At 38.5% G+C, this 72,089-nt stretch overlaps 1 protein-coding gene across 2 annotated transcripts; it reads left to right on the plus strand.

Annotated features, from left to right (window-relative positions):
• The first annotated feature begins 24,487 nt into the window (after positions 1 to 24,487).
• Positions 24,488 to 32,762, plus strand: LOC127421812 (uncharacterized). 2 transcript variants are annotated; one of them, XR_007894099.1, is made up of 3 exons: positions 24,488 to 25,007; positions 25,242 to 32,447; positions 32,682 to 32,762. XR_007894099.1 is itself a non-coding variant. In XM_051664946.1 (2 exons), exon 2 carries the CDS (start codon positions 27,140 to 27,142, stop codon positions 31,625 to 31,627), a length of 4,488 nt encoding a protein of 1,495 aa, XP_051520906.1. In that variant the 5' UTR covers positions 24,488 to 25,007; positions 25,242 to 27,139; the 3' UTR covers positions 31,628 to 32,762. The 2 variants fall into 2 exon arrangements, 1 of the variants encoding a protein (XP_051520906.1); XM_051664946.1 differs by having other exon boundaries at positions 25,242 to 32,762.
• Positions 32,763 to 72,089: the final 39,327 nt, after the last annotated feature.

A 72,089-nucleotide genomic window follows, 5' to 3' on the forward strand; every position in this document is an offset into this window, starting at 1 on the left:
TTGTGTGTGAGAGTAGCATGAGCCTCCACATTCTGTGAGTCTCCGCGGTGTCATGCACAACGAGTCACGTGATAAGATGTGCGGATTGACGGTCTCAGAAGTGGAGGCAACTGAGACTTGTCCTCTGCCACCCGGATTGAGGTGAGTAACCGCGCCACCACGATGACCTATTAAGTAGTGGGAACTGGCCATTCCAAATTGGGAGAATAGGGGATAAAATAATAGTAAGTAGCCTAGAAAATTACTATTTTTGGCTAGGCATGCAAATAATTTTTACCCTGCTTATCAAGAAGGCTATTTTCAGTGATGTGCTTGGTGATTTCCATTTACAACAGGCCATAGGGTTGCTCTATTTGTCCTGCACTATTCATTCAATTGTTTTCAATAATTATGCCTGTATTCACTAACGTTGATTAATTAAATGCATGTCATGTTCTATATATTTAATGTAGCCTACAATGATGATAATGCAAGCACGTCACAGATAAATGCCTCTTTTTCAGCGGAATTTAGCGTTGGATTTGGCTGTTGGAAGTATTTTAAATAGGTCACATAAGCACACAATGTTTTTTGACAGTTTTGAGAGTTTCTTTTTTTCTTTTTCAACTTCAAAATTTTCATTTAAACGTCTGTGAAATTAGTCATTCCACACATCCCTAGTGTTTACTAAAGTTTACTAGAATTTACTTGGGTTAACTGGACTTTTCTGGAGTTTGTTGGTCTTTTCTGAAGTTTACTAATGTTTACCAGTGTTTATTAGAGTTTACTGGACTTTACCAGTGTTTACTAGTTCAAACTGGAGTTAACAGGAGTTTGCCAGTGTTTACTAGTGCAAACTGGAGTTAACAAGAGTTTGCCAGTGTTTATTAGTGCAAACTGGAGTTTATCAGTGTTTACTAGTGCAAACTGGAGTTAACAGGAGTTTGCCAGTGTTTATTAGTCCAAACTGGAGTTAACAGGAGTTTACTACAGTTTACAAGAGTTCATTAGTGTTAACTGGGTTTTTCTGTCATTTGCTAGAGTTTACTGAAGGTTACCAGTGTTTACTAGTGTTTACTACAATTTACTAGAGTTTACTTGGGTTAACTGGACTTTTCTGGAGTTTGTTATTGTTTTCTGAAGTTTACTAATGTTAACCAGTGTTTATTAGAGTTTACTGGAGTATAAGTCTTAACTGGTTATTAGTGTTAACTGGATGTTTCTGTAGTTTACTAGTGTTTACTGAAGGCTACCAGTGTTTACCAGTGTTTACTACAGTTTACTAGAGTAGTTTACTAGTGTTGACTGGACTTTTCTGTAGTTAACTAGTGTTTACTAGCGTTTATTAAAGCTTACAAGAGTATTAGTGTTAAGTGGTTATTAGTGTTAAATGGACTTTTCTGATAAACTCTAATAAACACTAGTAAACATTAGTAAACTTCAATAAAATACTAGTAATCTCCAGAAAAGTCTAGTTAACATGAGTAAACTACTGTAGTAAACACTGGTAAAACCTAGTAAACACTGATAACCTCCAGTAAATACTAGTTATCTCCAGAAAAGTCTAGTTAACACTAGTAAACTCTAAAAAAAACTGTAGTAAACACTGGTTAACATTAGTAAACACTTTTAAACTACAGAAAAATCTAGTCAACATTAATAAACTCTTGTTAACGGCAGTAAACACTGGTAAACTCTAACAAACTAAAAAATTAATAAATAAATAAATAAAATAAAAACAATAGTAAATTTTAGTAAACCCTTGCAAATTCCAGTTTACTTCAGCTAACAAGAGTAAATGCTAGTAAACTCTAATGAACACTAGTAAACTCCAGTTTGCTCTAGTAAACGTCATGGTTACTGGTGTAACCTCCGTTCCCTGATGGAGGGAACGAGACGTTGGTGTCGATGTAGTGACACTAGGGGTCACTCTTGGGAGCCAATAAGGCCAATAAAAATTGGCGAGTGGTATTTGCATGCCGCTCCCCCAAACATACGGGCATAAAAGGAGCTGGTACGCAACCACTCATTCAGATTTTCTCTTCGGAGCCGAAAGGTCATGCTCACTGAGCTGAATACTACTTTTCATTCACCTCTGCTGGATCTGACGGCGCATTTCAGCGGCTTCTCCCTCCTCTGCACTGGTGCACTGCAGAGAATGCCCCTGGGTGCTTCAGCAGAAAAACTAGAGAGTATATTTTCTGAAAGAGCGTTTTTCCCCTCTAAAAGAGTATATATTTCTCTAAAAGAGCGCACACACACGGAACGTCTTTTTAAAGACGCGTCTTTTTAAAGATGCTTTTCCGATTGTGTGTTATTCCTGGTTGTGCTCGTTATCTCTCGCCTTCTAACGGTCACGATCACTGTCTTTCGTGTCTGGGCACTGCTCACGTGGAGACAGCGTTCGTGGATGGTCATGCTCTCATTGCGAGAATATGTCCATGGCAACATTGCGGTCGCGGCTCGCCTTCGTAAGAAAGGCTCCCGCCTCGGTCCTTTTACCCACGGATTTGAGGCCAGCGTGGCTAGCACTGGGGGCGATTTGGGGACCCCAATGGGACCGCCTCCGCCGGGTATCCCCCCGCGGACCTCCCATTCCCCAGCACGCTCGTCTGCCCCGATCGGGCTTCTGGGTGAGTCCGCCGGCTCGTCTCACGGCGAGTTCGACCTCTTATTCGGAGCCCGCGAAAGTGATGAGCTCTCGAGCGCAGCATCGGAGAGCGGGCTCGTCCAGTCGGAAGCCATAGCTGGGCTCCTCCCTTTGGGGTCGATCGCCCAGTCACAGGCTGACACGGAGATGACGACATGCTTTCCCGGGCAGCCGCGAGCGTCTCCGAGCGACGGAGGTCACAGCGCGGTCTCTCGGGCGGACAATGGCCACACTAGTGGTCCAGGAGTGCCACCTTTGGCTCAACCTGGTCGAGATGGGTGAGGCCGACAAGACACGATTCCTTGCTGCCCCCATTTCCCAGGCGGGCCTATTCGGTGACACCGTCGAGGACTTTGCCCAGCAGTTCTCGATGGTAGAGCAATAGATGGAGTTCGGTCCGGACTATTCTCACGTGATCCTGAGACCCCGACCGGGCTATGTGCCCAAGGTTCCCACCACTCCTTTTAGGGACCAGGTGGTGAACCTGCAAGCGCTGCCCCAGGAGGAGGCAGACCCAGCCCTGTCATTGCTGTGTCCAGTGCGCGCTTTATGCATCTATTTGGATCGCACACAGAACTTTAGAGTCTCTGAGCAGCTCTTTGTCTGCTTTGGTGCACAGCGGAAAGGAAGCGCTGTCTCCAAGCAGAGGATCGCCCACTGGCTCATTGACACCATAACTATGGCATATCTCGCCCAAAACATGCCGCCCCCGGTAGGGCTACGAGCCCATTCTACCCATGGTATAGCGGCTTCTTGGGCCCTTGCCAGAGGTGCCTCTCTAACAGACATTTGCAGAGCAGCGGGCTGGGCAACACCCAACACCTTTGCAAGGTTCTACAACCTCCGGGTGGAACCGGTTTCGTCCCAGGTAGTGGCACGCAACACAAGCGGATAAGCCCGGGATAGCCGGCCGGGTGTATCGCTTGCACATAGCACCTTCCACCTCCTTTTGAGCTGAAGACGTGCGCTGTTAATTCCCAGTAGTGTTCACAAAAGTTGTTCCCTGGTTGACTTCCTCCCAGCCCTGTGGCAGTCGAGTTTTCGGAGAGACTCGCTGCCAGCCCAGTACACGCGCTAACTAAGAGCCCGGTTCTGAGGTAGGTGCTCCGCATGTGGCGGTTCCCTGTAAGGCTAACCCCATGCGATCTATATCTTCCGCTAATTCATTTCCCTGCTGGCAAACTGCGTCTTCCTTGGGCAGAGCCCCTCTGCCCCAGTCTCCATGTTGTAGTAACTCCTCCCCCATTGGGCAGGATCTACCTTGAAGGCTCTCCACATGGTTGGAAAGACCATGTGATGTATTCTTCCACTTAAATATCCCCCCCTCTCTTGGGGCGAGGTGTGGTCTCCGTGGTGTCCTCCCCTTGGGAGGGACACCCCCTGACTAGACCTGGCAGCCCAGTCGGATAATCCCCCTTCTTTTTTAGGGAGTGGAAAAAGAGAAGGGGAAAGAGGCCACGACTGGGTTAAGCCTGTCTCTATCTCTGGGTAGTCGACTTGTCCCCAAAAAAGGGCCGTTTGACACTCATAACTGTGCTGGGGGAGGTTACGTGTCGACCTGGTGTGCTGGCTATGAGGCACACAGCAAGTCTGCCCACCACACACCGCCAGTTCACGTAACACAGTTTAGCCTTGTGGCGTTTTGTATAGGGACCCCTAGTGTCACTACATCGACACCAATGTCGAGTGAGTGACAGATAGGGAATGTCATGGTTACTGGTGTATCCTCCGTTCCCTGATGGAAGGAACGAGACGTTGGTCCCTCCTGCCACAACGCTGAACTACCCGCTGAAATGGCCGGACCTTATATCGGCTCCTCAGCGTAAAACCTGAATGAGTGGTTGCATACCAGCTCCTTTTATACCCGTATGTTTGGGGGAGTGGCATGCAAATACCACTCGCCAATTTTTATTGGCCTTTTATCAAAGACCAGAGGTGTCTCGGGCTCCCAAGAGTGACCCCTAGTGTCACTACATCGACACCAACGTCTCGTTCCCTCCATCAGGGAACGGAGGTTACACCAGTAACCATGACGTTTACTAGTGCTAGCTGGAGTTTACTAGTGTTCATTAGAGTTTACTAGCATTTACTCTTGTTAGCTGAAGTAAACTGGAATTTGCAAGGGTTTACTAAAATTTACTATTGTTTTTATTTTATTTATTTATTTATTAATTTTTTAGTTTGTTAGAGTTTACCAGTGTTTACTGCAGTTAACAAGAGTTTATTAATGTTGACTAGATTTTTCTGTAGTTTAAAAGTGTTTACTAATGTTAACCAGTGTTTACTACAGTAGTTTACTCATGTTAACTAGACTTTTCTGGAGATTACTAGTATTTTATTGAAGTTTACTAATGTTTACTAGTGTTTATTAGAGTTTTCTAGAGGGTAAGTTTTAACTGGTTATTAGCGTTAAATTGACTTTTCTGGAGTTTACTAGTGTTTACTGAAAGTGTGTTCAGTTTGCCAGTGTTTAATAGAGTTTGGTAGTGTTAACTGGACTTCTGTGGAGTTTATTAGTGTTCACCAATGTTTACTAGAGTTAACTGAAGATTTTTAGTATTAAATGAGCTTATTCTATATTACAGCTGTTGTTGTTAGTAATGCATCACTCTGGTTGTGTTGGAGTGTGTTTAGTACAGGACTTTAAGGTAAAATCGAATGATGTTCGTGAATGCGTGTGTGTGTGTGTATCAGGTGATCTGTAGAGCCCCAGTCACTCGATTCCTCGTGGTACCATCACGGAAGTCATCTTCACCTTTATCAGCTACAACCTGCTGAGTGTACTCATATCCTGCACCTGTGACCGGTAACACACACACACACACACACACACACACACACACACACAAACACAAACACAAACACACAAACACACACAAAGACGCACACAGACCCATTCAAACAACATTTAGCTTTTGTTTGGTTATAAATAATACGGAGACGAATAGTCTCGCTGTTGCAGATTTTCCTTCACAATATAACGTTTCTTTGAGCGTTTATAGAGACGTAAATAGGAAAACATCCTCATGGAAAGCTGTGAGTGGACGAGTCGGTGTACCTGGTCAAAATAGACTACAGAAACATGTATAGCTTATTTTTGAAACTGTGCAATGTATATAAATGTGTCATGGACTGCATTCTTTAATTTTCTCTTCTGCAACATGTGTCTGAAACAGCAACTTTGTATAAACAGAAAATACAAGTGGCATTTTATTTAAGTGCAATCTCTTACATGAAATCTAATACTAGACTCTTGAAATGGTCTATACTGGTTTTGCTTCGGGACCCAGATTTTACACTGGAAAACAAGTGGTGACGCACCATAGCAAAAAAACAACAACCAATATTTAATGAATCCTGGGTTTGATTTACTTTTATCTTGCATAGATTTGCACATGGTTTTCAAGTATAAAGGCATGTATCAGGTGACATTATATTTGTTGTTGATGTCAACAACAAAAGATACAGGGAGTTTTCTGTCCCCACTTTAAAAGTTGATGAACATACAGTGCATTCAGAAAGTATTCAGACCCCTTCTTTTTTCACATTTTGTTATGTTGCAGCCTTATACTAAAATGCTTTAAATTATTTATTTTTTTCACATCAATCTACAACAATATTTAGAGTTATCGCTCTTATAGACACAGTATTTGAGCTGATGTAGTGGGTGGCGTTATTGCACTTCTACTGGCTCGTTTCACACCGCTTCTCGTGTGAATGTAAAACGCCTGTACAAACCAGAAGCGACAAGATCGCAAGCAAAGCCCTCCGTGTCCCATGTAAAACCGTCTTTAGGGTCATCCTGCTTCTCAAGTCATTTTAAGGATTTTTAGGATGTTTTTACCAGACAAAAATACTCAGTAAGAAAATGAGTTGTTTTTGCAGTTTTCATTATTTTTTTCTAGGCTACACTTTGTCATCTTACTTTTGTTTGCCAGATTTGCAAGCAAAATAAACCTCTTTTCTAATAACTGCAATTGAACTCAACAGCTAGATGTTGCAACATGCAGTGCTGTCAAAATAAGTCTGACACACAGAGAGCATAAACATGATGCATCAGTGGTTTACTGAAGATTTGCTGAATGACAACACATCTGTATTCACTTACGATAGTTTTGTCAAAAATAGCTGAACAGGTTAAACTGTTGACATCCATGTTTCTTGGTTACAGCCCGAGACACCAAATCCTGGCTTTGATTATCACTATGTCAATCATTGCACGTTCTGGTGTGAAAATGATTATTTAGAACGATAATTCAGGGGATTCACACCCACAAATACAGTAAATGCGGTTTCACTCCCAAAACTTTGCAGTGTGTTAGTGACCATTTTAAACACTGTAAAGCTTGAAAAAGTGTCTTAAATATGCTCAGTGTTTCTGAGCACATCATTTACAAGCAAAATCAAAGTTTCTAAGGTGTTTTGGGAACCCTGAAGCAACTGAAACTATCTTGTCTGTAGTTTTGGAATGATCGAATTTGAAAAGCAGAATTTATCCTGAGTGACAGGAAGAGAAACAGGGTTTGCGAGGGTTTCAGGGTCTTTGTTGATTAGAGGAATTAAATTATGTCACTTTGAATGTGAGAGATTTAAAAATCCATATTTTATGTTATTATTAAAGCCATCAATCTGTGTCTCGTCACTGTCGTCTCAAAATACCAAACACTGATCGCCATAGAGACACACTGCCCGTCGCCATGACAACTGAGGCTGGTGGTTGTATATTAAAGATGAATTTACTTAATCAAGAGAGAAAAAACTGTCATGTTTTCTATCAGGAGAGATTGATGCAGTGCTCTAGTTGACCAACAGGTGGCAGTGTGATATTGTTACTCCTGCACACACTGTGTCTGTACACACATGAACATTTAAAGATGATTCTTTTATGGAATAAAGAGAAGTTTTATAGAGAGAAGAAATTATAAGAAATGTTCTGATTTTCAAGAACATTTCATGTTATGAGAAATACAACTGAAAATGAGTCAAGTCATTTTTATTTGTATAGCGCCTTTCACAACACACATCGTTTCAAAGCAGCTTTACAGAAAATGAAACTATAATATCTACAGTGTCTTAGAGTCATCATTGTGTAGTTTGATAAATTACGATTGTGAAATGATAATACAATGAAAACATACTGAAACTTTCAGAACTCAAAACTTTGTCCATTTGTTGAAACCAAGTTACAGAATGGAGTGAATCTGAACTTTTGCATCTTTCTGGCGTCAGAAACCCAAAACATCATCACATGACTGTAACAGGGTTAAAATGGGAAAGGAGGAGGCAGGAACCGGCTGAACGGAGTGAGTCCTCCGACCCCTGGCAGATGGAACGCCCCTCCACGTTTTGGCGGCCGGTAAGGAACTCCTCCACCCCTGGCAGTAGCTCCACCGCTCCAGGCGGCCGGCAGCGAGCCCCTCCTCCCCTCGTGGACGGAGGCCATTCCTCCGCGTCCAGGCGTTCAGCAGCAACTCCTCCATCCCCCGGCGGATGGCCACAGCTGCTCTTTTGGGTAGATGGCAGTGGCGAGGACTCCACGACAGCGCATCCCTCCTCCTTCCCGGGCTACGGCACCAATGTAACAGGGTTAAAATGGGAAAGGAGGAGGCGGGAACCGGCTGAACTGTCAAAATAATATTTAATTAAACAAAAAGACACAAAACACAAACACACACATGGCAGCTGCATGTGGCTCTCTCTCTCCCGAACTGCCGTGTTCCGCCGCATTTATCCCTCTCCTCGGCTGATTAGCCCAATTGGGGACTGGGCGTGCATAGTCACGGCCCGGCCCCACCCTCCTCCTCATCACAATGACCTTCCAAATGAACCCCTTAAACTCTGGAGCATTTTTGGGCTGTCGTCCGCAATTTTTCACACTCAAATTCACACATACTGTGGATTAATTGCAAAAAATTGGTCTCATTTTTCAGAGAACCCCCCAAATACATCAAAATGACTCCAATTATGCATAAATAATATTGTATGTGTTTATAATCTTATGGTAAACAGATTTTTTATTTTGTTTTGTCCTAACTTTGTAAACATGCAATTCTGGTTCTGTTCACTCTACCTCACTTTGAAAAGTCTCATTTTATTCCACTAGATGACAGAAAGCACTAGGAAAAAAAATAAAATAATTATCAGTCACATTCTATCACAATATACAGATCTGAAATGTAGGTGGCGCTCTAACGCATTTTATCCCTCACAGATGTGCTCGTCCATAGACATTCAGTCTAATTTTCAGTTCAAGTAACACCCTCTGTGTTTCATTGAATATCTCGGCCTCTGAGTGGACTAGAGGCTCGATCTAGGTGTCATTAGAAAGCTGAGAAATCCTCCCCTTTGCGATGATGTATAATATTCTATAATCAATTGTTGAAAACAGATTTTTCTGATAATTTGTTTTGCATGCTTTTCCTGCTGAATGGCATATTTTGTTCTGGACATCTAAGATATAACATTAGATTATTCACACAAGCAAGCTCACAGAGAAATAAAAATAAATGTTTAGAAAACTTCCTAAGGTAAAAGCAGATACAAAGTTTTGGGCTACTTGGGGCTTACAGTAGCAGTTATCAGAGCGTAAAAGAAACATTTGTATTTGATGACCTTCAGAAATCATATTTCACCTTATGATTTTTTTGAAAATCTTTTGAACTGTGGTATTAGGACAACAAAATTAACTGTACAGTCACATACTTGAGAATGAGAGCTTTCATTTGATATATGACTTGTCTATTTATGTGCTATGTGAAGGATTTTTATTTCATAAACATTTCTACCCATTACCTCTAAGGGGCGCTGATTTGCGACGATAATTTTGAGGCCTTATTTTATTATTTTAAGTAACAGAAAGGCAGTCGTGATGGTTATCCCTGGAAAGTTCGTATTCTAAGCTTTCAAATGAGACCTCGTATGCCTGACTTATTTACACGGGGACTTTAACGTTTTAAATGTAAACTTTTTTCGCGATATAACACCCCCGTTTGGACCTGCCGGCATGTCCATAGAGTTAAAGGGGTTTTAATGCCAAGTGAACCATTGTTTTAAAGTTGTTGATTATAAGTATATAAACAATATATTGTAATTTTGTTGCAAGATTTATACAAATATATAGTAAGTAGTTTGAGAGCATAAAGAGAGCGACTCATCTGCATCATTCACAGTGCATCATGGGAGTGGGCGGAGCTCTTTTGACATGATTTTCTGATTGGTGGATTGCTCTTCAGGATTATGGGTAGTGTAGTTCTTCACCAGAAATGAAGCTATTTAACATGATTTAAAAAAAAGTTGAAATAAAGTGGCATATACCATCGATGAACAACCTCGGAGCTCACTATAGGTCTGTCTTAAAAGGTTTAAAAGTTATCGTTAAAAATATATTCCATCTATGGAGAAAATTAATGGGATTTTTACTTCCTTAACCAGACTGTTGCACTCTATTGAGAATCAGACCGATGATTTCTGTGTTCATTTCAAACTGGTTCCATTTGCTTCAACTGATTCATTAATCAGCACCGCTCATGAAAAGTACTACAGGAAACACTGCTTTTAACTTTATACTTTTACAGACAATGAAATTCAGAGAATGAAAATGTAAAATTTTGAAAACACACCAGTGTGTGTGTGTGTGTGTGTGTGTGTGTGTGTGGGAAGAGACGCTGATACTACGAAACATGTTTATGTGTGTTTGTTATCTATCATGTGTTTAACTGTAATAGTTTAAATCTGCTGTGCGTCTTTTGTTGGGTTATCTCAAACACACAGCGCTCTGCTCTGAGAGTAACACACCCCCTCAGCTCTCTCTCTCTCATTTGAGGTTTCTGCAGACGTTGAGTTGTCTTTTTTGAAAGTTTATAATGTTAGTTAAACAAATGAGAAGCACTCCAAAAAAAAAAAAAAAAAAAAAAAAAACATTTAATGAACTGAATAAAATTGAGGAAAACCTTTCCATGCAATTAAATTATATTATTTCAAACAAAATGAATTAGTTTGAATGGATTTGATCTAATCTTGTAGAATGAACTTACATTTATTTGGTCATATTCACCATTTAAATTTTTTTCGAAAGTCATTATTTTAATTATGTTGAGGCAACGTAACAGTGTTGCAGTCGAGACTAGCTCGTCAGAGTCAAGACCGAGACCAAAAGAGACCGAGTCTGAGACAAGACTCATATAGGCCTATGCAATCTTAACCCTCCTGTTGCGTTCAGAATCTGCAGACACCTTTTGCATTTGCGGGTCAATTTTGACCCAGTAAAATTAAAGCTTATAAATCATTCATAACCCGAAGGTTTTCATCTAAAACTATACTGTAAGACATTAACAGGTTCTTAACTGTTCATACATGTAAAAAGATTGATATTTTTGGCATGTTAACTGACAAATATAAAAGTTATTATTTAAAATGCCATTTTTTAGAAATGATAAAATGTAGAAATTCTTTGACATTTCAAAATATACATTAACAACAGCAAAACCAGTGAGATACATGTGAAGACATCTTTTTTATCAATGTTTCTCTGAAATTTTATAGAAATATAATATAATATACAATTTATATTAGCAACTAATTTGAGAATTACTAGTAATTTGAATGAATTTCCTATTACTCATAACTGCTCAAGACAACTTTGTGGTCAAAAGTTATGAAAGCAACATATTCTTTTTCAAATAAACTTCATCAAAACAACTGTACAACTCAAGTATATAACATTAATACTTCCTTACTATGCTTTTAAGCAAAATCGATTTGATTTACTCTCATGAACTGTTGAATGTTGGTGTGTGAGTATACTGTAAGCTCATTCGGCATCAGATGACTGCAGAGTAAAATGTGGACAATTTCCTCTTTTAAGCCCAATTTAGACTAATGTGTGCATGAACTTTTGCTCTCGTTACACCTCTTTTAGACAGTAGTACCTTTGATTTTTTTTATTTATGTTTGTTACATCTGTCATGTCTGTTTTGTTCAGGAATGTGTGTGTGTGTCTGTGTGTGTGTGACAGTATGTGTTCGTTGTAAACAAGATGCACTCCCAGACCGTTTAGTTGTGATGACATTGAGAGAATTATTTTTACATTTTCTTCAGTCTGTAAAGCATTCATGTAACTGTTGGCTAAAGCGTTTCTTAAAGACTTTTTCAGACCGAACAAATGCACAAATGCACAAAAAAAAACGAAACAAAAAAACAAGACGCAGCAAAACAAATAGAGCAGAACAGTTGACTTCAACAGTTTTTAACAGTTGAAGTTCTTTTTAACTTAATCAAAAATACCTTTTGATGCTGAAAACACAGTGATACATGGCACAATGGTTCAAGAAGTCTGTGTTGCATGTTTACAACAACTAAAATGCAGCATAGACAGACACAAATATGTGTTTGGTGTGAACTGCCCCTTATTCACATGACACGGCACCAGTTGAAGTTTCTCAAAGCTCTCAAAAAAGTGGCCTTTTGTTTTAAAGGTAGGCAAATATAGACTAAATATATGTAGATTGTAGGTAAAAGTCCACTTGTGAATTGGGCATCACTAGTTCTGATTCTACATAGCCGACAGAAATATGGGTAACACGTCAAGATCGCTGATATGGTCAATCAGATAAGTCGAAGCGCTTATGGTTTGTTTTTTGAAGGGCCTCGACTGGTCACGGGTTCCACACTTGTTCGAGTCTGAGTCAAGAATGAGTCCAAATGCTATCATCACAACGTGAACAATCGTCAAAATATAAATAACTACAGTCTTGACCAACACAAAGTAAGTATTGTTTGAAAGCTCTACTTTCTAATGCATGTAGGACATTATGACCAAAACTGAACAAGTGCTTTGAAATATGCAGACAAATCAGAAGTGTTACATTTTGATCATTTATAAAAATTTGCACTGTACATATTATTGTAATCAGTAAAAACATCAAACTGATCAAATTGTCATGTGTCATATGTTGTTGGAAAGCACACAAAGAGTAAAATACAACCAGCCTATTTGTTTTACTCACAGACAAACATATAGCGAGTAATAGCTAAGTACTGTATATGTTTTTGGCAAATATGTTGGTGTTGCTTATATGCCACATTGTTGCTTATAACTAGATAATCCACATGAAGCACAATGTTACATATGGCCACCAGGAGATGGCGCCAAATACATGACACAGACTCAATGATGACTCAAATGACACAGAATGAAACTCATTCTGTGAAATCTCATTACTAAAATCATGTCTGCATGCTATACAAACCTATAGTCATTGTTGTGTTTGCATGTGTAATTAGTTCTTATGTACAATTATTATGTTTTATTTGTTTGGAGAGGCTTTTGGACACTTATAAATTATTTTTGTAATGTTATAACTTTTGATTGCTTTGTCGTATTAACACAACATGTTTCTCAGATACAGTTGATATGATTGGGAACAAAACAAAAGCAGTTTTTTGAGCCACCATATCTACACCCAAAGATATATAATGTAAAAAGAAAAATAAGATTTTTTTATTTTATTTTTGGTTACATTTTTATTTGTATTTTTCAGTAGTTTCTTAGGCTGAGAGTCTCAGAATGTATGAAAATCTATATCATTAAAAAAAAAATTAAACATTTTCTTTACAGTGATACCAAACACTTGACCCTCCTTGTTTTTTTTATTTTTTTTTATTATTTTTTTTTATTATAAGCCTTTAATTTTGGGTATGCCACTGAAACAGGAAATCTTTAAAAACACTCTCAGAGCTTAAAGGGTTAATTCACAAATTTCACTCATGCTAGGAAACAGACAGCAAATGTAACCTAGTTTGGCCGACAAAACATATTTGTTTTGTCCCAGCACAAATGGATTAAGTAAACTTCCATTTTACAAATATAAGCTGATTGCATGCTACGAAGGTAAGTTGTGTTGCATCAGATCATTTAAATTGAGTAAATTGAACAAGCTGCTTGTTCAGCTTCTTTTTTTTTTTTTTTTTTTTGGTGCAACACAGCCAGAAACAGCACAAGCTTTGACGCACTTTACCACATTTTAGTCTTATCTTTCCAACTTCTTTCTTTTTACCTCATACTGACAGACGAGTTTATTAACACTGAATAGACGTCACTCATGCGTTGATGTCTTAATCTGTCTGATCTGATGCCAATAATTTGTGGTAGTTCAGAACAACTCGTTTGTGCGGTTCAGCTTGAATAAACTTTTAGTTTTCAGATCTGGAATTTACAGAATGTCTGCATAGTCGATACGGAACTTTTATTTTTCAAACTGATAAATAAAAAAACAAACCCTTTAAAACATTCATACTCTATGAAAAAACTGACCTGTCTTTGTCTCTTCTCTATTTTAAAGAGGTGTTTCTCAATCATCGGTGGAAAAGAAAGAACAGATTGAGGGATGAGTAACAGAGTGTTGTTACAGTGGTGTGTTAGATGGAGTGATCAAGACCGTGAGGTGGGAGAGAGGGATAGAGAGATGTGAGCGGGGCTTGTTAGTTATTGATCTCATTTAATGATTCTGCTCGACTCGTCTCAGAGGAGCACTTAACTCAAGAGCCATTTCTCACACTTTCTGCCCTGTTCACACTCATTGTTATCTCTGGAGGACAATGAGTGGCTGTATTGTTGATTGTAGTGGGCGTTGCTACTGTTGGATGTATTAATGTGATTGGTGGGATGCACAACTGGTAATACATTTCAAAAATATCGTCACAAAAGGGATATTTTGCTGGTAAAAAAATAAAAATAAAAATACAAATATAAATAAAAAGACAAGGAATCAGGTTCCTGATTTTTCTGAAGGGGAAAGTGTTGGTTCATAAATTGTAGCAGTGCTCAGTGCATTATATCATGAACAAGACAAACAATTAGCAAAGTATCAGACTCTGTCAGAATGGTGACAATTTCTGACAGGATTTTTTAAATTATGTCCCTGCATGTGAGCATATGCAGATTAATAAGAAACTTAATTGACAAATTAATCAGTAAAATAGTTGCTTATTGCAGCCCTAGGCTTTCAGTTGCTTTTTCACTGTAAATTGCTCTTAATTTAGACACTATAAATGCCTTTTCACACATAATGCATTTTTTATATTTTCCTATATAAACATGTGCTAGACTGACATCTTTGACCGTTGCGCTACATATTGCTGTTTTATCAATGTGTCAATTTAAAAAGAATTTAAACTTAAAAATGTGTCTCTAGACACCTGCATTCTGCTTCATCCAGCTTTTTTGAACTGCCACAAAATATCAGATGAATCGATTAATGGAAAAAATAAATGTCCGATTAATCAATCGGCAACAGAGTAGCTAGTTGCAAGACTTCCAGTTGCTTTGTCACTATAATTGCTCTTAATTCAGACTCTATAAGTGGCTGTTCACACAGAATGAATTTTTCCGATGTCTTTGACCGTTGTGCTACATCTTGCTGTTTTATCATCACCTAGTCAAGTTAAAAAGAACGTAAACTTAAAAATGCATCTCGAGACACCTGCATTCCATTCCTTTCTTTATGCTTGATCTAGCTTGATTTAGCTAATTGATTAGCTTGAAAAAATAATTGCCAGATTAATCGATTGGTAAGTTAGTTGCAGATCAAGATATCTGCATTCTGTTCCTTACTTTGTTAATGCAAGAACGTGTTCAGCCTGAACAGCCCTTTACTGCCATAAAATGTCTGATTAATTGCTTAATGGAAGAAATAGTCCACAGATTAATCGACTTCTGGTCACTTTGTCACTGCAAATCAATATTAGTATGAACTTCCCTTAATTCAACAATGACTTCTGCTGTGAAATATCCAATTAATCAATTATTGGAAGAAATAATCGACAGATTAATCAATTATCTAATTAGTTGTTAGTTGGAACCCAAGATTTCTGGTCTCTTTGTCACTGCAAATCAATATCAGTATGGAATTTATTTAATTCAACAATGACTTCTGCTGTGAAATATCCAATTAATCGAATAAATATTTGACAGATTAATCGATTATCTAATTAGTTGTTAGTTGGAACCCAAAACTTCTGGTCTCTTTGTCACAGCAAATCAATATCAGTATGAACTTTCCTTAATTCAACAATGACTTCTTCTGTGAAATATCCAATTAATCGAATAAATATTTGACAGATTAATCGATTATCTAATTAGTTGTTAGTTGGAACCCAAAACTTCTGGTCTCTTTGTCACAGCAAATCAATATTAGTATGGAACTTCCCTTAATTCAACAATGACTTCTGTGAAAAATCCAATTAATTGATTAATGGAAGAAATAATCAACAGATTAATCAATTACCTAGTTAGTTGTTAGTTGGAACCCATGACTTCTGGGAACTTTGTCACTGCAAATCAATATCAGTATGAACTTTCCTTAATTCAACAATGACTTCTGCTTTGAAATATCCAATTAATCGATTAATGGAAGTAATATTTGACAGATTAATCGATTATCTAAATAGTTGTTAGTTGGAACCCATGACTTCTGGTCTCTTTGTCACTGCAAATCAATATTAGTATGAATTTACCTTAATTCAGCAATGACTTCTGCTGTGAAATATCCAATTAATCAAATAAATCTTTGACAGATTAATTGATTATCAAAGCAGTCATTAGTTGTAGCCCCAGACTTGCTGTAGCTTTGTTGCTGCAAATCACTGTCAGTATGAACGTCCCTTTATTCTGTCACTCTTGCTCTAAAATATCAGATTAATCGAGGAAGTAATGGAAAGATTAATCAATTATCAAAACATTAGTTGCACCACTAGATTTTCAGTAGCTGCAAATCGCTGTCAATGTGTGAATGTCCCTTAATTCAGACATTGCCACTGCTGTGAAAGTATTTAACAGATCAATATTGGAAGTACTTTTAGTTCTACTGATGAAGAAATGATGGAGGCCCATCTGTCCATATATTGAACTTGTTTATTAGTTGAGTTTCTTTTTCTTTCCTCCGATCAGCCATCAGAAAGAATTTCACTCTCTTAGCACACACACAATTTAACCAAGATCCCATTCCAAATGGCTTCGATCAATACTTAGAACAGGGCAGGCTGAAAATGACGTCTCTCTCTCTCTCTCTCTCTCTCTCTCTCTCTCTCTCTCTCATAATTGTGTGTTCAGATCTGTGGTTGGTCTGTATAATACTTAATAGAGCCGCGATGATGCGATTAAAATCACTCAAGCTGAAAGAAAGTGTGAGACGAGTTTCAACGAAAGAGAACCAGAGAGATTTGGAGAAAGACGCATACTTTAATCCTTTGTCTGTGTGATTTCTTTTATTATTACATTTAATATTATTACATTTAATTTTAGTATCTGATATTATCAGGCTGGGAAACCGGCTAAACCAGATAAAACCAGCAAACCACCTTAGGCTTCACACTGTTTTATCACATTACACGTGTTTGCATGAGACTAATGTGTAAAGTTGTGTAAACTCATTTTGAAATCATTGTTTTTACATGAATAAATAAAGGTATGTTTCTAGTTTCAACATTATTTATACTTTAAACCTTTGTTTTGCTGGTTGAGTAAAACTATCATCATACCATGTGACCCACATTTTGTTTTCGACCATTGAATGTGTGGAATATTTAGCCATTTATGGACGGAGACACACTGAGAGCCCCATATCTCTGGAATTTAACAGTTTAGGGCCTCAAAAATGAAGATACAAAAAGGAAAGTTTGTTCTTAACCAGAATCAAAAGGGATATTAACATATCTTTATTACTTCTGAAGTTATAGGCACTCCAACTAGGGGTGTAACGGTTTATCATGGCACGATGCATTCTGTCAAGTACGCGTGACGTCAAACGCATACATTAAGTTACGATTGCACATTAGGAGCCACAGGTGTTGTTCTTGTACCATGAGTTCGGCTGAAAGTGAAACCAGGAGCGAGAGAGAGAGACGCACCTTTTCAGTGCGAGGGATCGAACGTCTGTTTGAAGCGCAAGAGTGATCTGCTTTGTCAGCGAGAGAGAAAATGAAAGTTTACAGAGGTTTAATGAGAGTGCCATATTAATCTACTATATTTGATGCTGAATATTATGTATGGGGAATATAATACTAATGTCAAATGCCATGTCTGATTTGATTTCATCAGTAAATTATTATTATTTAATTGGATAAGCATGCACTTCCATTAAATAGCATATGTATTTTTTTAAAAGAATATTTAGATGTAATCAGAGACAATACCATTTTAGATAAACACAATTTTAATTGTAAATGTTTCTTGTTAGTTTTGTAGTCCTTTGCAGTTTCTTTTCATGATTGGTTTTCCCCTGATTGTTTCCCCAGGTGTTCCTCGTTCCCTTGTTTTTCCCTGGTTTCTTTGTCAGTCTTCATCTGTATTATGCTGTGCTTTGTTTCATTATGTTCTGAGTTACCTGGTTTACCTTTATTTTATTAAAAAGGCTGCTTGTAGATCCTCATTCCTCTCCTGTCTCATCACAGTAAGCAGCATATGTATCTAACATAATTCTGTATTTTCAGTAAGCAGAATTATTCACTGATATTTTCATTTGGTGTCACCATTGCCCAGTTCTGGGCAAATGTTTAGTCCTATTACATCTGTGATTGATCGTTTAGCACTTTTAAGAACAGTACTTTTAGCTACATTTTTGACTATCATAATAAAAGCTTTCAATGTTTTCTTAATTCAGGCTTAGTTTCATGAGATGAGTGAACTGTTACACCCCTAACTCCAACTTTGGAAAAACAACTCAATCCCCCCATAATGCAACAAGAGGTGCTGAAGTCAATTGATTTTAGTAATAGATCTACCAATCTCTGTGGAAAAATAAAATCATCACACTGACAGAAGGTTGCTGTTTTTTTTTACCTGTAGTTTTGCTCCAAAATCATAGGCTAAAAATGGTCAATTTGACCCCCCTCCCAAATAACGGATTACTCAGTAAATATTGATCCAGGGCATTTAATATTTTGGCCTTCATTATCATATATGCATTTCTTTCACCAGTAAAAAAAATTAGCAAAAACCACATTTTGAGTCGGGGACTCTGAGTGGACACTAAATGACCTTTTATTATTAGCATTTAAAAGATGCAGTGTGTAGACATTGCTTGGAAAATAAATCTCTGCCTCTCTCTTTTTCTCTAGACTTTTACAGAGAGATTATAGTTTTCTCAGGGACATTAACATGTGGCGTCCCTTCACGACGATCGATTGGTGCTTCCCGCATCCTCTACACTCTGGCACGAGACGACCTTTTTGGTAAGTAAATGCAAAACATGGGAAACACTCAAACATTTTCAAATGTAAAGCTACAGCCACTACAGCGAAAACTCAACACATATGATCATGTCACATGTAAATTTTTGTTGATTGTGTCGTGGTGTTGTTAATTTTGGTTCACAACCCAAAAGTGACCTTTGTGAATTTGGCACATCCCCTAATGAGCCTCATTTGCATAAAATGTCTCACTTTGGCCCTGTTGTGTATATAAATAGCCCAATGCAAATATGCATGAACAATATGGTTCATTTTTTTCTTGGAGATTAAACATGAATTTATATTTGTTAGAGCACATGTACACTGTTGTAATTTAGTCCTTTCACCTGTGTGTGAGTTTACATGCGTTCAGTGTGTTTAATATGCACATGTTTGTGTTAGTTTGTGGAATATGATGGATGAATGTTTGCAGGATAAATATCTGGATGAAAGAGTGATTGATTCTCCTGCTGTCGCTCATTTTATTCATCTGACCTTCACTTGTTGATATTGTGATTCTTCTCTTTAAGTGCAAATATGTGGGTAGTGTAGGTGTGTGTTTAACTGAGATTATGAAAAGTAAAGTGATTCATTACGATTTTAAGTCCATAAAAATACTAATTTTCTCTTGAGACCCCCATATTTAGGATGCCCCTCCCACTTTTAGAACCTCCACTCACATAAATAGCAAGACCCCTCCCACTCCCCTCCAACTTCCATATATAGGATAGCCCCTCCCACTTCAGACCTTCATACTTAGGATGTTCCTGCTAATTTACATCCCCATATTTAGGTTGCCCCTCCCACTTTAGACCCTCATTTTTAGGATGCTGCTTCCACTTTTAGAACCTCCCCTTTCATACATAGTATAGCCCCTCCTACTTCAAACCTCCATATTTAGGATGTCCCTCCCACTTTATATACCCATATTTAGGATGTCCCTCCCACTTTGCCATATTTAGGATGCCACTTTTAGAACCTCACCTTTTATATATAGGATAGCCCCTCCCACTTTAGACCTCCATATTTAGGATGTCCCTCCCACTTAATACCTCCATATTTAGGATGCTACTCCCAATTAAGACCCCCATATTTTAGATACCCCTCCCAATTCCATTCTCCCACTTGAGACACCCATATTTAAGATGCCCCTCCCACTTTCATATATAGTATAGCCGCACCCACTTCAGTCTTCAATATTTAGGATGCCCCTCCCAATTTCATCCTCCCACTTCAGACTTCCATATTTAGGATGTCCCTCCCACATTGAGACCCCATTTTGTAAGATGCCCCTCCCACTTAAGACCCTCATATTTAGGATGCCTCGCCCACTTTAGACACCCATATTTAAGATGCCCTCCCACTTTCATATATAGTATAGCCCCTCCCACTTCAAACCTCCATATTTAGCATGTCCCTCCCACTTTATACCCCCATATTTAGGATGACCCTCCCACTTTTGATTGCCATACTTAGGATGCCACTTTTAGAACCTCACCTTTTATATATTAGGATAACCCCTCCCACTTCAGACCTCCATATTTAGGATGTCCCTCCCAATTCCATCCTCCCACTTTAGACTTCCATATTTAGGATGTCCCTCCCACCGTGAGACCCCATTTTGTAAGATGCCCCTCCCACATAAGACCCTCATATTTAGGATGCCTCGCCCACTTTAGACACCCATATTTAAGATGCCCTCCCACTTCAAACCTCCATATTTAGCATGTCCCTCCCACTTTATACCCCCATATTTAGCATGTCCCTCCCACTTTATACCCCCATATTTAGGATGTCCCTCCCACTTTTGATTGCCATACTTAGGATGCCACTTTTTAGAACCTCACCTTTTATATATTAGGATAACCCCTCCCACTTCAGACCTCCATATTTAGGATGCCCCTCCCAATTCCATCCTCCCAATTTAGACACCCATATTTAAGATGCTCTTCCCACTTTCATATATAGTATAGCCCCTCCCACTTCAGACCTCTATATTTAGGATGCCACTCCCAATTCCATCCTCCCACTTCAGACTTCCATATTTAAGATGCTCTTCCCACTTTCATATATAGTATAGCCCCTCCCACTTCAGACCTTCATATTTAGGATGCCCCTCCCAATTCCATCCTCCCACTTCAGACTTCCATATTTAGGATGTCCCTCCCACTGTGAGACCCCATTTTGTAAGATGCCCCTCCCACTTAAGACCCTCATATTTAGGATGCCTCTCCCACATTAGACACCCATATTTAAGATGCCCTTTCACATTCCTATATAGTATAGCCCCACCACTTCAGACCTCCATATTTCGAATTCCTCTCTTACTTCAGACCCCCATATTTAGGATGCCCCTCCCACTCCAGACTGACATATTTAAGATGCCCCTCCCACTTTTAGAACTTCCTAACCCATATTTAAAAGTCCCAGATGCGGTTTACTATTAACTATAATAGTAAAGTCAATCTTCTGATTATTCTTTGCCCTATATAATAGTGAAATAAATTGTCATGTGCCTTTTATTCGCCTCTTAAATTAACATATTCTTAATCTCATTGGTATGTCAATATCCTGTTAATACAGAGTTTGTAATTTTTGAACGCATTATGAAACTTATCCATCCTTTCCATTTTCAAGTCATTTATTTTTGTGTAGCGCTTTTCTTGCCTTTCCCTCCTGTCTCCTGCTCTCTCTCCTAATCTCTCGTTAGTGCAGCTATTATTGGTTTAAAGGTTCCTTTGACTCCCAGAATACTTTGTGATTATGGAGGAGCTGCTTCCATTATCCATAAAGAGCACACTGACACGACCTGACACACACACACACACTGGCTGACCTGTGCTTGTGTGTCTGATCTGCACTATTAAACTTCAGATAACCTCCATTAGTACTCCCTTTACACACACACAGAAGAGCAAGACCTTTAATACACATCTTAGCATATATTCAACCATTTATTGTGAATTTTTTAAATAATGTATATGCATATTTCCACTGATAGAGTTCATGGAGGTAGAGTTTCACATTTCCCGTGATGCATCACAAGCCATGTTTATAAACGAATGGTGACTCGGCACTTTAAATTAATAGTTCACTCAAAAAATGAACATTTGTTAATGACCTGTTCGTCTTTCTTTTTTTTTCTTTTGTGGAACACAAAAGGAGAAAGTTTGAAGAATCTTCATGCAACTTTTTCCATACAGCGACAGTTCATAGTGACCACGTCTGTCAAGCTGCTAAAAAGACAAAAAACACCATAAAAGTGTCAAAAATGTGTCTTAAGTGTCATAAAGTATCATATAAATTAGTCTAGGCCTGTCGCGATTATTAAATGACCGTCTGATGCGGTTATTTGAGATAACCGAGATTATTGGGCATACTAATTCCAATCATATTTCAATGCCTAAATGAGGTCATTTTAAGTGAATATACTGTATAAATGCTATGAACGGTGCATTTGTGTGTCATTCAGTTGAACTCTGAGTCCGAACGCCACTGTGCCGCACCGCGGACGTCAACCGGCTCCTGTCCGGAGGAGCGTGTGATGTGCTTCTCAAATGCTCTGATGCACACGCTGTCAGCAGAGGCTCATGCCAAACTCCCATCAAAATATAAACGAACAAGTACAAACTGTGATAGTGAACACAAAGCACTCCGGTTTCACTTTAAACGATAGTGTAGTGGCAAATGTTCCTGGTTCATACTAGGGACGGGCATGAGTACTCGGGCAGCAATGATCGATCATGAAAACGATGATCGATAGTGATCACGCACGATGTGAATTTTCACTTCATTCGAAATCCAGTGACAATTACCTGACAACTAAACAAACAAACAAAGAGGGAGCTTATTTTTAATTCTGAGATTGATTACGTTGTGGTTTTGAGGGGTATATTGATCGTCAGAAACGTTTCATAGCAACCAAACTGATACAACACTTCAATGCTTTCATTACGATAATCAAAAGAGAGTGTAATTAACCATGTTTTGAACACCTGTCTCTGCAAAACGTTTGCTAAACATGTTTTATTGTCATTTCATGTAAGAACTTTGACTCGTTAATGGATATTATTTAATAAAAGTAAATGTTTGTCACTGACCGTAAACCTCCCTGCCATGCGTGAAGTAACACGCACCTGCATCTCGACGAAATGGGAGTTGAAGATTTCTGCATGAGTTTCCAAGTTAGATGTCCGATATAAAGTGTCATTCCGTTGCACTTTCCCCAGTTGAATCGTGGAAATTCAGACTCTCTGAGTTGAATGGAACGCTTCATGAATCATCACAGCAACAACAATACAGAGCATCACGGCTTTCCTCACAAGAGCGAACATTTGGGGACACACACACACACACACACACACACACACACACACACCAGGCGCGTGTGGCAGTGGACTCAACGTGCTGAAGCAACGCATATACAGCAGGCGAGTGTTTCAAACAGCTAGACAGAGCGCAGCTAAATGGAACACAATGCAGCGTCTTCAAACTGAACTTCAATTTAACATGCATAATAAAATGCAATGGTTATGACGTCTCCTGTTATTTGAAAATAGACGGTTCAGACAGTCACTAAAAAAACTGGTGCATGCTTACTAAGATTACTACGGTAACCTGAAGGAAGAACAGACAGATGTTCGTTGGGCACATTCTCTCAGGTTTGGACAGCGAATCTTCACATAATGATAAAATATGATACATTATATTTTGAATCTTTTGTACATTTTGTAACATTATTTTATAACAGCCTATAATGATGAATAGACGATACACTGGAACAACAAGACACAATGCAGCAGCCATAGACATTTGTCAGACATGTTATTATATATAAAGTTATGAACATGTAATCACCCCTCGAGTACTCGACAAGTACTCGAGTAATTAGTCCGAGTACTCGAGTAGACAAAATGACCAAAATGCCCATCCCTAGTTCATACACACAGTGAGACAGAGAAGGAGACGCACGCTTACTCTGTTTCTGTTGAGTAATGAAATTATGAAACAAAATCTCAAAGGTTTTGCTTCATGGGAAATAAGGGCTTAAGAGTTAAATCAGTGAAGAAATTAGGACAGAAATATTATAAAATATTATATAAATAATATATATATATATATATATATATATATATATATATATATATATATATATATATATAAGTTTATATTTTATAAAAATATATAATGTAAAATATGAGTTCAAAAAGCAACAGTGTACATGTAAAGTTGACCAAAAAAGAGAAACATATTTTAAGTATTTAGAAATATTTTGATATTTAAAAGTATTTTTCATGTCATTCATAAGTTTTTAAAGCCTTAAAAGGAAATCATATATCCCTATTTTATTATTTGATATATATTTCAATTTAAATATGTAAAAATGACATAAGGTGTATGAAGTACACATGCAGAAAAAGCACGCCTTAAGAAATGTGACAATTAAATGACAAATAATTGTGAAAGCCCTTAAAGAGAAAATTAATCGTCATAATCGCAATTACTTGTTTGACAATTAATCATCAGCCAAATTTCATAATTGTAGCAGCCCTTAATTAATCCAAATAACTCATGCATTATATTCCAAGTCTTCTGAGGTTGTACGACGGCTTTGAGTCACATTTGCTTATGTAACAGGTGTTATATTTATTTATTAATTTCACACAAAATCTCTCTTTTTGTTATTATCATTTGTTATATTTATATAATTATTTTGTATTCTGGAAATTCTTTTAATATTGATTTCTTTTATTTGAGATGTCATGTTTCTATGGTTATATGGTACTTTTTCAGTATTGTTAAAAATGGCGCGTGGCTCCTTTAAGACTTATGTTCCGGTTCCGGTTGCTCTCCTTCAGTTCGCGGTAAGCGCGACTGAAGAGAGGTTAGTTGTGCTGAAGCTCCGTCTAAAAAGTTTGATATGGGTTTTTTTTATTGTAATAAGACATGTAATTTTGTTCTTAAATTCACTTTAATCTTATTCAAACATGTATGAAGTTTGTGTGACTGATATGGAGCATGTATTTTTGGAGAGAGTTCATTAAGCATGAGTGTGCAAGCTCTGTGGCTAAAATAATGCTTTTCACGGACAGGCTGGTGTTCCAGTTGTGAGAGAAGGCCACAGGTTGATTAATTTGTTTCTTTATTCATGCAGGTATGTTCTCTTTCATGCTTCTGATAATATTGTTTTGAATTTATGTAAAATGCTTTATTTTATTTAGTTTTATTTTTCTATTTTTTTATGAAATATGTTGAACACAATTGATTTTGATTTACATGAAAAGTGTAAAATGTGTTCAGTTCGCGGTAAGCGCGACTGAAGAGAGGCTGGTGTTCCAGTTGTGAGAGAAGGCCACAGATTGATTAATTTGTTTTTTTATTCATGCAGAATAAAATCTGGCCAGAGTAATTCCTGTTGCCCGGTCTTGTTCATTTATCCACACAACGCAGAGCTAAACGAAGGCCGGTCACATTGGTGCCGTGACTTTTATTTGATGCAAGTCATCGTGGATCCTCCTTGATCAACGTCAGCTTGGTCGCTGGGGTTTGCTGCATTCAAACGTCCTAATTCTGCCTGTACCTGTGTGTAAGAAAAAAAAAAAGGTTGGACATTAGACTGTACATAATTCAGAAAAAAGGTTGAAAGTTCATATTTACAGAAGAGAGAAAAGAAAAAGAAAAGGTTGAATTTGTAATACCATTTTGTTTGATTATTTGGTTGCTATGATCATTATCTGTTCTAATTTACTTTTGTTGATCTGTAAAACTCAAAATGTCAAAAAATAGTGAGAAGACAAGTTACTCTCCTAATGATGGGTTTGAATTGGGTTTTGCCAGGGGGCGTATCTTTGGTGAACTTGAACAGACACCACTCAGAAGGACAGTTAATATTGGTTCTCCTGATTTCTGTTCTACCCGTAACCCCGGTAGAGTACATAATACTGAATCAGAAAAGTGTGAAGGTGCTGCTTCAGACAACCGAGACTACAGTAACACTGACTTAAGTAGTTTAATCACACAGCTTGCTCAACAAATAGGGCAGTCAATATCTGATCAGCTGAAAAAAAGCAGTGAAAAAAATGAGTGTCCTGATATTCAAACGCAGAGCATAGGGACGAGCCAGGTTCTCGTGGAGTCACCTTCTCTAAATTTGACTGGTATGAAGTTGGTGATGAAGCCTGATGTTAAGGCACCTCCCTGTTTCAGAGGGGATGGATCTGACAAATTATCAGTACACGAATGGGAAGAATTCATGGATGTTTATTTGAGGAAGAAAGGTGTTCCTTTAGCTGAACAAGCCGATGAGATCATGTCGAACTTAATGGGGAGAGCTAAAGATGTAATCAAGATAGCACTACGCAGCAATCCATCACTGAAGCCTAAAACAAACCCAAGGATTGTCACAGACATACTCAAACAGCACTTCAGCGAATTGTCATATTCATCTATGCCGCTTGCTGACTTCTATGGCACTTTACCTGTAGCAGGAGAGAATGCAATGGAATATTGGATTCGGCTTAATAAAGCTGTTGATGTAGCTGACGAGTGTTTGAGAAGACAGGGCAGAAGTATTGAAGATCCTACCCGTGAGGTGACACAAATGTTTGTTAAGCATTGCCCTGACCAATCTCTTTCTGCTATCTTGAAGTTCAAGTCTGCTGATAGGTGGACGGCGGCTGAAATACAAGAACGTCTTGATGAATATCAAGCTGAGAAAAGAGCACAAATGAAGGCACAGTCTAACCATTCTGCCTTTACGAAGACTGTAGCTACCAATGCCCAAATGTCAAATTTAGATGATGGAACATCTGGGAATGTGCCGAAAGTATCAGCAGGTCAAGGTGGGCTGTCAGTTACACCATCAGTTCAGACAAGTGACAGCTGTACTCAGTCCCTTATCAGTTTGCTCGATCGTGTGCTGAAGCATAACATGCAAACCCCCTCTGTACCTGTAGATTCATTTAGGCATGGGAATGCGAGCAGGAAGTTTTGCAAAGTGTGCAGAGGCATGGACCATTCTACAGTTGCACATTGTAGAAGAGATGGTTTATGCTTGTTTTGTTTTGAACATGGACACAGAAAAAGAGAGTGTCCGAAGTGGAGTAGTCATGACAGTCTGGAGGTAAACTACTCGCCACGAGGAGCTGGTCCTTTAAACCATTAGACCCACATTTGGAGAGGGGATGTGTGGGTGAGGATCAAACCCTCATAAGTGATCTGGAACAGCAGTATGAGAATGCATGTCATACAGCATCTGATGGTACTTGCGTGATATACGCACAAAACATGCAGAAAATAAAGGCTTTTGATGATCTTTTCTATACTTCTGTGATTGTAAATGACCAGTTCCACATGAGAGGAATGCTTGACACTGGCTCTATGTCTTGTACTCTTAGTGAGACAGCTGAACAAAAGTTGTTGGCTGAAAATGTTGTCTTGGACAAAAGATCACTACCTGAGAATATCATTCTTGTCGGTGTTGGGGGTAAGACCGCACAGCCAAAATGTTTGTACGAAGTTAGTATGAAAGTGTATGGCATCAGCTGTCGAGTTCCAATTCTTGTTGTTCCAGGACAACATGATGATTTAATTCTTGGCACCAACTTGATCAAGCATATTGTGAATCAAATGAAGAACACAGATGAGTATTGGGACTTCATATCGCAAAGCGCTACACAGTTATCACCGGATGGTGAACACTTTTTGGATGTGATGTCAAATCTCACTCGCTGGCGACATGATGAGATCCCTAGCAAAATCGGAACAATAAAGCTTCATCATGCTGTCACTCTTGCTGCTAGACAAGAACATTTAGTGTGGGGAAGACTGCCCAGCGACACTTTATTGTCCCTCGGGAGTACCATTCTTGTTGAACCAACTACCTCCAAGACTATGCCAAGAAACATCATGGTAGCTCGTGTGATAACATCTATGTGGGGTGATAGGTGGGTACCTATGAAAATAACCAATTTGTCAGACCAACCTGTCACGCTAAGGAAGAATCGGAAATTGGCAGATGTTTCACCTTGTTTGGCTGTTGAAGATTTCCCAGTTTTGCAGGGCACTGGAAAGATAAAGGAGGTTAGTTCAGAGATGCAAGCTTCTCCAAATTATACTTCAAATTTGAGACTGCAAGATGTTGGGTTAAGTGAAATTGACATTGATCTCTGCAAAGTTACTGATGCATCCAAAGAGAAACTTGTACAGTTATTGGTGAATTACAATGATGTGTTTTCAAAGCATCCCTTAGACTGTGGTGAGGCTAAGGAGTTTGAACACCGTATCCGACTTACAGATGAGAGGCCTTTCCGGTTGCCATATCGGAGGATCCCTCCTGCTCATTACCAGAAGCTGCGTCAGGTGTTAACTGAGATGGAGGAGCAAGGGATAATTAGAAAATCGGTAAGCGAATATGCATCGCCTTTGGTGCTTGTGTGGAAAAAGGATGGAAGCCTCCGCATCTGTACGGACTTCAGGTGGCTTAATGCGAGGACACTCAAGGATGCTCACCCACTCCCTCATCAGTCCGACTGTCTCGCTGCTTTAGGAGGTAACAATTACTTCAGCACCTTGGACTTAACCTCCGGATTCTACAATTTGCCTATGCATGAACAAGACAAAAAATACACCGCGTTCATTACTCCTATGGGACTACATGAGTATAACCGCATGCCACAAGGCTTGTGCAACAGCCCAGCTTCGTTCATGCGGATGATGCTTAGCATTTTTGGGGATATGAACTTTAGCAGTCTGCTCTGCTATTTGGATGATTTACTTGTGTTTGCACCCACGGAGCAAGAGGCTTTAAGCAGGTTGGAAATGGTTTTTCAGCGGCTTAGGTTATATCACCTGAAACTGAGTCCCAAAAAATGTCATTTCTTGCGTGATTCAGTGAGATTCTTGGGTCATATTATTTCTGGCCATGGCATCTCAGTGGACTTCACGAAGGTGGATGTTATATCCAAAATGTCCAAGTTGCAACTTATGGAGGAAGATGGTTGCACTCCATCAGCGCGAAGAATCAAGTCATTTCTAGGAATGATTTTCTACTATCAACACTTCATCCATAATTGTTCTTCGATCGCCAAGCCTCTCTTTGCTCTAACTGCGGGTCAGAAGAGACGAGGTAAAGAGAAAGTTAGGAAGCCTGTTGGCACATTCAGAAAGCTGAATCCAAGTGATTGGACGGAGGACTGTGACATTGCTTTCAATACACTCAAAGAGAGGTTGTCGAACTGTGCTGTGCTAGCACATCCTGATTTCTCTAGGCCTTTGATTCTCTCAATTGACGCATCTTTAGATGGGTTAGGTGCTGTGCTATCCCAAGTTCCAGCAGGGGAAGAAATAGCTCGGCCTATTGCCTTCGCCAGCAAGACCCTAACCGTGTCACAGAGGAAGTACCCTGCGCACAGGCTCGAGTTTTTGGCTTTGAAATGGAGTGTGTGCGAAAAGTTCAGCCACTGGCTCAAGGGGCACAGCTTCACAGTTTGGACTGACAACAATCCACTTACACACATTATGACTAAGCCAAAACTCGATGCCTGTGAACAAAGGTGGGTTTCAAAATTAGCCTCTTATTCTTTTGACATAAAACATATTGCAGGAGTCAAGAACATTGTGGCTGATACCTTAAGCAGAGATCCATTTGCAAGGTCAATTAGTCATAGGCTCATGAATGAGAGTTACAACCGCTTACTTAACGAAGTTGATGCTGTAGGAGAAGAAGGAATACAGGATGTGTTTCGTCTGAAGGTTGAGTGTCACAAGATGAGTGATCAGCCTGGATGTCAGTCAAGTTGTCATGTGCAGTCATGTGATCCAGTAACCGTCAAGACACTTTGCCATGTCCAAGATGATTGGGAAATGGCGACAGTGACGCGAGCAGTTCAGCTGGTGCAGTTAGTTCAGCAGATTGCAGCTACTAGCCAAGGTGAACAGCCTCTACCCATGTTCTCTCATGATGAGTTGGAAAGAAGTCAAGAGCTCGACCTTACCATTTCCAAGGTTCTCCCTTTTGTACTTCGTAAAAGACGCCCTTCAAGAAGAGAGAAAGAAAAGCTCGACTACAGAGCTTTAGCCCTTGTCAAGCAATGGGATCACCTAAAAGTGTGTGATGGGATTCTGTACAGGTTAACTAAGGACCCAATAAGCAGACAGAGAAGACATCAGTATGTTCTGCCTCATAGCATGGTAGAAAAAGTTCTACACGGTCTTCACGATCTTGCCGGTCACCAAGGACAGGCTAGAACAGTTCATTTGGCAAGACAGCGCTTCTTCTGGCCCAAGATGGAGAGCGAGATCAGAGAATATGTGAAGTGTTGCAAGAGGTGTATTCTGGCAAAAACACCTGAGCCAGCTGCTCGAGCTCCATTGGAAAGTATTCAAACTTCTGCACCTATGGAGTTGGTTTGTCTTGACTTTTGGAGTGCAGAGGATAACAAGCAGCGTTCAGTGGATGTGTTGGTCTTGACAGATCATTTCACTAAACTCGCTCATGCCTTTCCTTGCATTAACCAAACGGCAAAGCAAGTTGCTCGAAAGTTATGGGATCATGTGTTCTGCGTGTATGGGTTCCCTGAGCGGATCCATACGGATCAAGGCACAAATTTTGAGAGTGAGCTTATTGCTGAATTGCTAGCACTTTCTGGGGTTTCCAAATCTCGTACAACTGCCTATCATCCTATGGGAAATGGCATCACAGAGCGGTTCAACCGAACATTAGGAAATATGCTTCGCTCCTTACCCCTGAGATCTAAGGATAAGTGGCCACAACAAATTCAGACTCTGACCTTCGCTTACAACTCAACAATACATGAGACGACTGGTTACGCACCTTTCCAACTCATGTTTGGACCTGTCCCACGATTACCTGTGGACATAATGTTCAAGCAAGTATCGAAGGATCCGGTGATTGTTGATTATAGCAGCTATGTTGCAACTTTAATGTCTCACCTTCACGAAGCAGCTGAAATTGCTCAAAAACATGCTGTACAAGAACAGAGGAAACAGACCAAGATTTATAACCGCAAGATCAAGGGAGTACATTTGAGCAATGGAGATAGAGTGCTCATTGCCAATAAAGGAGAAAGAGGAAAAAGGAAGTTGGCAGATAGATGGGAACCTACTGTGTACACCATTGTGGATAATGATCCCCAGACACACATATACAAAGTGAAGGATGACAAAGGGCACACTAAAGTGGTACATCGGAACATGCTCTTAGACATTAGTTTCTTACCAGTGATATGTCCTGAGGATGAAACATGTGGATCAACGGTTGCCGATTGCTCAAATGATTTTGAGTGTGAGAGCCGATCAACAAATTCCACTGATTCCTTGGAGGATGAAGATCCTGAAAACAAAACACATTCATTAGTATTAAATGAGGATGTTTCAAAGAGTTCAAAACCTTTTGATGTACAAATGGAACAGGAGGAAGATGAAGGTGATGACACTTACTGTGTTAATTCTGGTCAAGACAGTCAAAACCAGATGCTCCCTGATAAAACATTGAACACAGGAAATTCTGATTGTGACAATGCATCATTGGCAACATCTGATTTGACCAATTCAGGTATTACTGACTCTGATTTACCTGTCTGTGATGATGCGTCAATGCCAGGTCCTGAACAAGGCACAATTACAACACGGGCTGGTAGAGTAGTAAAAAAAGTCAACCGTTTGATTGAGACTATGGCCCAAAAGCCATTTAAAATGGCAAACTTGTCAAACAGATTCCAGAAAAAGTCACAGTCCCTTTTAAGCCTATTCTAAATTTCGTGATTGCGTAGGAAGTTTACTTTCTATTTCTTTTTCTTTTTGGGATCAATTTTTCATTAAGTGATATAAGAATAATGTGAGTGAGGATTTGTTGCAAAGGTTAAGTGTGGTATGGTGTATTTGGCAACATACTTTACTAAGAGGTTTTGAGGCTTGATCACCCTTAAATTTCTCTGTATCTGTCAAGACAGATAGCTTTCATTGCTGTAACTATGGTATTTTTGCATTGAGATTCTTTAGGAAATTCTCGTTACTCATGTAGAATTTTGGTGAAATTAGGGGAGGTGAATGTAACAGGTGTTATATTTATTTATTAATTTCACACAAAATCTCTCTTTTTGTTATTATCATTTGTTATATTTATATAATTATTTTGTATTCTGGAAATTCTTTTAATATTGATTTCTTTTATTTGAGATGTCATGTTTCTATGGTTATATGGTACTTTTTCAGTATTGTTAAAAATGGCGCGTGGCTCCTTTAAGACTTATGTTCCGGTTCCGGTTGCTCTCCTTCAGTTCGCGGTAAGCGCGACTGAAGAGAGGTTAGTTGTGCTGAAGCTCCGTCTAAAAAGTTTGATATGGGTTTTTTTTATTGTAATAAGACATGTAATTTTGTTCTTAAATTCACTTTAATCTTATTCAAACATGTATGAAGTTTGTGTGACTGATATGGAGCATGTATTTTTGGAGAGAGTTCATTAAGCATGAGTGTGCAAGCTCTGTGGCTAAAATAATGCTTTTCACGGACAGGCTGGTGTTCCAGTTGTGAGAGAAGGCCACAGGTTGATTAATTTGTTTCTTTATTCATGCAGGTATGTTCTCTTTCATGCTTCTGATAATATTGTTTTGAATTTATGTAAAATGCTTTATTTTATTTAGTTTTATTTTTCTATTTTTTTATGAAATATGTTGAACACAATTGATTTTGATTTACATGAAAAGTGTAAAATGTGTTCAGTTCGCGGTAAGCGCGACTGAAGAGAGGCTGGTGTTCCAGTTGTGAGAGAAGGCCACAGATTGATTAATTTGTTTTTTTATTCATGCAGAATAAAATCTGGCCAGAGTAATTCCTGTTGCCCGGTCTTGTTCATTTATCCACACAACGCAGAGCTAAACGAAGGCCGGTCACACTTATGATGCACAAGAACTAAAGCCGTTTGCTGTCAGTGATGTCAAACCTGGTGTGGCGTGTCAACATGCCATTTGTAACACCATAGTACTCTTTATGAGGAGAGTTTGAGGAGGAATGAGGTAAAATTGTCCAAAATGCACCAGGAGTGTCTCATAAACGAATGCTGACTGGTTGGAATATTTCTAGATGTATTTATGACGTCCAAAACACTTTCAAAAACCTGGATACAATTCTTGCTTTTGACCGTGAGTTCCTCTCACTGGAGTTCGGATGGAAATGCGCCCGCAGCTCCTCCTCATAAATGCACAATTTATCTCCAAACACTTAAATGAGTCTTAGAGTTATATATGATGGTGTTAAAGAGCAGAACAGTAAATATAAGGGATAATGTGCAGCCAATATCTTAATAACACTTGCTGTGATTTAGAGCACACACACACACACTCAGCTGTTAGAGACTCTGAGAAAGATGTCAAGTATAGTGAAATAATGGCTCTGTCCCAAAACATAGTTAGCTGCCAACATAGGCAGCATTTTAAGACATCATGTTCCTGTGCAGGTAGGTACAGTTGCATGGCTGTGCTAAAATCACATGCTGAATTCACACTATATATATGAGTCAATTGTGAGTTGAGTCTCTCATGAGCTTCACGCGAGGAGTGATTTTTCAAATCAGTCACTTATGAGGTTTCATTACAGTTAGGAAGCTGCCTATGTAGACTGTAGACAGCAAGGCAGCTCACTAGCTTTTGAAACAGAGCTGTAGAAATGGAGATAAAGTAAGTGTGTAAAGGACACTTTGATCTGTGGACTTCCTACTTGTAATGATGACCAATTTCTCTCTCTCTCTCTAGCTGGATTTATTCTCTGGTAAACTGAACACTATTGCGAGTATCGTGACCATATTCTTCCTGCTGGTGTGCGCTGCTGTAGATTTGGCCTGTCTGCCACTGGAATGGGCGTCCGCCCCAAACTGCAGGTGATCTCTCTCTCTCTCTCTCTCTCTCTCTCTCTCTCTCTCTCTCTCAGTGTCAATTTTCAGTGTTGTGTTTTTATAAATTTCCTCATCAAAATAAAAGTTTATAACTTTTGTCTTTTGGTGAAAATGCCATTCAAATTTAGTCCATATTTAATGATGTCATATTCATTCATTTGAGTCCAAAATAACACATTTTAGTTGACAATGATGTGCAAAATGACAAAAACAGGTAACAAATTGAAATATTTTGAAAAATGAATAAACTACTTACAATTTTGTAAACATGTTTTAAACATGTTACAGTAAAAATATCTGTGTTAACCTCGTGTGACCCCACGTCCACATGCGTGGACGTTGTATTTTGACTTAGTTATATGCAACGCATAATTTAAGTTAATTTAAACTGATTGAATACTGTTCACAAGACTCTAGACTGTTATTTAAGGGTTAAACTTCTGCCGCACCGAGTCACGTGACACAACAGCATGACGTTGATTTCCTTGAAGTGCTTCTATATGCACTGAGCCAACAGAAGTGCCTCTGGTAAGAAATCTCTTTATGTTTCTTCATTAAAACATGTTTGGGTGTAAAGAGTAGCATCTCTAGTTTTGTTTGATATGCCACTTTAAAATAATCATTCATTTTTTGCGCGTCAACACGCTGATAAACATGATGTCCACGTGAATTTTGGGACATTATTCCATCAAAAGTTAAAAACATGGGGCCTGGGTAGCTCAGCACGTATTGGAGTCGTGAGTCTGAATCCAGAGCGTGCTGAGAGACTCCAGCCAGGTCTCCTAAGCAACCAAATTGGCCCAGTTGCTAGGGAAGGTAGAGTCAGATGGGGTAACCTCCTCATGGTCACTATAATGTGGTTCTCGCTCTCGATGGGGCGTGTGGTGAGTTGTGCGTGGATGCCGCGGAGAATAGCGTGAAACCTCCACATGTGCTACGTCGCCATGGTAACGCGCTCAACAAGCCACGTGATAAGATGCACGGATTGACGGTCTTAGACACGGAGGCAACTGAGATTCGTCCTCCACCACCCGGATTGAGGCACTACGCCACCACGAGGACTTAAAGCACATTGGGAATTGAGCATTCCAGATTGGAGAGATAATCCCCCCCCAAAAAAAGTTAAAAACATGTTATTTTGAATAACTTTCAACACTAACACATCTGTGGGTCATATCAAACACAGGGCACGTGGTAAGTTAGCAAGGTTTTCCCCTTTTTAAAGAATGAACAAGGCTAGTGTAAATAATATACAGTATGTCCATTGATAATGATTTGGGTTGAATGTAATGGAAAATATTCGAGTTGCGCTCCGTGGCGCGGCAGAAATTTGAGCAGCCTCTGGAGTTGTAGGTGGGCGCCACCGACAGACGGCGAGTGGCGGAGGCGGTGTGCGTACCTTCATTGAAAACAATTGTTTCGAATTTTAGAACGTGCCATGTCGTTTGCTACTTTTAGAAGTGACTTCCTCATGTTTAGACAGTTTAGTATAATGGGTTATGTAGTATAGCATGTTTTTAAGGAAACGCCGTATTCACAACGCAAGTTACGCATTCTATTCAATTGAATTGATGGACGTGTCCATTTTTATTTTTGACACGCTGCAAAGATCTGTATGAAGTAAACTGACTTTACGTAAACATCATGTGGGTGATTTGAATGCTATGAAATTTAATTTGTTATATATTTAAATGGTAACACTTTACGATATAATAGGATATAAGACAGCATTTATTAATCTTGGCTAATGATAATTTCAACATTAAAAGTTGTATATATTAACGTTAGCTAATGCAATATGAACTAACATGAAAATACAATGAACAATTATATTTTGATAAATGAACATTAACCAAGATTAGTAAATGCTGTTAAAAAGCATTGTTTGTTGTAAGTTCATGATACCTATGTATTAAGTAATGTTAATAAATAGAAACTTATTGTGAACTTCTGGTCTCTGGACTACCAATTTAAATCATCTTTTGTTTCTAACCATATTTTTATGCAGTTGTAACAATACTCAAATTATGTGTACAATTGTTTCACATGACTTCACTACATGCATGATTAATCCAGTGAGTGGCATGCAGTTATTATTTTGGAAACAGAAACAGTTATTTAGCATTTTTATTCCAATTTTGTGTAAAGACGTCTTAAGTTCTGTTCTAAGAATGTGTTAAGAAGAGATCGTGGTTGATATGAATTATAGCTCATTCGTCGCATGATCACACGTATTTTGTATAATGCACATTTTGAGATATGCAAAAAAATCATCATCATCGTCAAATTTCACATGCAGAAAATGCCATGCTATATGCACATTTACATACTGTAGAAGTACCAGTAGTGACAGTAGTATGGCAACCGTGTTTTGTCTTCCGTGTTATCAGTATTTATGATGTGCTGGCTGATAGACTCCAGGTTAGAGATCAAGGTTAAACGATCAGTGCCAGCTCTCTGCTCTCTAACTCTTCTCCACTGCTGATTGGCTGAGAGTGTTTTGGAGGCGGGGCTTCCCTGCTGCTGTGTTCATTCTGTTTGCTGTCATTTCTTGTGTTGTATTGTTTGTTGTGTCTGCAGAGGCATGTTAGATTAAAAGCCATTTAGCATTCATGTCTCCAAAGGGACGTGCGTGATTAGCATAGCTAATTTAGCTGAAATACTCCAAACTTTATCAACAACACACGGGAGAGCAGAGTGTGCGTGTGTGTGTTTGTGCGTGTTGGAAGGGCATTGGACTGCCTGTGGGCACAAAATCAGGCAAAAGAGAGCTGCATGTGTGCTTTTGTGGTTTGTGTTTTTGAATTTTGTCACTTTGGTTTTGTTCTGAAAGTGTGTGCGAGTTGATTTAGGTGCAGAATTCTTCTCATACTGTAAGTTCACTAAATCTGAAAAAAACCTCCCTTTGGTGACGTCTTCAAAAGAGTTTTAACAAAATGAAATGAACCCTTTAAGCTCGTATGGGCCCATGAAGAAAATCAAAATGGTCAAAATATGAATAACTACAGTCTTGACCAACACAAAATAGGTATCGTTTGAAAGCTTAGAAGCTCTACTTTCCAATGCATGTAGACATTACGACCAAAACTGAACAAGTGCTTCGAAATTTGCAGATAAATCAGAAGTGTTCTGTTTTGAAAATGTATATATATAAAAAATTGCACTGTTAATATTATTGTAATCAGTAAAAACAACTGATGTGTCATATGTTGTTAGAAAGCTCTTAAAGAGTAGAATACAACCAGCCTATTTGTTTTACTCACAGACGAAAATATAGTGAGTAATGGCTAAGTATATGTCTTTGACAATTATGTTGGAGTTGCTTATGTGCTGCATTTTCACTTATAACTTCATGAAAAATAAACAGAACATAAAATATCACATATCATTACTTAGAGGTGATTATCTTTCAAACAAGCCCACACACAAGATAATCAGATGCATAGATCATTAGATAATCCACATGAAGCACAATGTTACATATGGCCACCAGGAGATGGCGCCAAATACATGACAGACTCGATGACTCAAATGACACAGAGTGAAACTGAATGAGATCTTGTTACTCATGCCTGCATACTTTGGAGAGAGAACAAACCTTTAGTCATTGTTGTGTTTGCATGTGTAATTAGTTCTTATGTACAATTATGTTTTATTTGTTTGGAGATGTTTTTGGACACTATGATAAATTATTTTTGTAATGTTATAACTTTTGATTGCTTTGTCATATCAACACAATTTTTTTTCTCAGATACAGTTGACATGATTGGGAACAAAACAAAAGCAGTTTTTCAGAGCTACCTTATTTACACCCAGAGATATATAATGTCAAATCAGACAAATATGGCTACATTGTTTGGTAAATTTTATTTTTAGCAGTTTCTTCAGCTGAGAGTCTTGGAATGTATCATAATCTATTTCTTTAAACATTTTGAAAAGTTTATTTTATAATGATACCAAACACGACTTTTTTTGTTTGTTTTAGTTATAAGGCTTTAATTTTGGGTATGCCACTGAAACAGTAAATCTTTAAAAACACCCTCAGCACTTAAAGGGTTAATAAAATGTAATACATTTATATATATATATATATATATATATATATATATATATATATATATATATATATATATATATATATATCAATTAAATTTGATGTAATTTTATAATGTAGTTGAAATGCGAAAGTCTTAAAATAATTTTTTGAGTGTAGTCATTATAAATAGATTTATGTAAAAATATGGGTGTTGTTAACTACCTTGCGATATGATACACATTACAACGTTTATGTTTCTTATTATGTTAATCATGGTTTAAATGCTTAAATGCTTATAATCATATACATATGATATGAGTAGTCATCATATAGTTTTGATGACTACTTTTATTTTAAAACGTCGAAAATAATAATAAAGAATGAGTAAGGGTTTTTCCAAACTTTTGGCTGGTGGTGTATATCACGATTTAATATATCACGATATCATAATTGGATTGTGCTTATTTAGACTAGCTGCCTTTTCAGTAATTGAACTGTAGAAAATGACGCAATGCACACATAAATAAAAAAATATTGCTGAAGAATTGATTCAGTATCGTGAGAAAAAGAATCACAATATTGCAGGTTCAAGTCCGCATCTGGTTTTGCTGAGCGCCTGTTTTGTCCATCGGCAAACTTTCTTCGATGTGTCTGGACTTTATCTGATCCCAAATTGACGTAATCAGACTTCTCTCTGATTTTAGAGATGCCAAGAATAACAGTTGTCCAACAGTGAAATAATTCCAATGAATTTCTGATCCCAAATCAACACTTGAGAACTCTAGAGGATATCCATATATCATAATATCTCTGTGCTTGTGTTGCTCAAGGAATAAAGGTGATATTTCACTTGGACTGAATTCAGATTGTGTGGTTTGTGTTAGCGCTGCTTTCCTGTCTAAGTAAACGTAGAAGGCATTTGAGTCTGAAAGACTCTGTGTGTTCAGAATTAATGAGATGAAACTGAGTGAAAGAGTTTTTTGTACATAGGTGCTTTCAATCGTACAGCATTTTTCTGCATAAATTAGTCTCATGTAGTTGGTTTTAGCATGATGTCTGGTCCAGAACTGCCCACTTAAACAGGAAGAGACCGTCTGACTGACATGTAAAGCAACCAATCACAGTTCCTATGTTTTTACCTTTCAGAAGCTGTGATACTACAATTGTAGACAACAATAGAATAATTTAAAATGTTGGTGCAGCACTATGTCTATGCATATGGCTGCACAGAAAACAGCTAAAAAAGTTAAGAAACGTGTTAATCTTTGTTATTAGAATTTCTATATGTTAAAAAATTATGTAAATATCTTTTACTCTACGCTGTTTACTTTGTGAACCTATGTGATGTAAAAATCGACATTTCGATTTCACTTGCTAGCAACGTTGTCCATTGAGTGTCCAGTAAATCATTCTTGGACAGTTTTTTCAAACTAGTCGTACACAATGAAATTCTAATCGGTCAATGTATTTTCTTACTCAGTATTTTTGTTTTATTCTTAAAACCCCTTTAAACTCTATAGACCTGTAGGCGTTCTAAAGGGGGGCGCTATATCGTGAAAAAGTTTACGCATAAAATGTTAAAGTCTCCGTATACATAAGTCGTATACATCATTTGAAAGCTTAGAATCTGAACTTTTCAGAGATAAACATCACTCTTGCATTTGTTACTGTAAAAACCAAATAAGGCCTCAAAACATTCGCGCTGAAAATCAGCGCCCCCTAGAGGTAATGGGATAGAAATAGTTATATGAAAATAAAAGTCCTTCACATAGCAAATAAATGAAAGCTCTCACTCTCAGAAATGTGACTGTATAGTGTATTTTGTTGCCCTAATACCACAGTTTAAAAGATTTTCAAAAGAATCACAAAGTGAAATATGATTTCTGTAAATCATCAAATACAAACGTCTCTTTTAGGCTCTGATAACTGCTGCTGTAAGCCCCAAAGAGCTAAAATGTATATCTTCTCTTACCTTTTCTAAAAAATAAATAAAAAAATAGCCATTTTTTACTTGTCTGTGAGTTTGCTTGGCTGAATAATCCAATGTTATATCTAAGATGTCCAAAACAAAATATGCCATCCAGAAGAAATAAGCATACAAAACAAATCATAAGCAAAGTTTTCGAAATCTTATACAGTACTGTGCAAAAGTTTTAGGCACCTGGGAAAAATGTTGCATAGTGAGGATGTCTTCAAAAATAATGACATAAATAGTTTTAATTTATCAATGAATGTCATACAAAGTCCAGTAAACACAAAAAAAGCTAAATCAATATTCGGTGTGACCACCTTTGCCTTTAAAACAGACCCAATTCTCCTTGGTACGCTGGACACCGTTTTTCTTGGTTGTTGGCGGATAGGATGTTTCAAGCTTCTTGGAGAATTCATCACAGTTCTTTAATCTATTTAGGCTGTCTCAATTGCTTCTGTCTCTTCAGTGGGGGGCTCTGTGGGGACCATGCCATCTGTTGCAGGGCTCCCTGTTCTTCTATTCTATTTGCAAAAGTAATGTTTGTGAGTCTAAAATGTATTTTTCCTATTCACACTTTAAAGCTGAAGATATAAATAACTATCTTAAGACACATTTTTTTGTGATGCATCTTATGTGCCTAAGACTTTTGCACAGTACTCTATATCATCGCAAAGGGGAGGATCTCAGCGTTCTAATGACACTTAGATTGAGCTTATAGTCCACTCAGAGGCCGAGATATTCAATGAAACACAGAGGGTGGTGCTTGAACTGAAAATTAGACTGAATGTCTATGGACGAGCACATCTGTGAGGGATAAAATGTGTTAGAGCGCCACCTACATTTCAGATCTGTATATTGTGATGGAATGTGATTCTGTTTTCTAGTGATTTCTACCATCTAGTGGAATAAAATAAGACTTTTCAAAGTGAGATAGAGTGAACAGAACCAGAGTTACATGTTTACAAAGTTAGGACAACAACAACAACAAAATCAGTTTATCATAAGATTGTAAACACATGCAATATTATTTATGAATAATTGGAGTCTTTTTATTTGGGGGGTTCTCTGAAAAATTAGACCAAATTTTTGTAATTAGTCCACAGTATGTGTGAAGGGTGAGCTTTTAAATTTGAGTGTGAAAAACTGCAGGTGGCTGCCCATAAATGCAGCAGAGTTGAAGGGGTTAAAACAAATTTCCTTAAAGCAAAATACATTTACTTGAGAAGCAAAATAACAGATGATATTATGGTTTGTTTTTAGAGAAATCTAAAAAATTTAATTAAATAATATAAGTTTATGCTTAAAACAAGAATAAAAATGTCATATTAAAGTTAATTCTATTTTTTCATACCCCATTGGCACCAAGTTTTTTTCTGGTTTGAAGCATCAACTTTTTTATCAGATTTCTCTGAAAACAATCTCATGTCATTTTGCTTCTCAATTAAATGTGTTGTTTTAAGGATGCTGAGTAAGAAAATTATTTTTGTCAAACCCGGACATTTCTGTTTGCCAGTTTTACAACAACTTAATGAGTTTCATGCGTGAGTGTTTCTGTTGCGTGTTTGTTCAGTCTTTTACTTTAAAGTCTGAAGATTAGTTGCTCCTCACTTTGTAATTGTTTGATTGGATTGAGGAACGCAATTAAACTGATTAATGGCCCCTTCAACTGATTCTGCTGTCCCACTAATCAGATGCTGATTGAAAAGACACATGGTCTGTCTGAGTTTCTACACCTCAGTGTGTGTGTGTGTCGCGCGGGTCATTTTGGCTACAGGAAGTTTGGTTTTTGCTGACATGAGCAAGGTGACATCACTGTGAGACAACTTACAGTGACAGCGTGCCAGCGAGCGAGAGTGCCGGATAAGTGCCGATCCGCCGGCTTTTAACATAATTGTTCCTGGAGCTTAGAGGGAGGCGAGGGGGGTTGAAAGAAAAATGGAAGTAAAAAAGAAGAAAGACACCAACAGGGTGAAACAGACATAGATAAATGAAAAGAAAAGAGGGAATGAAAGGGTGAGTGTGAAAGATATGGAGGGGAAAACTGGAGTGAGATTTTAAACTTGAATGAATGCAGAAAACACAGACGTGTGAGAGTTTGTGTGTGTGTTGTTTCTGTGTGTGTGTTTGTGTGTGTGTGTTTGTTTGTGTGTTTGTGTGTGTGTGTGTTTGTTTCTGTGTGTGTGTGTGTGTGTTGTTTCTGTGTGTGTGTGTGTGTGTGTGTGTTTGTGTATTAGATTAATTTAGCTCTAAACTCCATTAAATCCATTAAAGACACACACACAGAAACACACACACACACAAACACACACACTGACCTCTCTGCAAGATAAAGCGCCATTAAAGACAAAGTCGCAATTGCTGTTATGATGACTCTTTCCCACACATTTAAATGCACACACACCACACTCGATGGTCTAAACATTCACATCTATGTACACAAACACACTAATTGTTATTTACACACACACATGCAGCTAAACTTTGACCTGTTTCCTCCTCAGGCAACATCTCTAAATGACTTTAACTGCTAATGAAGCTGAAATGTGAAATGACACACACAGGAGCGGCTTTTAGAGACACGTCAGTTTCTGCCGTTAGATGCACTGCATAACCTCCATGAACGTGATGATAAAATGCTGATGTAAATACAGCTCGATTGCATGCACACAAACATGAGTGTGTGTAATTACACACTTGTACAACCAGACATGCATGCCTGCAGCACAACAAACACAGCTGAACACACACACACAGTGGTAATATTTGTTTGTTTGTTTGTTTGTTTGGTTGGTTTGATTACTCCTCATGAGTCTATGTGTGTATGTATTAAAATAGGAAGGTCGGTTTTGTTGATTTAAAACTACATTTTACAGCTCAAATAATAAACAGAAAACACAACAACAATAAAGGCTTCACATATCTGCCTTCAAGCCCTCCGGTACACTTTGGCCCCATAGATTCTAATGTAAGTGCATTACTTTAAACACAATATTTGTTTGTTTTTACTAACTTAGGGAGATGTCAAAATTATTATCTGTGGTAATAAACATTATGTCACAGATGCTGTTGATAGAGCCTAATGTGTTTGTGCATTTTGCCATTGTGTGGAATAACTTTAGCTAGCTAAGATTGTTGTCATAGCAATTGTGAACAATATGAGTCCATATGAAACGTTCTCTGGACCATAAATTCAAACTCTCATATCAAATTCACTCGGGATCTCTCTAATGTGAGAACTCTGTCTGTCTTTCTCTCCTCAGGCCGACGTTCAGGTATTTCACGTGGCACGCGTGTGTTCTGGGGATCATTGGCTGTGCAGTGATGATGTTTCGAATAAACTCTATCTACACATCTGCCAGTATCGCATTCATGCTGCTGTTACTACTGTTGATTCATTACCAGAGTCCTGTGAGCAGCTGTGGGTGTATCAGCCAAGCACTGATATTTCACCAGGTATATAAACACACACAAACACACAGACACACACTCACACAGACTCACACACTCACACAGACACACACACACTCACACAAACACACAGACTTAAACTCTCACACACACACACACACAGACTTAAACTCACACAAACACACAGACATAAATTCACACACACACTCACACAACCACACTCACACAGACTCACACACTCACACACACACAGACATATACAAACTCACACAAACACACACACACACACAAACACACAGACATAAACTCACACACACACTCACACAACCTGACACACACAGACTCACACAAACACACAGACATAAACACTCACACAGACACACACACACACACACAAACACACACATTCACAAACACACACACACAAACATACACACATAAACACACACACACACACACAAACACAGACTCACACACTCACACAGACACACACACACTCACACAAACGTACACACAGACATAAACTCACACACACACACTCAAACAACCACACACACACACAGACTCACACAAACACACAGACATTAACTCACACACACACACACACTCACACAACCACACATACACACACACAGACTCACACAAACACACAGACATAAACTCACACACACACACACACTCACACAACCACATACACACACAGACTCACACAAACACACACACACTCACACACAGACACACACACACACACTCACACAACCACACACACACACACAGACATAAACTCACACACACACACACACACTCACACAGACACACACTCACACAGACACACACACACACACAAACACACACATTCACAAACACACACACACAAACATACACAAACACACACACATATAAACACACACACACACACTCACACACACAAACACACACATTCACAAACACAAACACACACACACACACACACACATATAAACACACACACACACACTCACACACACAAACACACACATTCACAAACACAAACACACACACACACACTCACGCACACAAACACACACTCACGCACACAAACACACACTCACGCACACAAACACACACATTCACAAACACACATAAACACACACACACATACACACACAAACACACGTGTTTTTTTCAACTTCAGGCACTTTTAGCACTGTGGACTTTTAGAAAGTCTCATTAAAACATTTGTTCACACTCTCACTAGTTGATTTACAGTTTTTTTTTTATTACTGGTTTGGTGCAATTTTCACAAGCAAGTGGTACATTTTCAAAACTCTTAGTACAAAACTTTAAACTGATCACACTTGTAACACCGCTAGTCATTCTTTCAAAACCTGATCTCATGCTTTCATTCTAGTTGCACATATTTTCATTCCACATAATCATTGTTTCAAAACACAAGATCATCGTGATATGTAATAAGAACATTTGGTTTAATCACCAAAACACAACAGTAAGATCTTCTTTCAACTTAGTACTTTTAACAATCAGTTCATTCAGTAGCAAACAATACAAGGAACAGGTTTCAAATCACCCTCGGTGCTGAAAGAATGTTACTTTACTGTAAAACTGTATACACACCTTTTCCAATGTGGCAACAATTAGCCTTCCCCACCTTTTGAAGAAGCACCAGGTTTCTATGAAACAAATTTACCTGGTGCCTTTTGAGAGAAAAAATGCCCGGGTGAAACAATTGCGTTCAGAATATGATCAGAAACAACACTAAATCAGTGTACTATATGTTCAGCTTTTACTGTATGTAATAGACATACAATTTACACAGCCTCTGCCATGGTAAGGCCTCTGTTAACCACATGGTCAACAATGATGGCCCGGACTTCATTTGGGATGACAGTACGCTGTCTTCTGTCTACATTTCTCTGAAGATCACCTGTTTGTTGAGGAACACCACCACCTCTTTGATGCAGGTTTCCTCTCTCTACAAGTCTATCCTGCTCCATGTTAGAACACTGCAAATTCTCACACACAGTTCTATATATATATATATATATATATATATATATTAAAAATAATAATAATACATATAAACAAAATTAATTTCATTATTTTGGCACTCAAGTAAAGCATTAAAAAAGACAATGCAAAAAGTGGCTTTAGAATCCAATATATATATATATATATATATATATATATATATATATATATATATATATGTGTGTGTGTGTGTGTGAATTAACATAAGCCAGTCATTGATCTACAGTTCACAGCAATCCATTTTGCAATTGAATTTGTCAGTCAGTCCGAGATTGTTGTTGAATGGCTTGTTTAAGGATGTGTCAATGTACACCTGTGTCATACGGACGCTTTTGGAGCATCTCGGCTGTGTTGCGTCTTAAACATACTGTTTTTAAGTCACTGTGTCAAGTTAAATGAAGTTTGAATCTTAGAAAAACACATCTTGAGATCCCTGCGTTCAGATTTGCGCTCCATCAAGCTGTGTTTGTATGCAAGAACGTGTTCTCATCTTGTGCTGTCTGCTGTCAGTAAGTGTGGTTTGTTCTCTGTATAAGCTGCACGTTGCCTATACTGTGAGTTTCACTTACTGCCCCCTGGAGGAAACAGATGGTACTACAAGCTTGAATTGCTCAGATGGAAGGAATATTCCTTATTACAGTCTGGGGATATGATTAATTGTGTTAACTTTTTTTTATGCGTTATGCGGTATAATTAATTGCACTGAATTCATGCCTTAAATCATAAATGTACATAAGAACGTATAATAGACTTTAATTGTTTTTATATATATACATACACACACATACACACACATATACTGTATATATCCTTAGTCATGCAGTCTGTCCTCTGGTAGCTTGGACTGTTGCCAGTAAAAACTGTTGCCAAAGGAAACGTTGCCAGGAAGTTGAGCTACAGTCACCATCAGAGGGTTGCGGTCTCCCAGAGGAATATTACAACCACTTAACTTATTACACACACACACACACACACACACACACACACACACACATACATCCAGAACTTTGAGTTCTTCCAGTAACAGTCTTAGACTATCAGCATAAAGTATGGTTTATATTTCTTACTTACAATTTTGTTTGTCTTGTTTTACTGTAAAAATCTCTAGACATCCTTAAAACAAGTCACATTTGCTTAAGAAGCATAATGACTTAAGTTATTAGTTCATGTTTTTACAGAAATTTTGTAATTTTCCGTGAGGGTTATGCATAAAAAAATAAAAAAATAAAAAAGAATTTGCTAGTGGGTTAAGAAAAATAAACTTTTTCCTTTTGAATTATTTTTCTTACCCCATTGACACATACTTTATTCTTGTTTTAACCATAAACCCCACTAAACTGTGATAGATATTTCTGAAAACAAGTTTTAATACAGTATCTAATATCATTTTGCTTATTGTTTTAACCCTTGTGTTGTGTTCGTTTTTGTGCCCGGTCAAAAATGACTGGTCCATTAAGATTGTTAATAAATCTCTCATATTGCATATATTAATTGTATTAGATCTTTTTATCAACTTCATTTTTAGTAATTACTAGTAATTTAGTAATTTTTGCACATATTTTTAAATATACATATTTTTATTGACTGAAGGATTCATTGAACTGAGCTCATACTGAGTTAGTGGGGGGCACACCCTGCAGAAAACAATGAAAATAAAATAATAATTACATAATAAATCAATAATTTTTTTTTTAAAGCTTAGAATCTGGACTTTATAATGCATATAGCTGAACTTCCAATTCTTAAATAATACTTTGTAATATGCTGACATATAAGAACTGTTTTGTTCTCATCATTTGCAAATTTGTTTTCACAACAATTATATTCACAGTTGGTAAAAACATAAAAAAAAGATGAGACAGTCATGTGTTATATTGTAACGAGGCAGACGTGGAATGAGGATCTAAATGCAGCTTTTAATGGAAACCAAAACTAAACAAAGCACAGAACATGACAACACGTGAATATTGACAAAGAAACCAGGGGAAAACAAGGGCTTAAATACATGGGGGCAAACAAGGGAACGAGGAACACCTGTGGAAACAATCAGGGGAAAACCAATCATAAAATGAAACTACAAAAGGACTACAAACTAACAGGAAACAGGAACTAAACAAGAATTTCAACATAGGTCAACACAAAAACAGGGAATATGTGACAGAGCCCCCCTTTTAAGGAGCGGATTCCAGATGCTCCAAAAAACAAAAACAAATTGTCCATGGAGTGTGGGGGAAAGCAGGTAGTTCAGGGGGGCACAAGGGGTAAACAGGCAGTTCAGGGGGGCACAAGGGGCAAGGGGAGCAGAGGAACAAGGCAAATTCAGGGAGGTTTGAAACCAAGGCGGAGCTGGAGGGATGGAGAGCCAGAGCGACGCTGCAGGCTTGGAGAGCCAAGTAGGCCAGAGCAGATCAGGCAGGCGGCCAGGAGGCCAGGGAGATCAGAGCAGATCAGGCAGATGGCCAGGAGACCAGAGCAGATCAGGCGGATGGCCAGGAGACCAGAGCAGATCAGGCGGATGGCCAGGAGACCAGAGCATATCAGGCGGACGGCCAGGAGACCAAGGCAGATCAGGCGGATGGCCAGGAGACCAGGGAGACCAGAGCAGATCAGGCGGATGGCCAGGAGACCAAGGAGACCAGAGCAGATCAGGAGGACGGCCAGGAGACCAAGGAGACCAGAGCAGATCAGGAGGACGGCTAGAAGACCAAGGAGACCAGAGCAGATCAGGCGGACGGCCAGGAGACAAAGGAGACCAGAGCAGATCAGGAGGACGGCTAGAAGACCAGGGAGACCAGAGCAGATCAGGTGGACGGCCAGGAGAACAAGGTGACCAGAGCAGATCAGGCGGACAGCCAGGAGACAAAGGAGACCAGAGCAGATCAGGCAGATGGCCTCCAGGCTGTTTCCAACCTAACGTTTCTGTACAGCATCTGTAGCATGATGTTGATTACTACAGACAGATAGATTTTTACCATCATTGTCCACAGATGCTGTACATGGACATTAAGATGAAAATACCCTGGAATATTCCTTTAATAATCCATATGGAAATGCATCTCTCTCTCTCTGTAGACATTCTGCCGTCCGATCCTCTGCAGTCTCAGTATGACTCCCGGTTTTCTCTGGTGGATCATTTGAATATTAAAGTGTTTGTGAATCTCATGCTGGCAGACTCCATCAGACATGGAGTTCAGCACCTGCTGTTCATATCAGGACTCAGTAAGATACACACACACACACACACACACACACATGTTGGTTTAGCTATCCTTATGAAGACATTCCATAGACATAATGATTTTTATACTGTATGAACTATAGATTCTATCCCCTAACCCTACCCCTAAACCTAACCCTCACAAAAAACTTTCTGTATTTTTACATTTTCAATAAATGTAATTTAATATGTTATTTCCCTTGTGAGGACCACACAAAAGGTCCTCACAACCAGAAATGTCCTCACAGAACAGGTTGATTCTCAATACTTGGTCCTCACAAGTATAGCAAAACCTGTCCTCAAACACACACACTCACACTCACACACACAATCGCACGCACACACGCACTCACACACACTCTCAAACACACACAAACACTCACACAGATTCACACACACACACACACACACACACACACACTCACACACTCTCATACACACACACACACTCACATTTGCGCGCACACATGCACTCACACACACTCAAACACACACACACAAACACTCACACAGACACACACTCGCACATACACACTCACACATACACTCACATAGACACTCGCACACACACACACACACATACACTCACACAGACACTCGCCCACACACACACTCACACACATACACACACACACACACACATACTGTCATACACACACACACACACACTCATACACACATTCACACACATACACACACACACACACACTCATACTCACACATACACACACACCATACATGATACCACAGCAAAATAACCATAAAACAAAGACAATGGTTAAAGTAAATCAGTTAAGAACGTCAATGTCTATAATATCCTACATTTATTTAAATTCCGGTTGAAAAGCTCCCTCATCTCCCCCGCACTTACACACGCTCAAACACATACATACGCACATGCATGCACACACACACATTGAAACTCGTGTCGCTACCAACAAATATAGCCGCACCTCCCGTGACTTGATCAATACAACAGTTTCTATTATCCAAAATAACTTATGTGTAGGTTTTTATGTTTCAGTATATTTTGCCCTAATCAGCCTCACATAGCTATAGTGAAAAGCACCGCGCTACCCCTCCCCCTCTCTCTCACGCACACACACACACACACACACACACACACACACTACCCTGTTATTCCAATGCCAAAAATCAGCGCATCCTCTGTTGCTAGTTCTAAAGTGATGTTTTTGAACTAGCAACGAAGGCTTGAGCTGTATCAGAGCAAGATACACTTGATTAATAAACCTTATATATTATCTGTAAAATCTGTGGGATGCAAGTGTTTGTGTTTGTGTGTGTGTGTGTTTGCGTGCTTGCTTGCGCGCGTGTGTGTGTGCGTGTGTGTGTGTGTGTGTGTGTGTGTTTGCGTGCTTGCTTGCGCGCGTGTGTGTGTGTGTGTGTGTGTGTGTGTGTGTGTGTGTGTGTGTGTGTGTGTTTGCGTGCTTGCTTGCGCGCGTGTGTGTGTGTGTGTGTGTGTGTGTGAGAGAGAGAGAGAGAGTGATGGTGGATTTCAGAGCAGGAAATAAAGAGAGTGATGAAATAAACTGATAAAGCAGATGGCATCATCTCCACTCCTGCAGCATCAGTGTGTCGGGTTGGGTCAGGTCATCTTTATCGTCATGGCGTTAGATGTAGCTGTCATGGTGCTGCGGGTACAGGCAGACCCTTCACAGTGCTGTTATGTCATTCGCTCCGAGCACAACCACACACACAGTGATTTTATGCTAAGGTTCGCACACACATTCAACATCTTCTTTTATTCATTCAAAATTAAATTGAAACTAATCTATACATTCTCGCTCTATTGGCCTGACTGTTTGTTACAATGTTGCCAAATCATGAGATATACAATAAACAAAGAGAACAACTTTTGTACTCATATACAGACAGTGGGGTCCAAAAGTCTGCGATTACTGGTGAAAGTGTTTCTATTTTGCATTTAATAGTTTTTATTTAATTACAATCATGTTATCGCCATAACAATTTATGTCAATGTTCCAATGAGAAAATTGTGTGATTAAGTCTGACCATCTGTACAAAGATTTCACGCTCGCATTTCATTAGTCTCCTTGAAATGGTGCAGAATCTGAAATATTTCTTAATTTTTGGTATAATGTTTCTTCTCTTTAGAATTATTATTATATTTGTATTATATTAGTATTGTAAAGGATATTTACAGCTGTAGGAGTGAGTTAGTGAACATCTTTTCTCTCTATATTTTCAGCAGCAGTGAAGTCTTGTTCTTCTCTTTTTTGTCTTTTCTCTGATAAAATCTCACACTATTAAAATGAAATCTTCATCTTTAGCTGTTTGCCTCGAGGTCAAACCTACATATTCATACATTAATGTGACCTACTACTTAAAAAGAACTATTAATATCAGGCTTTGATTGAACACAGAACCATTGAGAACACTCACAAATTCAATCTGTCTGTCCATCTGTCTATCTTTCTGTCTGTCTCTGTTTGTTGTACAGTCATTCTGTCTGTCTATCTGTTTGTCTGTCTATCGTTTAATTGTTCTATATATCTGTTTGTCTGTCTGTTGTTCAATCATTCTGTCTGTCTGTTGGCTTTCTGTCTGTTGTCTTTTTGTCTATTTGTCTGTCTCTTGTTCAGTAGTTCTGTCTGTCTATCTATCATTCTGTCTGTCTGTCTGTTGTTCAATCATTCTATCTATCTGTCCGTCTGTCTGTCATTCAGTTGTGCTATCTTTCTGTCTGTCTATCTGTTTGTCTGTCTGTCTGTCTGTTGTTCTATCTCTCTGTCTGTCAGACTATCTGTTTGTCTGTCTGTCTGTTGTTCTATTTCTCTGTCTGTCTCTGTCTGTCAGACTATCTGTTTGTCTGTCTGTCTGTCTGTTGTTCTATCTCCCTCTCTGTCTGTCTGTTGTTCAGTTGTTCTATCTATCTGTCTGTCTGTTGTTCTACCTGTCTGTCTGTTGTTCTATCTGTCTGTCCGTCTGTCTATCTGTCTGTCTGTCATTCAATTGTTCTATCTGTCTGTATCATTCTGTCTGTCTGTCTATCTCTGTTTGTTGTACAGTCATTCTGTCTGTCTATCTGTTTGTCTGTCTATCGTTTAATTGTTCTATATATCTGTTTGTCTGTCTGTTGTTCAATCATTCTGTCTATCTGTCTGTCTGTTGGCTTTCTGTCTGTTGTCTTTTTGTCTATTTGTCTGTCTCTTGTTCAGTAGTTCATTCTGTCTATCTATCATTCTGTCTGTCTGTCTGTTGTTCAGTCATTCTGTCTATCTGTCCGTCTGTCTGTCTGTCAGTCATTCAGTCGAGCTATCTTTCTGTCTGTCTATCTGTTTGTCTGTCTGTCTGTTGTTCTATCTCTCTATCTGTCTCTCTGTCTGTCAGACTATCTGTTTGTCTGTCTGTCTGTTGTTCTATCTCCCTCTCTGTCTGTCTGTTGTTCAATTGTTCTATCTATCTGTCTGTCTGTTGTTCTACCTGTCTGTCCGTCTGTCTATCTGTCTGTATCATTCTGACTGTCTATCTCTGTTTATTGTTCAGTCATTCTGTCTGTCTATCTGTTTGTCTGTCTATCGTTTAATTGATCTGTATATCTGTTTGTCTGTTGTTCAATCATTCTATTTATCTATCTGTCTATCTGTCTGTCTGTTGGCTTTCTGTCTGTTGTCTTTTTGTCTGTTTGTCTGTCTCTTGTTCAGTAGTTCTGTCTGTCTATCTATCATTCTGTCTGTCTGTCTGTCTGTCTGCTGTCTGTTGTTCTATCTGTCTGTCTGTTGTTCAATCGTTCTATCTATCTGTCCGTCTGTCTGTCTGTCATTCAGTCGTGCTATCTTTCTGTCTGTCTATCATTCTATCTCTCTGTCTGTCTGTCTGTCTGTATGTCATTCTATCTGTCTATCTGTCTGTCTGTCTATCTGTTTGTCTGTCTGTCTGTTCTGTCTCTGTCTGTCTATCTGTTTGTCTGTCTGTTGTTCTATCTCTCTGTCTGTCTCTCTGTCTGTCTGACTATCTGTTTGTCTGTCTGTCTGTTGTTCAATTGTTCTATCTATCTGTCTGTCTGTTGTTCTACCTGTCTGTTGTTCTATTTTCCTGTCTGTCTGTCTGTCTGTCTGTCTGTTGTTCAGTCATTCTATCTATCTGTCTGTCTGTCATTCAGTCATTCTCTTTCTGTCTGTCTGTTGTTCTATCTGTCAGTTTGTCGCTCAATTGTTCTATCCGTCTGTCTGTCATTCAGTCATTCTGTCTGTCATTCTATCGGTTGGTCTTTCTGTCTGTTTGTCATTCTATCTGTCTGTCATTCTGTTTTTCTCTCTGTCTTCTGTCTGTCCATCCGTCTGTCCAAGAAAACACTTGTTTATGTTTAAACAGACTGTAAATCCCTGTTTTCTTCCTCGATCTCCCACTTTTTTCTCTGATTAGGGCCCAAACACTGAAAGTGTGGAGACCCTATTGTTCTTTTAAGGATATCATTATTATAATTATTATTATTTTCAAGGTTTCGTTTCAAGGTTAACATGCTCAAAAACTCATTAAATTTTGCACATGCATCAGAGTCATCGGCCATTAAGGCTTGGCAAAAGTTCATACATGGGCATGTAGAGGGGGCTCTGTAATGCCACCTAGTAGATGGGCATGTTCGGGGGGCTCTGTAGCACACATCCCTTTTGAGCTAGAGTCACCAAACGTTGTACACATATAGACATCATCAAGCCGGACACATTTTGCACTGACAGTCATAAACTCTGCCCAACAGGAAGTCAGCGATTTTGGATTGTTTGAAAAATGCATGCTCTGGAATTTGAAATACTCCTAGGGATTTCATGTTACAGGTACCAAATGTGGGCGACATCATGCCAAGACTTTGCCGATGCTAAATTGGAATGGATTTTTGATATATCGAACAGTGTTGCCATGGTGATGCAATAACGTAACATAAAAAATGGGAAACGGGAAGTATCTCATATCTTCTGCGTGCATCGTTTGATTTACATTGAAATTGAGCTGTATGTTTCGCATTGCGGGCTGATCACATTGATGTGGATATTGTGGGTCACGGTCGTAGCGCCACCAATTGGCAGAAGGAAGTGTGGCACTTTTAACAGCCTTTGAAATATCCCTGTTATTTTTATCTGAACTGCTTAATTTTTTTTTTAATAATGTCAAGACAGAACAGATTTAAAATTCTGAAGGGTGCAAAATGTCTTTTCTTTACTCATTGACAATTCACATTGAATACATCTGCTGAAAAGGCAAGTACAATTATTCACATGCATGCGTACATCCCCAGTTAGTATGATCCCAGATTGATCCATAACAATGGCACTAATGCAATTCTGGGAACGGCAACCAAACAAAAGTAAATAACCAAACAACGCCCTCTGGTGACACAAAAGAACCTCAACTGTTCATTTCCTTATTCGTACCCTTCATTTTCAATATTTCTTTGGAAGTCATTATTAGTTGCATTGGGATGGGTTTGGAGGTGGTTGCTTTGCTACTATAGCTGTTTATTTCATCATGTTTGTTTTTCTTGTTGTTTGGCAGATTCAGTCAAATCTTGTGAAACAGTTGCATATATCAGTGATGCAAGAGATATGGAAATGAAAGAGTGATCTTTCATCGGTTGTGTGCAAATGATTTAAGGTGTTAAAGGGGATGTTTCCATTAGTTTGCTAAAGTTATTGGAATCTTATCAGGCTTGTTCCACTTCCTGAGGACAAAATTATATGCACTTTACTGCATAATTGTGTCACTTGTGGACCATGACTGAAGCAAAAGCTGTATGGTCTCTAGTCACGTCTCGAATTCTTGAAGTAGTAAACTGTAATTATGCATTTTAAGAAGAACCTCTAAGGTTAGAGTTAAATGACAGGGTTCTTCAGATGATGCTAAGACATGCACACACTTTTGTGATCAGAAGCAGGTTTTTTTTTTTTTTTTTTTTTTTTACATTAGATGAAATAATAAAACCTGTTATAAAAAATTATACATCATGTAAATATCTTTGGTCTATGTCTTTTCTTCATTATCCTCTTCTTCGTGTTCTGTCATTGGCTTAATCATGCTTTACCCATTTGTTCACTTGTGAGAACACAGTAAAATTGTTTTTTATTTAGCACCAATTATGTGAAGTAATGTATAGACAGTCACGGGCGTTTATGGACTGCATAGATGTTAACAGTAGATTCCAGCCCAAGCCTGATTTGAGAGAAGACAGTTTTATGGAGTTACTTGTAGGCCTTATATTTTATTTACAGACTTTTCATCACTTATTCAAGTTTATTCATAATTTATATGTTGATAAAATATAATTATAAAATATAATATATTATTAAATTAATGGTATTAAATTAATAATATAATATAATATAATATAATAATGTGACCTGCTATACCAGTTTTATGCACTAAAGTTAAAAGGAAAGTCTCAGACAACATTTAAATGCACTCACAAATTTTTTTCAAGATTTATGTATTATAATTTAAAAACAAAATTCCATCAAATTTAATGGAATAATCTAACAAAATAAAATAAAAATATTGTAAGTTTTATTTATTTAATTTAGTTAATCACAAAATTAAATTTGATAGAATTTTGTTATAAAACTGAAATGCCTTAAAAACTTAAAAATAGGCTAAAATATCTTTGAGTGTGATTATATCTTGGAAAAGGTCACATACAATAATAAATTACAGTAACAGTAAAAATATAAAAATAATAAAAATAATCATTTATAATGTTTGATTTAGTCAAGTAACTAAAATTTTAGTTTCACGTTTTCTCTTCTCCTTCCAGTAGTTTCCTGCAGGTCTCAATATCCAGTGCCAGTTTGACATTCATTAGATTCTGGTAGTTGCGAATCTGTTTGGCCATGTCCTGTTTGGCTTTCTGCAGTGCGTTCTCCAGTGATTTGATTCGTTCTTTAGCATCAAGCACCACCTCCTCACCGCAATGCTCCACCTCTGTGATTTCCCTCTCCATGCCCTCACGCTGATATGAAGGCAGAGAAATACAGCTGGTGTAAAGTACCACTGTTCAGGGGCAGAGTTAGAGGGTGGGTCAGGGGTGGCCATGCCCCCAACCCCCCGCCCCCCCGGACTGAAGCCTGGCCACCCCACTCAAAGCTGCACCTCTCTGTCCCTGGTGTCACTGTATCTACTTCCATCCGCTACACATTAAATGTCATTATTCCTGTTTATGTATATTAACATGTTTTTGAGGTCTTGGCGTGCTTGAATTTTCATGATATTTTGCACACACATCAGAGTTGTAGGCCGTTAGGCCTGGGAAAATTTAACACATGGGCATGGCTGGGGAGCTCTGTAGCGCCACCTTTTGCAAAAGTGGTGGGGTCAGTTTCTTCTACGGTCAACAAACCTGCTAAATATATTGTTCTCATCAAGCTGGACTGCTTTCAAAATTACAGTCATTAGGTCCACCCAACAGGAAGTCGGCCATTTTGGATTGAATGTGCATTTTTTGAAAATTGCAAGCCCTGAACTTTTGAATACTCCTCCGTGGGGATTCATATAACTGTCACCAAATTTAGGCAACCTTATGCCTAGACATTGAAGATGTTGCAAACTGATTTTTGATGTATCGAACGGTGTTGTCATGGCGAGGCAATACGTTAATGGAAAAAGTGGGAAACAGGAGGTGTCCCATTTTTTCTGAGTGCATTGTGTGATTTTGATGAATATTCAGCTGTATCTTTGGTAATGAGTGCTAATCACATTGATGTGGCTATTATGGGTCATGGTCATAGCGCCACCAACTGGCAGCAAGAAGTATGGCACTTTTAACAGACTTCGAAATAGCCCTCTTATCTTTGTATGAATTGCTTCAAAATTCTGTAGAATAATGTCAAGATACTGCTGATGTAAAATTGTAAAGGAATATTTGATATCTTAAATACCGTTGTCATGGCAACACATGAATTGTTATTATTCCTTTCTTCCTATATTTGGGTGTTTTTGAGGCATTTGGCATGTTTAAAATTTCATGAAAGTTTGCATACACATCAGAGTCATCGGCCATTAGGACTGGGTAAAAGTTCACACATGGGCATGTGGTGGTGGTGGGGGGCTCTCTAGGACCCCCATTTTCACCTACAGTATCCAAAATTGGTAGATATATAGTTCTCATCAAGCCGGACAACTTTCATAATTATAGTTATTAGCTCTGCCCAACAGGAAGTCGTCCATTTTGAATTTTTTGAATATTGCAGTCTCTGAACTTTTAAATACTTCTCCTAGGGGATTCATGAGACTGTCACCACATTTAGACATTATTATGCCAAGACATTGAAGATGCTAAATTGTGTACATATTTTTCATATATCAAATGGTGTTGCATGGCGAGGCATTAAATTAATGGTGAAAAATGGGAAACAGGAAGTGTCTCATATTGTCTGTGTGAAATGTGTGATTTAGATCAAAATCGAGATGTATGTTTAGTCTTGGAGGCTAATCACATGAATGTGACTATTTTGGGTCACGGTCATAGCGCCACCACCCAGCAGCAGGAAGTGTGGCTCTTACAACAGACTTTAAAATAGTCCTCTTATATTTACACAAATTGCTTGCCAAATGCATGTGTCCACCTTGCATTATTTTCCAAAAGCCACCGGGTGGAAATGGACCCATGGTGCTTGGCCCGTCATCGCTGCTTGCAGCTATATTTTTGTTTTTTCTTCTTCCCTCATTACATTTTCTCTCTCTTTGAGTCTTTAATGCATTTAAGTCTTTTTCTGCCCTCCTGATATTTCTAACCCCCCTCGTCTCTTTCTCTCTCCCTTTTTCTTTCTGTCTCTCTGTAATTACTGTCGCTCTGTGATAGGATTGTTTTTCTCAGGTGAGCGAGCCCAGTTCTCATCGCCGTGGGATCAGCTCAACACTAAATTATAACTTCTGCTCCATAACAGAGCCAAGCGAAAGAACCACTGCGTTAAAAAAAAAAGAAAGAGAGAGAGACAAAGAGGCAGAACGAACACCTTAATTGTTTCTATTTGTTTGTTTGGGAGTGTTGTGGGTAATTAGCACATTGTGAGAGAAGCGTGAATAAGTGCGCAAAACTCGTCAGTCGGAAAAAACTTCATATGTTAATTTAGAGTTCAACCCCTGCTGCTGTAAACACACACACACACACACACCTGCAAAAACTATTTTCACACTCCGCATGTGTCTGGATCTTGAAGACTCAATTGTTGTTTTTTTATACTTCAGCTTATAAAGTAAATTAGACTGAAAGCAACATGAAATCAAAACTGACTCTATTTACTTTCTAATAGATGTTTCTGTTTTATTTTGAACATTTCATCAGTTCAATTCATGTTTGTCTTCAGAATCTTTCATCAGAATTTATAAATATCCTGTTTGATGTCTGTTTAGATCTGGAAAGACTCAGAATCTTATTAACATCTGCTAAACATCTTAAAAAGATCAGATTTACAAACATTTTAAATCATAAACGTCTCAAAGACATCTGCTGAATGTCTTATTGACATCCGAGACATGCTTATTGACACACGTCTTTTATAGCCATATTGCAGATGAGCAACCAACGTTAAAAATACATCTTCCAGATATAAAGACACACTTTAAATAGACGTCTGGATTATGTACGTGTGATTTCAGGGCTGTTTTTCTGACCTCATAGACAAAATTCACACTGAAATCGAGAGTTCTTGTGTGCAGACTGCACCGAATGAGAGGATTGCGTCATGTGTGTATCACGAACAGAAGAGCTAAACATCCTCTGATGGAGAGATTCTCTTCACAGTTTTACTGCTCTCGCAGCGTGTTTATTTCCTTCTTTGATCAGGGGAAATTTCCCCTGTCATAACTAAGAGAATTTATGATTTCCCCCAGAAAACTTACTTTAGCATTCAGTGTGAATTGTGATTCTAGACAAACGTACTTCATCTGACATGAATCAACATTTCAACAATACATCAGGCACAATTATACACATCGGTGGGCTGATCCTCCTTGTGCTAAAAATCCATTAATCATTAATAATATTTCAGGATGCTGGAGTCTAAAATATGTAGTGTGTGCATATAGAATGTGTGTTAACTCTGTGGCTTTTGCTCTTTGAATGAGGAAGAATAGACAAAAATCAGATGTTTAGAGTAGAATTGAGCAGAGAGTATAGAATTTGTTGTGGTAGATGTGGGCTGATGGTATAGACTTGGTTTGTTAAAATTGAGCAGATTGTATAGAGTTTGTTATGGAATATAGTTGAGGCACGAATCAAACAAACTCACTAAAACTGTTCTCTCTCTCTCATGTAGCGCTGGTTAAACCAAATCTTTTAAGAGAATCAGTTCTTTCAGTTCATGTAGAGTAACCGGTTAAAATAAATGATTCACTTATATTAAGCATTGGGAAGTCTGATTCATTTTAGTGAGTCGGTTCCTTCAGATGGTTCCTATAAATAAACAAGTTCACATAAATGATTCACTTGAGCCCTGCGAAGCCTTAAAGGGACATTGTCTTCTTTTATAAAGTTAAATATTTAGTTAATTGCTGCTGCTTATCCCTTTATTTCAAAACTGTTTTATAAAACAAGGTGTTTTCTAGTTTTATAAGTTAATATTTAGTATAAATTTACTTGTTCAATTTAATGTTGCCACACTATCTGTTTAACTCTTATGGAAATTAACCACAGTTTAACTACTGTAATATTGAATATTGTAATATTGTGAACATGACTGTAATAACCAATATTGTTACTATGTTGTTACTGTGTTGTTAAGATATTGTTACTTTTGTTAAAACCATGGTTACTTAACCATGAGGACATATCACTCTAATTAAATATTAGAGTAATCCTGTAGTATCCATAAAGTAATCATGGTTTTACTATAGTAATATTGTAGTACTTATGACTGTAGTAACCACTGTTGTAACTGTTTTTACTGTGCTGTTACTATGTTGTTACTTGGTTAAAACCATGGTTACTTTTCATAAGGGCACATCACTGTAATTAAATAGAGTAATACTGTAGCATCCATTAAGTAACCATGGTTTTACAATAGTAATATTGTATTAATCATGACAGTAGAAACCATTGCTGTTACTATGTTGTTACTGTGTTGTTACATTTATTAAATTTTTTTTTACTTTTCATAAGGGCATGTCACTGTAATTAAATATTAGAGTAATACTATAATATCCATAAAGTAACCATGGTTTTACTATAGTAATATTGTAGTAATCATGACAGTAGTAACCATTGCTGTTACTATGTTGTTACTGTCTTATTATTATGTTGTTACTTTTGTTAAAACCATGATTACTTTTCATAAGGGCATATCACTGTAATTAAATATTAGAGTAATGCTGTAGCATCCATAAAGTAACCATGGTTTTACTATAATAATATTATAGTAATCATGACAGTAGTAACCATTGCTGTTACTATGTTGTTACTGTGTTGTTACTATGTTACTTTTGTCAAAACCATAGTAACCATAGTTACTTTTCATAAGGGCATATCACTGTAATTAAATATTAAAATAATACTGTAGCATCCATAAAGTAACCATAGTTTTACTATAATAATAATGTAGTAATCATGACAGTAGTAACCATTGCTGTTACTATGTTGTTACTGTGTTGTTACTATGTTACTTTTGTCAAAACCATAGTAACCATAGTTACTTTTCATAAGGGCATATCACTGTAATTAAATATTAAAATAATACTGTAGCATCCATAAAGTAACCATAGTTTTACTATAATAATATTGTAGTAATCATGACAGTAGTAACCATTGTTGTTACTATGTTGTTACTGTGTTGTTACTATGTTACTGTTGTTAAAACCATGGTTACTTTTCATAAGGGCATATCACTCTAATTAAATATTAGATTAATACTATAGTACTCATAAAGTAACCATAGTTTTACTATAGTAATGTTGCAATGATTGGGCTTACAGTTCCATGGGAAGAGGGTCTGGAGACAGCCTATAAGAGGAAGAAGCTAAAATATGCTGATCTGGCTGCAGAGTGCAGGGAAAATGGATGGAGGACTGCCACCTACCTTGTGGAAGTTGGGTGCCGAGGATTTATGGGAACATCATTGCAGCACCTGTTTAGAGACACTGGCATCATAGGAGCAGCTTCAAAAAAGTATTTGAAGGAATTGGCAGAGGAAGCTGAGAAAGGGAGTTTATGGCTATGGTTAAGAAGGAAGGACACAAAGTGGGGGGTTCAGAAGTGGGAAACTGAGGAATAGGGAACCTGGGTGATATGTGGTGAGGGCTTGTGCTGAGGTAGTATGCCATACGGAACCGGTGGCACTGAGTTACAGAGAGATACGGTGCCAGTAGGGCACTGAGTGTGCATCTCGGTGCCAGTTGGACAACGGGCTGGAGTGTATGGTCGTGTCGAGGTATTATGACATATAGAACCATGGTTGCAAGTAATTCATGAAGGAAGGATATCTGGATGGGAAGGCAAGGATGAGAGGCGTCGGAGGGGATCTGGTGTCCAGCTGCGTGGGGTGGCAGGGAGACATCCCTGCCCGCTGCTCCACCACCAGGAGATGTTCCAGGATTTATGGGGTGAAACACTGAAGATAGGTGGCCCACGGCTGATAACCCCACAGCTGGGCTGAAGGCACTGGTGGAGGTGCGGCAGGCAATAATGCCCAGCAAGTTATTACAGCTACCTGTGCATCTGTTTAATAGTCATGACAGTTGTTTCTTTGGTTAAAACCATGGTTACTTTCCATAAGGGCTTATCACTCTAATTAAATATATAGCTATCAAATCAAAATATCTGATTGCAGAATTAAATTCTATCATCCAGTTGTAATGTATCTAAAATATTTTCTTCTTTAAATAGCTTCAGTGTAGCAATTTTTTGTTAGTAGCTCATAGTGGAGCTACTTACGTATTTAAAAGAGTAGCTTTACTGTAGTTGAACAACTTTAAGTAGCTTTTAGCTTAAGAAGCTACAGTTTTAAAGCTTCACCAACACTCAGAGTTCATTAGAGTAGAATTGAGCAGATTGAATAGAGTTTGTTGTGGTAGATGTGGGCTGATGAATGGCTGCTGACACTTTTATGACTCTCTGTTTGTTCTTCAGGCCGAGCAGAAAATGGCACTGTCATATAAAACTCAACAGAGCAGAGAGAGACAGAGACACACAGACATGATTCTGCTGAAAAGGAAAAGAATCTGTAAAGAACTACAAAAGATTAATTTACCGTTTACATTATTAGAAATCAGTAATTAAAACACAGCAAATGAAAACAATCATACAGCCAAACATGTGGGTGTTTTCTGAAGTTTCATTTAAATTTAAAGTCTGCATGTAACGGAAGTTACGACCGACTTTACTTCAGTATCATGACGTATTTCCGAGTGTAATGGAATATAAAGAGGGCGGGGCTTGATTTTATCCACTGGGAATTGATTTGATCTAGGAAAGTAGGCGTTCCATACAGAAATGGAGGCAGATCTGAACGCAAGTTTACAATCAGTTGTGGAGGACTACTCGCCACCTGATACACCGCCAGCAGTTTGTTTGCAGCAGGCGGAGGAGGACGAGGAGCAGGAGCACACAGAGGATCATTTTATCATGGAAATCAGGCCTTATATGTTTGAAACGTTACCTGCTGAGAGTACTAACGGTGTCCTGGACGTGGAGGCTCAGAAGCAAGTTCACCCTCAAGAGCATCTCAATGTCTCCCAATGGTAATGCAAATGTATCAAAACTAACTGTTATTTGCTATTACTGCTGCATCATTTATTAAATTAACCAGAGTTTAATCAAGCCATCGGGCCAGCAACCAGGTTATTTGGGGGATCGGGAAAAGGGTTTTGGGAGAGCCACAACCTAAAACACATCTCTTCGCCATCTCTGTTTGTTATGCATCTTTTTTACTCGCTGTGAAAGCTCAAAGCAGACTGCCGGTTGGAGGGGACGGGTTAAAGGATGTTCTGCCCAAGCCGTCAAACTGACGTCATCAGAGAAGGAATGTCATTCCAGAGGCGAAGCTAATTTTCAGATTTTGATTGAAGATTACGAAGACAAACGATTTTTTTTCTGTGGATTAACTTGCACGGATGACTAGTCACCACAAGACTAGTAATGTGCGCTAACAAAGTAAATAGGGTCAATTTTGATTACATGTGGACTAAACTAACCCAAACCAGACTGAGTATGTATGAGACGGGGGTTGAGTGAAATAAACACACCATACGACCCATTCAGAGCTCATGTTTCTCTCTCTGACGATAGATTTATACAGCGCCTACATATGCTGAAGACATTAAAACACCTCCTCCTGTACAACCTACATCACCTCCAGAAGCCCCCAACAGAGAGAGAGAGAGACCACTCAACAGGATAGACGCCTGTCTCTCTGTCTCCATCTGTCTGTCTCATTCACATTCAGTGTATCAGTCTGATTTATTTTCAGTAACATCTGCAAACAGCTGCAGCGACACAAGACATCAAACAGAGAATGAGATACAAACTACAATATAATAGTTATTTACCCCTGATATTAACATCCGTCTCATGTGATTCGATCACAAGTGTGCAGCTGAGACAGTTTCTTATTACAAAATACAGTATATTTAATTCAGTGTCTTTGCATTTAATGTTTCTTATTCTTGTTTAAATGAACTGAACCTTTATGACACCTATTGTTACTATAATAATGATTCATTTTATTTAGTTCACCACAGGTTGTGCTACAAATAATCATGATCTGTCACTCGGTTGTCAAATATATGTCATGGTCTGTTTTTATCCCTCATTTTTTTTTCATTTACCTTATATGTATTTTAACAATATGTACATTTGATATCTTGATATAGCCTTTTTATAGAAGTAATAAAGCCATGTATATTCATTTTTTTGTTTTGTGGAAATTATGCATTATATTTATTGATTTTTGGCTGGCATGCAAGGAAATAGTAGCAAATAATGTCAGGCAGGGGCGATTGTAGGGTTTCAATATTAGGGGGGCTCATCCCCCAATGACACAATCTGCACATTTATTGCATAGATTGCCTTTTTTTTTTTAATTGTGTTTCATCATTTAAGAAATCCAGCTAATATTCAAAATATTTTTATTTTCTATAATAAGCACATTTATTAAGTAATAATAATAATAATTGAAATGTTTCTTTATTTTCCATTTTTTTTGTGGGATTTTTCCCCTTTTCCACCCAGTTTGGAATGCCCAATTCCCAATGCGCTTTTAAGTCCTCGTGGTCACGTAGTGATTCGCCTCAATCCAGGTGGCGGAGGACGAATCCCAGTTGCCTCCATGTCTGAGACATCAACCTGTGCATCTTATCATGTGGCTTGTTGAGCACGTTGCCACGGAGACATAGCGCATGTGGAGGCTTCATACCATCCACCGCGGCTTCCACGCTCAACTCAGCACGCGCCCCACCGAGAGCGAGAACCACATTATAGTGACCACGAAGGAGGTTACCTCATGTGACTCTACCCTCCCTAGCAACCGGGCCAATTTGGTTGCTTAGGAGACCTGACTGGAGTCACTCAGCATGCCCTGGGATTCGAACTTGCGACTCCAGTGGTGGTAGCCAGCGTCTTTTACCACTGAGCTACCCAGGCTCCCTATTTTCCATTTATTAACAAAAACATTTCCTTTAAACAGTCTTTTATAGAAAATCAATAATTTAGCATTTGCTATAGATTCAAGTTATATAAAATTCAACAAAAATCTAGTATTACAATAAATGTCACTTTTAGCTTGGTCGATATTTAGTGGACTGAAGTTATTTAATTAACTCCAGATGATGTTTCTCTATATGTCATTAACTCATGACTCGAGACTTTTGAATTCGTTCAAAAGAGAAAATCACACCGAAAAAAGATTTTAATTTCAATAGACTAACCCTGGTAAAATAAAGGTATACAAATAAAAAAGATTAGTTCAGATTTGTTCAGTTATTCGTTCAGTAACCATTTTTGTACATCACACTTTCACGCCAGTAGGTGACAACAAGTGAACGTCTTAAGTATCTCATTAAACCATTGATAAAACACCTCGTTCATGACTGAAACAAGACTCATTATCCTTGATTAAAATCTATGTGTGTACTAAGAGACTTCAGTAGAGTGTTTAAGCATCATCAGCAGCATTCACCTACAAATGACAACAAAGCATATCATTTTGTGATACAACAAAAGACATCGTTATTTACCTTTTAATTTATGTCCTTATATCACTGTAATGTCATTAGTCACATTTACTCTTAATTCATTCAGCTCCTTTCTTTCCTTGTTAAACGAGATTACCGAACTAAACGAGCGACATCCCTCCTCCACTCCTTCAAACAGTCAGAAGATTCACTCGTTCACGAAGCGAATGAGGAAATGGGGCGTATTCATTCAGTGGGTCAAACCAATGAAATGCTCCATCAAAGCCCTGCACTCCAATGCTATTGGCTCGCACTTTAGTCATTCTTTACAGGACGGAAACGCCACCAAAGCAGTCTCGCGTTTCAACAAGTGCAGCGTTGCGGCTGCCGCTTTATATAGCACTTTGGTGCTGTTTGCAAAGTCACAGATTTTAAGGGTGGGGCTGAAGCCCTCCTAAATAGGGTCTAACAACACCTATGATGTCAGGTTTATGGCTATACTATTAAAACATGAGTGTGTTGCTGATAATGAAAGTAATAATTATGTTCGCAAATTACAATGGTAGCTTTGTATGGAGAGTAGCTCCAGTAGAATTCAATTTTTAATGTTTTTAACCACACAGCGCTTGGTTTAAGTTTTGTTCTTTGTTTTTATATTTGTCAAATGACAGATAAAATGTATTTCCATCAATGTTTTTCAAATTTGGTAAATAACAGAAACAATTTCACGCAACTTCTTCACAATATGAAGAAGAAAAACAAAACCTGCAGTTCCCTCAAAACCCCCCGCTTGGATAACCCTAGTGAATATAAAGCACTCCAACAGGACGGGCACACACACACACACACACACACACACACACATATTTGGTTTGCCTAATTTATGAATGTGAAGGTCTGTGCTCCTGGTCGCTAGGTAACACAGACTGCATTTGACAGCTTTGTAGATTCACAGGTGTAAATTTTGGAGATTGGATTTTGCTCAGCATGTGTGTGTGTGTATGTAATAATTTTATGCTTTTGCTTTCCACAAAAGCTAATAACGGTTTGCCATCTCAACTGTACACATGCACACGAGATCTGTGTCTCTTCCTCTCTGTTTCTATCGATCCTAAAATGTTTTTGTGCACTTGAGTCACACTTTAAAATGTGTGAATGTGTTTCAGACACAAAATATCAAAGCAAGTGTCATTAAGTCAGAGAGATCCACATCATCTCTGAACTTTTGCGATTGTCCACACATCACTTCACAGGCTGGGAATGCAGAAGAAAACTGTTTGGAAACATCAGACAGATCACAGGCATTAGGCTGTTTTACAACAACTGGACACGGAAACACTTTACCACCTGCAAGGTCATTCCCCAAATGAGACCAACACCATCCACAGGAAACTGCTGGCGCACGCCCAGCTTAACAGGACATGTGACGAGATCAGAATTCTCATTTACATTGTGTTAAGGAGTGTTAACACTGCCCAATTCAACACCCCGAATCAACTGCCAGAATAGGACTCTGAAGTGAAAGGTAATACACTCTCAAGAATGAGCAACTGTGCTGCTCCTGTATCTCTCAATATCAAGATGGGCTTGGACTCATAATTGGTAGAGAGAGACACAGAACCAGTCAAAAGAAAGGGTTCATACACGGACTGCTTCCAGGCTATGCAATCAGAAATTATACGACCAGGATCCAGGCAGTAAAAACAAACATGCCTGTTCCCTGCACGTTTAGAAACAGACTTACTACCACTTTCTGATTTAACCTCATTATTGGTAGGCTGCAAGAAAACTCGAGACATTTCTCTCAGTGGACCCTCAACATCTGGAAATGGACTTTCGGCCTGACACACAGAAGGAGACACACTTCTGTGTGTCAGCATGAATTCGTCAGCTACAACTGCAGCATGAGAATGCGAAGCCACCTTTTGCTTGTTCAAGTGAACAACAACGTTTTCTGGCACACAACTTTTAAAGTCTTCAAGATCAATTCTTGATGCTGTTCAAAACTGTTGGTCTTGCTAGTTAGACACCACTTCTCAAAGAGAGCTTTTTTCTCTCTGGCAAACTCAACGAAAGTTTGATTTGGCTGTTTTTGAGGGATTGCGGTTCATTTGTCAGTATGTCTCGGCCACAAACTCATAAGCCCCAAACACCGCAGTTTTGACAATGTCGTAATCAAGTGACTGTTCAGTGGGCAAGGCTGAAGAGACCACTTGGGTTTTACCAACCAAATTGCATTGCAAAAGTAAAGCCCACATATCCTTCGGCCACTTCAGCTTTGCTGCCACTCGCTCAAACGCAACAACATAGGAGTCTACTTCAGCTTCTCTAAATGGGGTTTAAGTTTGATGTTCCTGCTGACTTTCCAGAGCCCACAGATCTAATTCACGCAGTTTGATATCATGATCTGCTTCTGCTTCCACAACATGAAGACTAATTAGCTGAGCCTCACACTCTTGCCTTTTAATTAAGAGCTCTAGCTCCTTTAACTTTATCGCCAACATGGGGTCACCACTAGGCTCAATGGTATCCATGTTGGGAAGAACTTTCTTGGCTACAGCACCTGCAACACTGTCCTCAGACTGCCCTGGCAAAATTCCAGCCTCAGCCAAACAACTGAGAGAAAACTACTCACCAATTTTTCCACTGCGAAAATGAGCACAGCAACGAAATGATAGCTCACACAAAAAGGACAGATGAGCCCCCAATTGCTACATCCTGCCTATTCTAGTGATGGGGAGGAGTAAAACACCAGGAAAACCACAGAATAAAGCGGGCGAAATCTCCAATTGCAATAAGGCCAATGCCATACATCCGTAGATGTAATTAAACAAATAAGTTGACAAAGGAAGAAAGAAACAAGGTACGTCCTGGGACGTAGCAACACATAAAGATGTCTTTATATTCCTTCAGACTGGAGTTATACAAATGCAGGTATCTCCTGACCTCCTCACACACGCTCTTAACTTGCACATCCACTGTTGTTGTTTTTTCACATTCGTCTCCTGTCAAATAGCGGCGATTACATCATCTAGCGCTTCTTCATAAAAGCAACAGTTCAACTGTGAGTGTTGCTTCCTTATGGACCCCTTAAACTCTGATGCATTTTTGTGTTGCTGCCAGCAATTTTTCACACTCAGATATAAAAGCTCACCTTTCACACATACTGTGGACTAATTGCACACAAAATAATAATAATAATAATGTATGTGTTTATAATCTTATGATAAACAGAATTTTAAAAATATATTTTTTTTTTCCCGTACTTTGTAAACATGTAATTCTGGTTCTGTTCACTCTATCTCACTTTGAAAAGTCTTATTTTATTCCACTAGATGGCAGAAAGCACTAGAAAAAATCTAGTGTCAACAATATACAGATCTGAAATGTAGGTGGCGCTCTAACGCATTTTACACCCTTTTACACGCAATTTGTTTCATTGAATATCTCGGCCTCTGAGTGAACTAGCTCAATCTAAGTGTCATCAGAAAGCTGAGATATTCCATTTTGCTATGATATAAAAATTTTATCATCAATAGTCAAAAACATATTTTTCTGATGATTTGTTTAGCATGCTTTTCCTTCTGGATGACTTATTTTGTTCTGGACATCTAAGATATAACAATGGATTATTCAGCCAAGCAAGCTGACAGACAAGTAAAAAATGGCTCTGTTTTTCGAAAACTTGCTAAGGTAAAAGCAGATATAAAGTTTTTGGCTATTTGGGGCTTACAGCAGCAGTTGTCAGCACATATATGAGACGTTTAAATTTGATGACTTACAGAAATCATATTTCACTTTGTGATTCTTTTGAGAATCTTTCGATCTGTGGTATTAGGGCAACAATAAACTATAAAGTCACGTTCCTGAGAATCAGGGCTTTCATTTGATATATGACGTGACCATTTATGTGCTATGTGAAGGACTTTTATATTCATGTAAATATTTCTACCCCATAACCTCTAGGGGGCGCTTATTTTCAACGCAAATGTTTTGAGGCCTTATTTTATTATTTTAAGTAACATAAATGCAGAAGTGATGGTTATCTCTGAAAAGTTCAGATTCTAAGCTTTCAAATGATACCTCATATGCCTGACTTATGGATACGGAGACTTTAATATTTTAAAACTTTTTTTGCGATATAGCAGATATGCGGTTGTTACTGAAATATCAGACCACTAGATGGTGCCATTGACCTATAAAAATCATGTATTCCAGAGACCCGTGTTATAATGACACTTATTAAATGAAAATCTATTCTGCCAAAGCTGTCAGATCTTATCCATCAAATCCTCTCCATGCTATTTTTGAATCTGAACGTGAATGAGATTTAAGAGCTACAGCGGAGGGGAAGATTATCAGTGAATAACGACTCAAATTTGGCTCTGTTCCTCGCACAAAGCTTTATTAAAAAAAAATATTTTAGCATTAGCATTTAGTGAGTAAATGAATATGAATCTCTTTATGTGTCCAAATACTTTTTGTGACCACTGTGTATGTGTGTGCGCGAGAGAGAGTGATGGTAAAAGTGTGTGTTTGACTTTTTAAACTGGCTGTTTTCTGTTGTTTGTGACATACAGACAGACATTTATACAAGTGGCAAATGAGATTGTGTGTGTGTTTTGGGGTTCAACGGCCAGATGGAAAGGTTGGAGACAAGCCAGATGCCGAGAGAGAACCGTTGCGAGCTTATCAGTCTAAACACATTGCCTCTTTTTCACACACTTCACAAGTACACAAACAACTTCCACTTTCTGTTGAATCTGGGGACGTTCAATGTTTTATCTGCTTGTGTTTGTTAGGGTGGGAATTCTCTGATATCTGCTGTCATATGTGAATTATGAGCCCATTTCCACAGTTAATGGGTTTACTTCCTGTCTAAACTCACGCCCTTTTGATTTTTGACCTTTCACCCCTTTCGCCATCGCTTAAAACCTCTAATTCTCTTTCTCCACCAGACTCCCGTTTGATCCCGTGATCAGGCGGAATATTTGGGAATCTGATGCACATGGAATAACCTTTAGCACATTGTCACATGATGCTAAACAACCAATCACAAGAGTGAGATCGTATTAGCTGAAAAGTTCAAATCGGAGTAACAGCCGGAGTGTGCAAGAAGACGCGAGAGACACAGAGGAGGAGTTCGGGAGTTTATGAGATGGATTTATTAGCGAGGTGAATATCTGTGTTTGGCATGAGAGAAAGAGAGCGAGAAAGAGAGAGAAAGCGGGGGATGAATCCAGGTCCTTAAGCTTCATTAGAAGAGCTTTATATTCAGTGTAATGGACTCAAGGGTACTGGAAGGATAACACACACACACACATACAGTACAAACATATACACACACACATACAGCACACACACATACAGTACACACACATACAGTACTCACACACGCATACAGCACACACACACACATACAGCACACACACACACACATACACACACACATACAGCACACACACGTACAGTACACACGCATACAGTACACACACATACAGTACACAAACAGCCAGCGCTCACACATACAGTACTCACACACACATACAGCACACACATACAGCACACACACATACAGTACACACACACAGACACACATGCAGAACACAAACAAACACACACACACATAAAGTACACACACATACAGTACACAAACAGCCAGCGCTCACACATACAGTACTCACACACACATACAGCACACACATACAGCACACACACATACAGTACACACACACAGACACACATGCAGAACACACAAACAGACACACACACACATAAAGTACACACACATACAGTACACAAACAGCCAGCGCTCACACATACAGTACTCACACACACATACAGCACACACATACAGCACACACACATACAGTACACACACACAGACACACATGCAGAACACACAAACAAACACACACACACATAAAGTACACATACATACAGTATACACACACACACACACACACACACACACACACATATCAGCAGTTTAGCATATATAATGTATTTGTGTTGCACCAGACTTTAAACTTCACAATCTAAACCATTAACATAATTATAACCATAACATAACCAGTATCCACCTATGTTGCAGATCCATTGATTAGGACCCAGAGTTCAAAAACATAAACCTCACCCCTAACCATAACTCTAAACTTCAGTGCTGACCTTAAAAGAACATTTGACACAAAAATGAAAATCCAGTCATCATTTGCTCACCCTCATGTTGTTCCAAACCTGTAAAACGTTCTATTTACCGTAAAACACAAATGGAAATATCTGGGTGCATATCCACACAAATTAGAAAGCTCAGTTTTCAGTTTCCTAACATGATTGTTTTCCAAAGTATTCGGTTTAATAGAGTGTTTTCAAAACACTTAATTTTCAGGCCACTTCCACACTGATATATTTCAGTTTGAAAACGGATTAATGTCGCTGCGTTTTGGCCTTCCGGCCGCACTGAGACAGCGTTTTTGTCCAGCGGAGATGGATATTTTCGAAAACACTCTCTTAAGTGGATAAATTGGAAAACGCATTCTTTGCGTTGTAGTGTGGACAGGGAAAATGGAGATATTTCAAAGCGATGATGTATTTGTTGTCATGCGACACAGTCAGGGTTGGGATGGTTACTTCTGAAATGTATTTCACTACAGATTACAGAATACATGCTGTAAAATGTCATTTATAACAGATTACGTTAGATTACTTAAGATCAGTAACGTAATCTAAATACTTTGGATTACTTCTTCAGCACTGGTAGATTTTTTCACTTGTTTGTCTGCCAGCAAGACAAAATACACATTAAAAATACATTTTCTGAAAAAAAACCGAAATGCAGTGTTGCTTCGAAAACAAGATAAATGAAACTGATCTTGTTTACAGGATTTTTCGATATTTTTACAGAAAAAGAATACAAAACTTCTAATATAGAAAAAGATTTTTGCCCTTATATAAAAAGGTCTTACTAGAGGAAAAACAAAATTATGATCTAACATGGATTTTCTTGATAGAAAAGATATAAGTGTGCCAGGTAACAGGTGCATGTAAAATGGCTAGTTAATACAGTTACTCTTATTATTGCATTTTAAATACGTAATCCCATTACATGTATCCCGTTACTCCCCAACCCTGCATGTGATGCAGTCATGTGATCAATGAACCCAAAACAATCAAGACGGCGGCTGTTGTGTCGGTTATCTGCTTTGACACTTTTTTAATATTTTTATCCCTTTTCTCCCAATTTGGAATGCCCAATTCCCACTACTTAGTAGGTTCTCGTGGTGGCGCAGTTACTCACCTCAATCCGGGTGGTGGAGGACAAGTCTCAGTTGCCTCCGCTTCTGAGACCGTCAATCCACGCATCTTATCACGTGACTCGTTGTGCATGACACCGCGGAGACTCACAGCATGTGGAGGCTCATGCTACTCTCCATGATCCACGCACAACTCACCACACGCCCCATTGAGAGCGAGAACCACTAATCACGACCACGAGGAGGTTACCCCATGTGACTCTACCCTCCCTAGCAACCGGGCCAA

The sequence above is a fragment of the Myxocyprinus asiaticus genome, chromosome 31 (genome assembly GCF_019703515.2).
Source record: "Myxocyprinus asiaticus isolate MX2 ecotype Aquarium Trade chromosome 31, UBuf_Myxa_2, whole genome shotgun sequence".
Classification (NCBI taxonomy): Eukaryota; Metazoa; Chordata; class Actinopteri; order Cypriniformes; family Catostomidae; genus Myxocyprinus; species Myxocyprinus asiaticus.

Bases quoted from the DNA above. Each gene is read 5' to 3' on its own strand.
- LOC127421812 (XM_051664946.1), top strand. From the start codon at position 27,140: ATGCAGAAAATAAAGGCTTTTGATGATCTTTTCTATACTTCTGTGATT.